This window comes from Rhipicephalus sanguineus, chromosome 4, assembly GCF_013339695.2.
Source record: "Rhipicephalus sanguineus isolate Rsan-2018 chromosome 4, BIME_Rsan_1.4, whole genome shotgun sequence".
NCBI classification, from domain to species: Eukaryota; Metazoa; Arthropoda; class Arachnida; order Ixodida; family Ixodidae; genus Rhipicephalus; species Rhipicephalus sanguineus.
This window is the reverse complement of record NC_051179.1, coordinates 136799862-136871950: the sequence shown is the minus strand read 5'-3', so window position 1 is coordinate 136871950 and position 72089 is coordinate 136799862. Positions and strand designations below refer to the sequence as shown.

The 72089-nt window shown below is 45.5% G+C and overlaps 2 protein-coding genes across 3 annotated transcripts in view; both read left to right on the top strand.

Moving 5' to 3' along the window:
* Nucleotides 1-26570, top strand: part of LOC119390731 (chymotrypsinogen A) — a 31987-nt gene extending 5417 nt beyond the window's left edge. Inside the window, exons 2-6 of one of the 2 annotated variants that reach the window (XM_037658420.2) lie at nucleotides 6747-6933; nucleotides 8328-8463; nucleotides 11573-11717; nucleotides 14760-14896; nucleotides 24987-26570. In XM_037658420.2, the coding sequence (XP_037514348.1) occupies nucleotides 6747-6933; nucleotides 8328-8463; nucleotides 11573-11717; nucleotides 14760-14896; nucleotides 24987-25193 (812 nt within the window). In that variant the 3' untranslated portion in view covers nucleotides 25194-26570. Of the gene's footprint in view, nucleotides 1-6746; nucleotides 6934-8327; nucleotides 8464-11572; nucleotides 11718-14756; nucleotides 14897-24986 lie in introns of both variants that reach the window. The other variant, XM_037658419.2, reaches the window with a different exon arrangement.
* A 12202-nt stretch (nucleotides 26571-38772) lies between these two features.
* Nucleotides 38773-68076, top strand: LOC119390732 (chymotrypsin-like elastase family member 2A). Its single transcript, XM_037658421.2, has 6 exons — nucleotides 38773-38920; nucleotides 48959-49157; nucleotides 56638-56767; nucleotides 60110-60248; nucleotides 61241-61380; nucleotides 67592-68076. Exons 1-6 carry the CDS (start codon nucleotides 38836-38838, stop codon nucleotides 67799-67801), a joined length of 903 nt encoding a protein of 300 aa, XP_037514349.1. The 5' UTR covers nucleotides 38773-38835; the 3' UTR covers nucleotides 67802-68076.
* Nucleotides 68077-72089: the final 4013 nt, after the last annotated feature.

Genomic DNA, 72089 nt, shown 5'->3' with positions numbered 1-72089 from the left:
AGGTGGGGCACGCCGCAGTACAGCGCTTCGGAAATCTCAACCGTCTGGTGTTCCTTCACGTGGCATCGCATAGTACACAGGCCTCTAGAACTTCACCTCCATCGAAGTGCAACCTCCGCCGCCGGGGGCTTCGAGTCAACAGTCGAGCAGCGTAACCACGTTACCACCCGGGCGGACAAAAATCATGACCTGAAATGAACAAAATTCGGGCGATTTTACGTGCCAAAAGAACGATATCATTGCAGCGCGCGTCGCAGCGGAACACTTCGCATTAATATTTACCTTCCAAGGTGCTTTAATATGCACATACATGCATGGATGCAGGTGTTCTTGCATTTCGCCTCAATTTAAATGCAACCGTTATAGCTGTGAAGCGAGCCCGCGTTCTCGTGCAGCGCACCTTATCCGTCAAGTTACCAAGGTGGCTACATGTAACGTGACACGATTTCGGCCACCTAGCACAAGCCCGAGTGGACCATTTTGTGCTAGCTACAGTTTGGCCTCGTAGACAATTTACATCAGTGTGTATTGTGGCATTTGGCATATACACACGCCCTACAAGACAAGTTCCCTGCGATTATATGCAACTATGTGAGCGCCTAGTCTTGGTTTATTCCCAGAATAAATATGCGCATTGGTCTCACTGACTAAGTCGATGGTTTTAGTAATAAGCATGGATTTTTTTTTGCTGCTCTAATCAAGACGAAATGTATAGTAGAAAATTAGTTAATCGGGAAATAAAAGCACATTACGCTTTGCTGAACCATACTTATTGCTAAGGTCTTGATCAACTTCGAGCTTGTGGCACGACATAATTGCTTTGTTTCAAACATCTTTGCGTCGGAAATTCAGAGCCGTAGATCGGAAATGACTGCTTTATATTGTTAACTTGGAACCATTGGCGTTCTTGCTCTCTTTTTTTTTTTTTCCTGCGGACGTCAAAGACTATGCCGTCGTTGGGCTTACGTGGCCAATTACATACATCCCGTCATAACATCCTTTGGCCAATGTCGTCTTGTGCATTTCCCGTCAAAGTGCAGACACGGTTGTTCATTATCACCTTCAGGCTTTAGCGACGGACCAGGCGAAGCAAGAACTGCCGTTGTCGAGCTGCTGGTATACTCGTGAAGCTATGGGATGGCGCATTGCTGCAGACCCTAAGTTTACGTTATAGGTACTGAAGCAAATCGCATTCGGTGTGTTTGCTTCCTTTATAAATATTTTTTTATTGTGTATCTCGAATTTCCTTCATGCGTAACGAAATGCCTGTGTACATACTTTTCGTTGAAGTGGAGAAGCACTGGAAGCGGTATTTATTATCCAGTTTGCCACAGAGGGCGTGTCGAACGAGTGCAGTTTTTTTTTTTAAATTTTATAACAGAAGAGAGTGCATCATTACTTATCGAAGCTGTCGGAGTCCACAAACCAAATAGAGTCAAATTTTTGCAACTCATGATGGAGAATTCCACTCGGCAGCAGCGCGCAGCTTTTCTTGCGACGCGATTATTTTTTTTTTAAGTCGGCGAAGCTATCGTTTGTGTGACACAGTCCGATATGGCTTTGATAGAGAAAATCATTGTCACGCGTATTTCCGCACCTTTCCGTGAGATACATTTGCTGCATGGGTGACCAGTGAGGACTTGTTCATGGATGGGAACGTTACTCCTACAAGTAAATAAATTACACAACAAATGAAAGGTAGTCTAAATTAATGACATTGCATTCCTATTACTTCGAAAGTAATAAAATTACTTTAAAATCTAACGAAACTATCATATTCTTATTGTATTGACAATTTAATGATCATATTTTCAAAAATGGCACATTGGTAAAACAGGACAGCCTTTTAATGTTAGATTAAACGGGCATTGCGCAGACACGGGGTATAAATTACCGAAGGCAGTGGCACAGCATTTTAATGTGGCAGGTCACGACTTGGACGGTCTCAAACTCTAAATACTTCATCCAAACTCCCGGTCTCCAAGAGGCCGAAAATATGCAAAATCACACCTTATTCACAAGTTTAATCCACTCCAGCGAATATGTATATACGTTTCAAAGGGGTCTGTTGAATCCATCCGACATGGTACATACACAGCGAAAACCAAGACGAGTTAAGGCCTTCTTCTAGGAATTTCTAACCTACCATTGTCAATTGGTGCTTCGTTCTAGCGACCATAATTCAGCGAAACGTCAATCCCTCCACACACCCCCCCCTCAATTTTTTTTTTCCTTTTTGTTCACCGAATACCTCTTTCCTTATGACTTACCCTATTCCTCACGGCGGCCTCTCGCCCACCCCCGCTTTCGCAATTGCTCTCTCCTTCTCATTTGTTTGGAATGGAGATGAGGGTACGAAGCAGCTACACACAAGCACCAAGGAAAGCAGTTGCAGCCTTGAAGAAGGCAAGTCTGCTTGTCGAAACGTCGGCTCCAGTACACACCCCCTGTTTACAAATTTTTCATCGCAAGATTTCATCTTCCTCTGATTCCTGCCTTTCTTTCTTTTGGATAACAAAAGTATATCGCTCATGCACTAAGTGATGCAGAGATTATTTAAAGCACATATATATTGGAAGCGCGGTGTCAAAGTCCCCATTTTGAGGTTTGACATTCAGACAAACCCGCCTTCGTAATTTTTCGCTCCTTGCATGGTCATTTCAGACGCCTTAAGGGATGCAGACATGATGTACTTGAGTTCGAAGCAATGAGTTTAAATATTCGCTTGAATTCATTTATTAACTTACTTAATTACCAACCCGCAGAATTAATACATTACATCATTTATTGGAGTAAAAAGTGTTTTAATTAGCGTAAATTTATTTTCCTTTTTTACTACTGTCATGTCTGCAATTGTTATCTAGAAGTACACGTTGCTGGGATAGTCGGTTCATGTCTAAGTACAAGTCACAAAGTATGGCTGTTTCTTGCGCGAGGAAATAACGAGGGAAGGGGTCCAGGGGTGTGCTCCCCTGGACCCTTTCCCTCGTTATTTCCTCGCGCAAGAAACAGCCATACTTTGAGGCTTGTACTTAGGCCTGCAATTGTTAGCCGTACTTTCACAACTTCCTCTGCTTTCCATAATTTTGTGGAGTTTGTATGCGGACAGGTCTGCTACATGTTACAACCCCAGTTTACTCGCCTGACTAAACAGTATGGCAACACTTGCAGTGTTTACTGGTATCTACGCCAGCTAAAGCTCTAAAGGGGCTTGCATTTTTCTTTGCGTAAATATAGCTGTTTTTATTTTGATACGAAGTTAAACTGCATGCTAATCCTTGCCGGAGAGCATATAAAAGTACGCTTCTAATTATTATCACTTGCTTTCTTTCTTAAGACCCTACAGTCCGCCTGGAGCTTGGCACGATAACTACGACATTGCGGCACAACCTCGTCAGTTTTGATATTTGGGGAATTTAGCCCCTCCCCCCCCCTCCCCCTACCCACAAACCCACATTGGTGAAGTAGTATACGAAAGGATATACGGTATAATAACAAATGACTGTGTGAATCGCGAACGTGTTCTTCAAAAGAAGACGGCAGCGTCAGCTGCGGGGTCTTCCATTTGCCGAAGTTAATTCTTCAAGAGCGACGAAATCGCTAGACTGGGCCAATTTCTTCCGTGTGTGTTAAAACGTAGCTTTCTAAACTTCTAACCATACAACAAGCGCAGACGACAAACCCATTACTGTAGGACGGAACACAGGTAGAAACATTCAGAGGAGCAGGAAACTCTACAGTGCACAACAAATAGTTTACGACGTTAAGCTGCACTGGATTGTGGACCTTAATGAGAGTCACTCGGAGTGGTCATATTGAGAAGTTAGGGGTATTTTGCTTAGCAACGTCACGGAAAGCCACGGCAACACGGAGCTAAATATTCCTTTGAACGTCAGGAGAGCAATGATTCTTGGAGGTCCCATTAAAAAGAAAAAAACAAAAATTGTTATTGGGTAGGCCTTTGCGCTTTACGCGGAAATAATTTTGTAAATGGTCGAGCTCTTGTCCCCTTTGCCTTCCTGCTCGTAGTATTTCGCCACGTTTTTGCTGTTATACTGTATTCAGAATATTTAGGGATAGCAATATTTTGCTGCCTTTGTCAAAGTGCGGGAACTTTTTCTGTTCGCAAAAAAACGTCACTGCTGTCCTGATGACGTAATTGCGTCAGATGTTATTCTCGCAATTTCGCATGTAAAGCCGCATGACTGTTGCGAAGATGTTCGCAGCAGTCACGTGATCATTGCGAAATGTTGGTTTCAAGGCACTATCTGTACGAAGCGGAAGGGTTCATTACAGCGACGTATCTCTCACGCTCATTTCATCAGCGTTTCAAGTATATGTGACCGTGATTAGAGCATATGACGAATTCGCATAATGATATCAAAGGGAAGTGAAAGTGTATGCGCGCTACTTTCTGGGGTATCTCAAAAAGAAATGCCTACGAAGTTAACCCGTAGGTTGATATACCACATTAGCACAGTGAATGGTCGCATTCCCTGAGCTTTTGTAGCGCAAATGCCTTATCTCAAGCGCAAGGACGGGTGACATACCAGGCCATATGATCTAGCGTTGCGAAGCCGTGTCGTTCGTGATGATGCTTAGTGGAGTGCACGAAGAAATACTCAAAGGAACAACAGGAGGATAATGGGTCGAAAAGTGTGTTTTTTTTATCAGACACGACCATACGAAGCCAACAAGTTATGAAGGCAAGCAAGACAGAGTGGGCGTCATTTCTAGCTTTTAATAAATCCTAATCCTAACCATTTTCTAGCTTATTTTATGTCCACTGCGAGACGAAGGCATCTCTTGTTGATTTCCAATTTACGGATCCCAATTCATGCGTTCATATTTCTTAATTTCGTCGCTCCATCTAGTCATCTACCGTCTTTGGTTGCGTTTCCCGTTTCTTGGTATCTCTACCGTCGTTATAAGTGACCATCGATTACCTGTGCCTCCCACTGCGTGCCCTGCCTCAATCAACCTTGTCTTATTGTCAGCTGGAATGTTGTCTATCTTTGTTGGTTCTTTAGTACACTTTGCTCTCTTCTTGCCTTATAATTTCAAGCGTATCGTTTTTACAGCCAAGCTGTATACGGCTAGGGTATGGCGGATCGCGTACGCGGACGAAGCGACACGTATATGGCGTCGACGGAAAAAAACTACGCGTAGAACAATTTTCGGCGCCCCTCGACACTAGTGATGCCCCCTTTCACAAGTGCGGCGATAATCCGTCGCGGCACTTCCCACCTGTCATTATGCCCCTTTGACTTGTGACGTAGCGATCGCGCTAGCGCAGTTATCAGAAGTTGCGCTTTGGATTCACTATGGAACTGACGAATATCATTCGATAGGAGGAAGAACAGCGAAATGAATGGAGCGTCAACGTGCACAAAAGCGCAAATGCCCTTACAAAAATGGATTTAGACAGTCTCTAGACAGTCTAAACCCATTTTTAGACAGTTTATAGACTTTCTAGATACATTTTTGTACGGGTGTGCTCGAAAACAACGCGCAGCAGAAGCCACTAGATTCTCTGACTTCCCACTCCACAGTAGTGGAAGGGCTCTGAGTGTTTTGATCCATCACATGTGGCCTCGTTCTTGACTACTGCGCGGGTTTCTTTTGTTATCCTCAAAGTTTCGAGCCCATACGTTAACACTAGCAGCATACAGAAGTTGTACATTTTCCACTTAAGAGTCTGCGGTAACTTACCTGTCATGATTTGGAATGCCTGCCGTAAATGCTCAAGCCCATCCTAATTTTTGGGTGAATTTTCCTTTTCGTAAGTAAGCTCACCTGTCAGTGTTTGGCCAAGGTAACCATATCCTTGTATGTACACTGGCTCAGTTGTTGTAGTGTGTGTGTACCTTTTGTTATGTAGTGTCTGTGCCTTTTGCTATGGGCGGCTGGTTTTAATGCACCAATTCGCTATCATATGAACATGATATGAAGGCCTATGGCAATGCACGCTTGCAGCACGCAGTATTACTGCGATATTACATCTCGCACCGTGACACCTGCATACAGAACGCGTATGTTAGTGAAGCATGAAAGTTACTTTCAGTGCAGTTCCAAGCAGAGGCGTGACTGTGTGGTAGAACACCTACTTGCCACGCAGACGGCGGGGGTTCGGTTCTCACTCGGACCCACCATTTTTATTATCTATTTTATTTGCAGCTTTCTTGATTTTTCGGTCACGAACAAGATGATGATTTTTTGCTCACAACCAACGACGCTGACATCGACGTGGACACCGGAATTTCTGTGAAACGAGCTCTTTAACGCCATCCCGTTGAAAGTAACAAACATGCTTGACGGTTTCTCTGAAAAATGAAAGACCCTACCTCTACGAATGACCTGTGTTCACCTGTACAAACGCTGTACCCATTCTTTACACTCCACCGTGGCCTTTAACATTCGTGTTTGATCTCGAGCTTTATTCACTCATAATCGTTATACTACCACCAGCCAAAAGCTTTCAGAAGTTTACAGCTTCACCCATGTATAGCTGAATGACAATTACTAAACAAAACGCACTTCAGTGCACAGTTATTCAATTAGTGAGTGCTCGTATGCACATTGCGCAATAATATTTTTCGATTGTGCAGTTCAGTCACATTTTAACGCGAGTCCACTGATCATTGCACCTCATTTTTTGTCGTGCAGGCAAGTCAACAATTCGGTGGCTCGCATATCGAAGGCTAATGAGCGCACGGAGAAAGTAATGATATGACTTATTGTCGCAGGTGAAGCTTGTGGTCAGCCCTTGGTCGAGCCGCAGCTGGAGCTTGAGGACCGTATTGTGGGTGGACAGCCGGCAGTGCCCGGTTCGTGGCCGTGGCACGCCGCACTTCACAAGCACGGGACGGGACATGCCTGCGGTGGGGCTCTCATAACTGACCGCCATATCATCACAGCGGCACACTGTGTCTGGTGAGAGCATGCCGAGCCTACCTAAATAATTTAATGATAACACAAGTAAAAAGGGTAGCACTTTACCATTAGATGCGAACTCGGGTTGCATTAGAGCGCGTAGAAATGAGTCTTAGTAAATAAGGGAAAAGACGCTCGTATTTGCTGTGCAAAAGCCAGAGAAACGACGGAGTGCGTTTTGATGGTAACGCTACGTTTGAAGGGGGGGGGGGGATAAAGATAAGGGACCTGAAGATACCCACCTGGGCGAATGCTTGGGCATTAGCCTGCCTGAAGTGCTGAATCTTGGAGGCATCTTAAGTACGCCGAAAATATCTGCGATAGAGGTCAGTAAAATGCCGTTGAAAGAGTGGTAGCGGGATAGTAGGAAGCGATCACAAAGCGAAACAGCATTAAAGCCAAGGTCATACTATATATATATATATATATATATATATATATATATATATATATATATATATATATATATATATATATATATATATATATATTGGCAACGCATTTTCCATAAAGAACAAGAGAGATCATTGTGAATGATACCTGCGTCAAATTGTATAAAAATTAAGGCAAGTATCTAGCATGTTCCTTGACAATGAACTTGGACACTTCAAGGTATACTTACACGCATCTTTTTGAATGAAGTTCTGTCGTGTGTCTGCACCCGTCCTTGTGCTCTTCTTATCGACGTTTGTATCGCGCATCACCTTGTTTATTGATGAATTAGTGAGAATATTTTTCCTAAAAAAACATTTGATTACGGTGGCCAAGTCCTTAGCCCGAATTAAAACTGAAGTTGGTGGCTCACAGTCCACGCCCCGTTATAACGGAAACGCCCACACCATCCGTCAATCCACCCATCCAGACAGTCTTTTAGGGAACGAAGACAGATTTTTGAAAATGATAGATACGTTAGGTGATAGCTACATGTATGTGCGAATGCATTTGCACAAGCAGGAAAAATTCGAGGGTAGCGCAGTACGCACTACGCACTACGCACTTGACTAGTCGAATTTGTCAGAATATTTAGACTAGACCCACAGCGATTTAACGAGTCATCGATAACTTGAATCAAAGCATTTGCTTGTTCGCGATCTAACGAACGGAACAAAATCGAAGCACAGCCAGAGGTTTAGTGCTACCTCTCTGAGTTCGTACGATCTTTGTAACCACTTTAACAAATTTACACCATGGCCGCTTCATCTCATCCTTTATATACCTACATATTGGCTGTGCATCGGTACATCACAAGTACGGGCAACCTGAGGCACTGGCGTACTCTAAACGTTAGTCGGGAAGTGTAACAAGCCCATGCGTATCAAACACAAGTAAGCTAGAACGCGGCTAGATTGTAGCCTACAAGCACATGTGGATTAAGTCATGTCATGCCCTCACAGGACTCACCAGCCGGGTCAGCAGTACATCAAGGTGCATCTTGGAGGCCATTATCGTGACGTCCGCCAGAACAATGAAATATGGGAGGAAGTAGAAGAGATATGCGCACACTCTAGCTTCAAGTATCACAGGAAATCAGTGAGTATATAGACAGTACAGGATGAATTACTGTGGTAGTCTCAACTCTGTTGCTATTAACTATCAGTGTATACAAATTGAAAGGCTACACAATGGTAGCGCCTGCTCGTGAAAAACAAGCGTCGCATATCTTCCTTTATCGTGGAATGTGCGCCCTCATTGCTCTTCAGGATGTAGGATGTAATTCTAGGATGTAATAATTAGCCACCAAATTCGTGCCATAAAAATTTCAAAACAAAAAACTCTATGTCATGCTCTGACGAGTTATACGAAAACACATTTCAATATTATTGAATGATGAAGCGTGCACAATAGTGTTGTTTCTTTCATGACTTCGCTATAGAGTTGATTAAAAAGAGGAGGACTTCAAAAAAGGGACAGATAACGAAGCCCTTGTTCTTCCCTTTTATAAGCCCTGTTGCTTTGCGCTCTTTCCACAGCAACCATCAACTATGCTGTGAAAGTACTTGATGGGTTGTTCATAACCGTATCAATTTGATCTAAAGTCGCAAACTGTTTGATTCGTACCTGATCACTTAGTATCACCATTTCTTACCAGACACCCGTTATATAAATTGACCAGTCAGAGATATTTGAGCCCGCACCACGGTGGTCTAGTGGTTATGGCACTCGACTGCTGACCCGAAGGTCGCGGGATCGAATCCCATCCCGGCCGCGGCGACTGCATTTTCGAAGGAGGCGAAAATGTTTGAGGCGCGTGTACTTAGATTTAGGTGCATGTTAAAGAACCCCAGGTGGTCGAAATTTCCGGACCCCTCCACTACGTCGTCTCTCATAATCAAATCGTGGTTTTGGGACGTTACACCCCAGATATTAATATTTGAGGTATCACTAGAAAATAAGCAAAAGAGTACATGAAATACAAGGGAATTCTATTTAAGAGAACTATGAAAATGATATTGAGGTGATGACGCCCGCCGGTACTTTTGGGTCCCCAATTAAAATATTATTATATTGTCATAGTTTTCAGTCATGCACAGGGCCTCCGCCGCTGTCTCACCCTTGACGCCTTTCTGAGGCATCAAGGGCAAGACTAAAATCAATTGTTTGGCATGAATTTCGTTTTCTAAATCAAAGTTTGTGTCTCAGTAGACGTACAGCGATTTAGCGAAGCCTAGACAATACATAGAAGGCTGTTATGGCTCACGGCTGTTCTTTTCCCTCCATTGCGTCTGTCCAGCTTATAAATTGTGCGACTTCATGAACTGTGCTTTCGTTATTACCTTAGTTTTCACTTTCTATCGCAAGTTCTCACTATTTCGTCTAATGTCAGTCTGAAAACATGTGAACTCAGACACTGATCTGGTCCAGACTTCCGCAATGACAACAACAAAAAAAGTATGAAGTAAAACGAACATTGTTTAATATATCTGACATAAAGTGTCATCTTTATGTTTCAAGCAACACGTCATAAAGATTCATTCCAGCATGTGTAAGTCAACTGGCACATCGTTTAGTATTAGGCACTTCGTTCCCGTTTGGTTGAAACGTCGCTTGTATCACGCATTAATTCAATCTCACCTTAGTTACTGCCTACTGATATGGGGAACCACATGCCAATCAAATCCGAATCGGCTTATAACTCTTCAGAAGCGAGCAGATCGCTCAATAGAAAACCTTGGATGCCGAGATCATACGGCAAATGTATAAGACATGGCCTTTTAAAAATAACTGCCTTATATAACCTTAGGCTCGCCATATATATACGCGGGGAATTCGAAAAAAAAATGCAACTGTTTTTCTTCAAAGGTACCTTTCAACTAACATCCAATACAATTTCAGGCATGATCAGTTTAGAGTTCCCTTTTGTAGGGCAGTATACGGTACAAAACAGCTTGCATACTTAATTCCATCCTTTATAAATGCACATCCTAGTGCTATGAGTACTGCGCAAAACTGCAAGTCTTTCAGTTGCTTTAAAAATGCCATGAAGATGCACTTGCTTTCTCTAATTGACTGAATTCATTGCTAGGTCTATTCTGTTAGACGTATCATTTTGGTTCAGTGCTGTATACATAATTATTTCTTGAATTTGTCACATTGTCAGTGCCACAGTGAGCTTGTAAACATTTCTTTTTGTTATTACACATTGTATTAGCGTATAGTATCGTTTTGGTTCAGCGCTGTATACATATTTTTTTTTTTAATTTGTCACACTGTCTGTGTCACATTGTGCTTGTAATCATTTTCATTATTACAAATTGTATTAGCGTATACTACTTCTTATTTCTTAGAAATTGCGTTATTTTTTTTTTCATTTACATGTAACAAATTTATTGTTGTTACTCTTTTGTAGAAATTTGTCTGCCCTTGTGTTCTATGCTGCCTCACTGTTGGAGCAATATATGGGTGACAAGGCCTCAGTCAGGTAGACAGTGTTCTGCCTTTAGCCTTGCCATCCAAGACTCATTCTGTGTCTGTCTGAAATAAATAATCAATCTAATTATGTAAATCGCATGATACGTGTGAGAACCACATTAAGTACTCTGAAGATGTGAAATGTGTGATTTGAGAAGGAGCGCTGCACTTCCACCCAAATTATTCCAGCTTAACAAATGTTACTGCCTGATCTACACTGTCATTGTGCTGCTCTCTATAGTAACGTAGACGCGTATTGAAGACTGGGGAGTTGGTATTGCAATGCGAACTTGTTACCTACGGCAGTACATTGGAACGTATGGCCAAACAGGCCAAACATTTTAGAAAAGTACGCTGTAGTGCATTATTTCCTACATAGCTGTATTGACTCTCTTTTGCATGGAGTGGTCTTGCAAAAAATAAAAAGCGTAGTATTTCGTAAAACGTCAGCGAATTCATTGCAACCAAGAAGCTAATTCCTTAATGCAGAACTCTACTTCATCTTGGCTGTACTCAGTAGTGCATGTCTTTTAATGTTAGTGCATTCATTCGTGATCCACGCCCCTGGAGAGTTTTTCGAGGGTGTTGTCTTCCAAAGCTTCCCTTACGGGAGAGTTGTAATCACTCTTATTACATTAAGAACACAGACAGGTTCTCTTTGGGACCTTTCTCTTCATTGTATTTAACCTGGCTGAGCTAGTTCTTCATGCACGCGTCCTGTTTGGTGCAGAGCTTGCGTGGTGACATCGCCATTCTCAAGCTGAAGAACAAGATCAACTTCACGAGTGTGGTGCACCCAGTGTGTCTTCCAGTGAGCTACGAAGAACTGGGTGATGGTTCGCACTTGTACGTCACTGGCTGGGGACACACCGGCCGTAAGTACGCAGCGGCATGTTAGAAGTAGTTTAATCCATTAGAGGACACTCAGTTTCAGCCGGTTTGAATTTGTTTTCATTGTCTTCGTTGTCTTCCCTATTATCCATGTCTGTTTCACGTGAGGTGGAGTTCTCACATTTCGTATCGGCTTTCGTATCTCAAAAAGCATCACGGGACGTCGCGGCCACGCGCGTGCTTCGAGAGAAAGGGTTCGTTCAGCCTTGATCTAGTGCCCCAGTAAAGGAATTAGGACAGGCACCACTGACCGTCGCCATGTGACGCTACCGTAAAAACCAGACGCGCACAAGGTCCTGGGAGAAGTCAACAACAATTTTTTTCTTGTTTACGTTGCCCCGATAGAAACGCCCCGACGTCTGTGGCAACTGGGTTGACACTATCGGGAACTGATTAAATGTATTGTGACCAGCCGGAGCAAGAACTCAGTCAACAGAAAAACACTCGTATGAATCCACCGCTACGCAATACTTAAGATGGCACTAAAGAGAAAAGCGATTTTTCTCGCATTTGCAAAATCCTCTTTCACGATACCAAAAAAACACGCTTGCTGCGAAATGATGCTTCGTAAGCGAGAAGCCTCACAAGCAGAAAAATGCGAGTGGCGACATCACCTTGAAGTTCCCGCGCCAGTCGCTGTGATGCCATAGACTCTGACGGTGTTTACCAAGACCTACGTAGTTCCTAATGAATAAAAATGAACTACATTATCCACTGAGCTAGCCAGGAGCTTTACATACGAATTTCTTGAAAATTTCGTTGAGCTGCAGCGGCCGGAGTACAAAAGCACACATTGAAATCCGTGAAGTTGCTATCGGAGATTTCGGCGGGAAATCTAAAACTTAAGCTTTTGACATTCATTTTCTCAACTACTTAAAACCTATGGTGGCAGAATTCACGACACTAGGGTTTTCAGAGTGCATTTTATCAGTTTATAATATTACACTTTTTCACTTTATTGTCTTTTTTAGTGTAATACTTACTTCTCTGCGATGAGGTAGCGTTACAAGGTAGTTTTGTTGTTTTGTTTCATTTTCGTTGTTTGTATGTTTGCGTATTTCTGCGATTTCTGTTTCTGTTTATACGATTTTCCCTTCATTTTAGTCACTACACTTTAATGACTGCGTCCCGAAATAGAAAGGAGCCTCACAATATATTTTTTCATCTTTGGTTCTGAACGTATTCATACAACACGAAGCATATCTATTGCACTATTCTTCAGCTGTGATAAACCGTGCAAACTGCGGATGCTAAGTTGGCACCAGCTATAGTTTTAATAGAGTTCCGTCATTAGAGAAGCCGTTCCATCCTTTCCTCAGTGGCTGACTGCGTCAATGAAGGAAATGGCATTGTTTAATCTGCAGCTGGTGCAACTTCAGCATCAATAGTGCACTAATAGTGCAGCCAGAAAGACGTCTGTGAAGATGTAAGCATTACGTAAATATGGCATAAATGCTATAAACACATTGGAGATAGTAGGCTTTTAAAACAACGTTTGTATGAACAAAATAAAAGAAATTTTTAAGGGCTTTGTTTTCTTTGTTAGACAGAACCTTAGTGACAACCAGTAGACAATAAAGCCAAGAAAGATATTGACACGTTACTTCAGAGCGCAGCTCTTAGGCGCCCGTTCCTGCGTTGAGCGGCGTCGCCTTTGCCGTCGCTGCCGGTGGCGTAAGCGATAGACATGAAAAAATAAAATGTGAAAGAAATACCCAGGATCGAATGAGATTCGAACCCGGGCCCTCTGCGGGGCAGTCGAGTATTCTATCTTTGAACTCCTTTGAAAAGGACCCTATGCAGGCGTCATGTCGGGCAAGGAATCACGTTAACCTATGTAATATAGCGTGGCAGATGAGTAAAATAACAACCAATCATCACAAAACCCTAATAGCGCAACGAGTGCGTGAGTGCGTGGTTTAGTGCTTCCAAACCACTGCAAAATGCTCAGCCATAATTATTCGTCTTCATCAGCCACATGCAGCATCAACAAAGTGCACATAATAACTTACAGATGTGTAGCGGGTACCTGGCTTATCCGCAGAAGGACGAGTCATGGCGTAGTGGGTGCGGTCCTACTTCACAAAAATTGTGATCTATGGCATAGTCGATGCCTTGCGGAAAGCCAAAACATCAAAAACAGTTTGCCTTGCCCCAACACGAAGCTGTCCTCAAAATTGACATTAGCCAGTATCATAGTCGTCGCTGATTTTTTTTTTTGTGTTCAAAACTGTAGGATAGTAATTATGACATAAATGTAAATAAAATAAAGTGGGCGAAAAGACAACTAGCGGCCAGAAGAGACCGTACCTAGAAGGTTCAGATAAGACGTCCGACGCTCTGCCAATCCGACGCGTTATCCAGACGTTCTAGGTTGGTACATACCTCTGGCAAGTTCGTAGTGTCGTGGCGGGTGCTTCCCAACTTCACAAATATTATGATTTGTCGCGTAGTGGGCACGTTGCTAGCGTACTTGTATTAGTAGCCACAAGACAGTTTATAACGGGCTCTAGAAATGCCGCTCTTCGAGCTTTTGCTGTGATTGTGCTGCGCTTTCCCCGCATGCCTGGCGTTTTTTATGATTTACTCAGCCACACGAAGGTCACTGAAGTTTCTGCCTTGACGTTTATGTGAAATATGTGCATTACACTATCTTTACAAGGTCACCAGATTATTGTACTTCTCTAGTTTAAAATATCTTATAGCAGTCATTGTGAAGGAAAAACAGCGCTAAAAATGGACGAGGACTAAGGAACAAAACACGACACATTGTTTTCTTCCTTAGTCCTCGTCCATTTTTAGCGCTCTTTTTCCTTCACAATGATTGAATCACCAACTAGCCCAAGTATCTCTTCTAGTGCAGTTTGTATCATATAGCAGGTATGCTTCGAAGTTCGGAAACCTTGTGAGAAATGAGCTAAAATAACGTAATCTGTGACGGCGATTTGCGTTCTTCTCAGAATTTATGTGACGATTGTGAACTCTGGCGTCAACGTGCATTTTCTTGCATTTTTTTTATCGAGGAGTCGGGAAAACTGAGGCTGCTGAATTGAAGCAGACGTTGACAAAGTCGATGAGCACAGAAGCTTGTCGGGACCACAGTGGTCGCAACGTTCCACCTACAATACTCTGCGGAGGTCACGACTACGGCTCCTCATGTGACGTAAGTACTAGTGCTGCAGATGGGTGTCTGGAATGGCTAGTAGGTACATGTTACTGCGTTGAAAATAGCGCGAAAACGGGACAAAGGCCCAGGAACAAACAACACAGGTGCTGCTTTTTTTACAGCGAAAGCTGTTATGAGATAATTTCAGCGCTGCCGCCGCCGGTGTCCGTAACCACTATCGCTCGCAATAAGAAAAAAAAAACGAAGTAGGAAAAAAATTCCAGGTTGGAACGAGGTTCCAACCTGGGCCCTCTGCGTGGGAGCCCAGTATTCAACCTCTGAGCCATGCCGGTGCTTGAAACTACTTTGTAAAAAGATCCTATACAGGCTTCATGTGGGGAAGGAACCACATTAAGATATGCAATATAGCGTAGTAGAAGAGTAAAACAAGCACCAAGCGTCTCACAACGCGAATTCTGTAACCAGGCATCATACAACGCGAATTGCGCAACGAGTAGGCTGTTGAATGCTTCCAACCCATTACAAAGGACTCCGCCATAATTCTTCATCGTCATCAGGCACAGCATCAACAAAGTGCGCATAATGCCTCACATGGGTTTAGCAGGTACCACGGCTCTCCGTAGAATGACGAAAATGGCATAGTGCCTGCTTCCCTACTTGTCAAAAATTACAATGATTTATAGCGTAGTGGGTTCCTCGCAAGTGCACTTGTATTGGTTGCCAAGGAAGCCCATAAGCGCATGATCCATTTTCTCGTGGTCTCTATAAAGTACTTCGCCCCCCCTCCCTCCCACGTAAAAGTATGTTATACAGCATGGCGGGAGAGGGAAATAGCGACCAGGCTATATAATGCAAATTATATAACTGGTGGGCCGTTTAAAGCTTCCAACCCATTACAAAGGGCTGAGCCATAATTTATCGTCATCAGTCGTCGCGTCAACAAAGTGCACATATTCCCTTACAGACGTGTAGCTGGTACCTCGCTTCTCCGCAGAATGACGAATAATGGCTTAGTGGGTGCTTCCCAACTTCACAAAAATTGTGATTTATGGCGTAGTAGGTACCTTGCTAGTGTACTTAGTAGCCCCAAGAGAGCTTACAACGGGATCTAGAAACGCCGCTCTTCCAGCTTTCGCTGACTGTGCTGCGTTTTCAGCGCAGGCCTGGCGGTTTTTCAGCGCTTGCGTGTCAGCGCTCATGTTCTTTGTTCCTAAGTCTTCTTCCCGTTTTCACGCTGCTTTCAACGCAGAACTAGTGCTGACACGTTTGTGCATTGCTCTTTTATCCAGCCCACAAGAAAAAAAAAATCCACGTTGGGTATCTGTTGCGATTTCTCTAAATGAACCGTAAGCGTAGAGTTTTAAAGTAGGAAAGCGCATGTTCGCGGCGTTCTTTGAAAGTTTGTTTTTAGGGGAATTGGCATGACATCTTTCATTTTCATTCTTGCTTTCGTCAGCCTCTCGAACGGGCTATCCCGCATTCATCGAAACGCATGTTTGACATCAATTATTCGCAAAGTCGGAAGTTTCGGATATGTGCAATGGTCAATGTCGACTTCACTTGTTGCCCAACAGAAGTATTTTATTCCACCATCACAAAATATTACAACAAAGCCTACACAGCAACTGTTCACCTTGCACTTTTTTTTTCTACGCCGGTAAAGCGAATTCGTATGGCTCATCTGTTCAGATGGATTCACGTTCTTCAAGCGTGGGTATTTAGCCCAGTAGTTAATACACAGGCTTTCGAAGCATGGGGGCCTGCGTTCAAACGCCAGAGCGGTGAGAATATTTAAGCGCGAAACATTTCCTATTGAACCACAGGTACTTTGGTTGTTCTTTATCTATCTATCTATCTATCTATCTATCTATCTATCTATCTATCTGTCTAATATTTATGTGTTTATGTGATCATTGTATACATCATAGTCATCTCCCGACACCTAGACCAGCACTTCAGGCGATAAACCAGGCAAACAGCTGTGGGAATTTCATTGTAGATTGTTATTTCTCTCTTTATCTAGCCACATACGTCTGGGAGTTCTCGTGGTCGTCTCCTTAACTTTGTATATACCAATATGGGGATACAGACACTACCCTACGAAGAAACCGATTAACAGGTCCTAACATCAATTACTTTACATGCCTGTCGCGTACGTCATGAAATCCTATTCCACAGTTACGTCGTAATCATGCCCGCGTGCCACGGCGCATGGTATGCGGATGTGCGCTACAGGCGATTGAGAGTTTTTGTGAACCTTGGAACGGCGAGAATAGGCGTTCGAAATATTAATGCGGGAGTCTTAAGATACCTGTGTCGAAAAATTCCAATAGATGGAAAGGTTAAAATGGGCGCAAAATTCCGGTGGACGGGAAGGTTAGAATTGGCGAAAAATACCGATGGATGCAAAGGTTAAAATCAGCGTTCCAGCCGGAATCGAACCCAGGCATTCTGAGTGGCAGACAAATATTCTACCACAGAGCTATGCTAGTGCCTGAAAGTACTTCGAAAAAAAAGGACCTTATGCAGGTGGCATGGAAGGGCAAAATCTTGTATGGTTGTAGTGTTGGGCATACCCTTTGATAAAAATATAATGAACATTACATATGCACTGCTATGGCTCAACAAGCGAATAAGAACGCGACAAGAAAGTGTTAAGCGCTTCCCGGCCCCTTAGGTATATGCCAACAAAGGCTGTTTAACACATGCACATCATCGCACCTATGTGTGCGCTTCGTTTCGATAACACTGACATCTTGGCTCAAACGTGATTGCCGCTGTTACGTCCGGCCATGAGCTACCCTTTAGACGTCAGCGTAGTTTACGTGCCCGGTAAACCCACAATATGGATATCACTGCTCAATTTGTACAAAAACGTCAATCCACACCGTAATGTTTGGCTCAAACATTACTTCGCATCAAACCGATTACCACAGTGCGTGGGACCTGCCAGAATTTTTTTATACATCTATTTCATTATAGGGGCGATTGTCTTACGTGATGGACAGAGATGAAGTTCTGCCCGTGATTCGGCATAGAAATGCTTAGGCATTTAAAAGACGTATGAGCAACAACCACGCTACACGGCTCCCTAAAAGTAACTCATTTAGCAAATAAGTTCTTGAGAATTCCCCAAGGTGGAGCAAGGATTGTCAAAGAAAGGTTGAGAGCCACCCTTTTGTAGCTAAAATCTGCAATAAAATCCACACGGATTTGTCAGAGAGGACCCGGGAACAGTGCCTTTTTGTGGCAGTCGTTCTGTCAAGTGAGCTAACCAGGAAGCTAGCAATTGGCGGCGGTAGGGCTAATTAATGAGTAATTTTTGCAAGGCAATTCGCAATCTACAATTCAAACATGGACCCTAAACATGGCAAACAAGTTCAGCTTAATGCCGCGGGGTGGAGTGAGTTGCTCTTTGGTAACCAGTGCTTCGTCTTTTGGGATTCCGTAAAAATGATGTCACAATAATTCGCAGTTAGTCTTATTTACTGTGGCGTAGGGTTGCCCTCTGCGATATAAAAAAAATAAAGGCACGAAAACCGTGCGAATATGTGCACAGCGGTAATGCTAACTCGTTTAGTGTGGCGTTGTGCTGCTGCTGAATGGCAGCTTTTGGATTACTTATTAAACATCACTTATTGGATAGGTCCACGGAACTAGCTCAAAGTGGATTTTCTTCACTATAATTTCAAATAAAATTAGTTCCGAGAATAAGATACCAATTTATCAATTTAAATAACAGTTGCTGCGATTCATCTACTGATTACTGTTGTAACAGTCCATTTTTTCGCACAATAAGCTGAAATTATCATCTTGGGCTGAAATTAGCCCTCAACTTTTCAAACCTCTGCGGTGCTTGTTGAGATATGCACCATCTTTGTAAACAAAAAAGTTCAAGAGAATACATAGAGGTCGTCTTAAACTGAACAATATGATCTGATCGACCTACACTATATGTACACTATCAGCAAAAGTTACAGAAACTCTAAGAATGTTGGTTTGTAGGACGGGATGATATAGGGAACCCAAGCTCGAGCTTGCGGTGCGACGACAGCGCCGCGCCAGCCGCGCTGCGGCTCTGTCGGAAAGCTCTGAACCTTATGCGCAGCCGACTCAGCCCCTTTCACGGTAGCGGTAGCGCACGTGCGCACGTGTTCTTCTGTCGGTGCGGGTAACTGGGAGCCGTCAGCTCGGCACGTTGAACCGAGAGGCTTGCTGTGCAAAGCTGCGCATTTCGGCGACGGCAGAAGCGACCCCACGGAAGTGGACGTGAGGTCGGAAGTATTCCTGTGTCGTGGGCTGCCACAACAGTGCAGACAACACCAAGGCACGCGATTTACGTGTGAAACTGTATTGTTTCCCGGTCGTGTCGCACAAGAAATAAAGGCGGCAAGCGTGGATAGCTGACAGCGCTGTCTCGCCTTCTATTTTGTTTGTCTGAGTTCATCGCTTTCGTTCGTTTCGACTACCTGAATCGGTAAGTAACGCGGCGCATGCACGCAGCGACTACAGTCATGATTACGCGCTGTCTTCTCGCATTGTGAAAGTCCAGTTACGGTTGTAGGTGAAACAACTTTGTGTTTTGATTCCCCGTGTTCGTGAGACCTACCCGTCGTTGTTGAACGTTCACACTCGCGCTATACCGTTAGCGTTGCGCGGTTGGTTGAATTCAACTGAACTCGGCACATTATCAGAAGTTCGGCGTCTGCAATTCACGCGTCGGGAAGGCTGCTTTATCACGCCGTAACGGACGTCCGCGCATTTTCAGCATGCTTTGACACCGTTCTGTTGGTTTGCTTTGTTTACGTCATTTTATTAGTGTGATATATATTTAAGCCGCTAAATACAACTGGCACTTAATACATGCTTTGCCATTGCAACCTTGAAGTAAACGTCTGTCACCTTCTGACTTCGTGCATTTTTGTAGCCGCGTTCGCGCAGCAGGATTTATACGCCTGTCAAGTCTATATAAAAAGAGACTGCAAGCATGACACGAGAGCCGAAAAAACGAGGCGAGCAGTTCATCTTGCTTCCCAGTGGTTAAAGCTCAGCTAGCTGCTTCGCATCTTAATCGGCGTTGTGATTCTCCAGCGCCGCGGAGGACTTGACTCTAACCTTCTCAGGAAATAGGGTCATGGCCGTGTAATTTCTTTTTTTTCGCACGCCGCAAACGTTTGTTCACGAAAGTACACGGCTGCTACTGTAAGCATGCCATATCAAAACAACAATCATATGATTCGTAGTCCACGCCGCAGAACATCCATACCGTGTACGGCTTCATTTCGGAGTGCATGTGGACCATTATCAATCAAATCAAATCAATCAAATCAAATTTTATTTTCGCTTCAGACAATACAGTGCATTGTCACTGCGAAAATAGGGAACCAGAGAAAAAAGCTGCGCTTGCGCAGCTTGACTAAGCTCTGGTCACCCGTACAGCAGCAGTGACAGGACGAAACATCTAAGCAAGTCTATGTAGCCGCAGTATATACAAATGCTACTACCAAAAGTAGTTACCTAATCTACGTTGTTGAAGTGAAATAAAAAACACCAATGTATGTTTTAATGTGCAATCACTTTAGTAAAACCGGCTGCTGTAAATATACGAACATGAGTAGTTCCAACACATTTATATAAACAGATCTAGTAAGGTTTTTTTTAGTACAGTTAAGAACATCAACATTTCTTTGTTCTAGTTCATTTAGTGTGGTTGCGAGTACGTAATCAAGTTTTTCTTTTCCATAATGGGTACGCGAGAAAGGAACGTGGTATGGTGGGTGATACCTGAAAGGATAGGAAATTGTATTTGCTCGGAGATTTGCTATTGCTTCGAATAGCTCTGTTCTTCCTAATGTGGCATTTTTGTATGTTCTCAGTAGTTTATGTTTGTATATGTTGTGAATCTTCATAATTTTATGTTTGTGGAATAGAGGTTCTGTGTGTTCTAGAAACGAGGCGTTTTCTATTGAACGAAGTGCTTTTTTCTGGGCCATGAATATTTTCTGTAAGTTTGATAATGTTGTGTTTCCCCATATTAGTGTGCAATAATATAAGTGAGAGTTGAAGAGCGCGAAATATAGCATTCTTTTAATGCTAACAGGAAAAGTGTGACGGTTCCGGCTTAATACACCGGCTACTCTGCTTAATTTTGGCAATAAGGTTTTGACATGTTCATTCCAGGACATATTTTCGGTAAAAATTACGCCGAGAATCTTAATGTTTCTCTACTTTGATTTGAAATGGCCCGAGAATTATATAATCGTCGATGTTTCTTAAAATTCCCGGGGCACGGAACAACACACATTTAGTTTTCGATTCGTTTAAAGTAAGCCTATTGAACTTGCACCAGGCCTGTAAGTTATGACAGAATGTGTCACCCTTTCGTTTTATGGTCTCCAAGTCTCTTCCTTCAAGAAGTACCGAGCAATCGTCGGCATATATAAAAATTAGGGGACGCTTAAGCTTCGCCTTTAAGAGTTGAACGCGATAGCAACATCCTGCCCCTAGTGCGCACTTCGAACACTACGAGTGTTTAACAGAATGCGCGCAATAAGGTGTGTGACTTATGTAATGGGTAGCATGCTTTAAACCAGGAGCAATTATGCGCGAGAACCTTTTTCGAAGCTGCGATGCACCCACTACGTGGTCTTAAGGGAATACGCGCAGTAATGTGTTTGCCTTTTGTAATGGGTGGCTGTCTTTAAACCACCAAGTCGTTATCATATTGACGTGGTGTGACGCCCGATGGCAATGTACGCTTGTACCACGCAATGTTACTGCGATATTACATCTCGTACTGCGACACCTGTATACAGGACGCGTATTTTTGGGAAGCATCAAAGTTACTTTCAGTGCAGCTCCAAGCAGAGGCGTGGCTGTTGCGCATGCCAAAGTTTTGATTGTAGTCAGCTCAGTGCTGACGGTTCATATTTTCACTTTGTAATTGTATAGCTCTACCCTTTTTTGTGAGTATGTATATAGTCTTGGTATGCAAGGCAATAAAGAAAAAAAAAGAGGCGTGGCTGTGTGGTAGAACACCTGCTTGCCACGCTGACGACCTGGGTTCGATTCTCACTCGGACCCAACATTTTTATTATTTATTTTATTTGCGGCTTTTTCGAGTTTTCGGTCACGGACAAGATGATGATTTTTCGCTCGCAACCAACGGTGCCGACGCCGACGGCGGCATTTCTGCGATACGAGCTCTTTAACGCTATCGCGTTAATATATTTACAATCCTCATAGATTCTCACAATATCATTAATATAGAAAAGGAAGAGAATCGGTCCTAGTATGCTACCCTGAGGAACCCCAAATTCAATAGGCCGAAGGTTTGATTTACATTTATTTAGTTCAACGTATTGGTAGCGTGTTTTCATCTTTAACATGACAGAATGAGACTTACCTCGAGGTATAAGTCCTACACGGTGTAATTGCGACTTGGGAAATGCATTTCGCTTTGAGTCGGGCGTCGTTGTCGTCGATCGTCTGCTCTTTACCGTTAACGTGATTGACGAGCCTTTCTCCTTTTATCAATTTCGCTTTTCGTAAGTGCCTATCCAGCTGTGAGATCTTTTTGAACCCGCACTCCAGGCGGTACATTTTGAGGCGCCGCGAGAGCTCTGCACGTGCACAGAAGCAAGCGGCAACGCGGTGGAAAGAAGGGAAAACGCTCGCTGCTTGCACCCCAGTTTCTCTTTTTCTGCCTGAGATGGCGCTGCCTGTCAAGAGCAGCAGCGCCGCTAAGCGTTGCTTGGGAAGCCTTTAGGGCATAATTGTAATTCTAAAGAACTGCAAGTTCAACGTGTGTGCCTAACATGTGTAATACGGTTGTTCAACTGAACGTCTGTCAGGCAATGCTTGCGTGTGCTTTTGTCAATTGTTGCAAATGGTTTTGGGTTGATATGCTCACCCTAGCTGTTGCAATGTACACTTAATGAGTAGGATTTATTACGTAGTGTATGTGTAGGCGAGTAGCTGTCGTTAATGCCCACGTGTTTCCTTTGATGAAAAACAGTAAAAAATAGCGACATATATTTCTTATGTCTCTTATTCACTTTGAAGGTACATGAGTTGAAAAAGCATGGCTGGTTCCTCTGTCATAAGAATCGGCACAACATGAAAGTAAAACTGTCTTCACAGACGTAGTTGTGCGCTTGTTGTGCATTCTTTCGCCCCGACGGCGAAGGAATGAATGCTATAGCAACAAGTTGTAATGTCACGCAAAGAACGGCAAGCAGCTCGAAATTTGCAACGCGATGCTCAAGCAGAAAGGACGCACGGAACGAACATACACAGGATGAGCGCAAACTTACTGTCACAGCTAGACAGTTACAAAGGAGGATACAAAGGAGGACAAATACAAAGGAGGACGTACGAAACTAACGCACAAGTATACACAGGATGAGCGCTAACTGTCACAGTTGTAACTTAATTGTTTGTGAGCAGCGCGCTCCTTTCGCAAAAGCGGCCGCTGGAGCGAGTGAAGTGATCTTCGTGCTCTCAGTAACTTCAACGCAAACTTGCGGTGAGAGCGCAAGACGTACAAGATAAGCGCGCGCGCACGCTCATCTCAACGCGTGGGGCGACAACCTTTAAAGCGCGCCTTTCGAGCCCTTCGCGCCATCTCGTTAATGATAACGAAAACACGCTGATGCACCACAGATCTCGGAGTACCGCCACCGGCAAATGCTGTATATAAATAGCACACCGTTAGTTTGACGAGGAACATGCCGCCTGTGGAGTCATTTCCGCTGTGCGCTGGGGATCGAGAGGTCGTAAGTTCGACTCCCGGGGACGGAACTTCTTCCTGTTTTTTCTTTGCCTTTTTTTAGCCTTTATATTTCCCAACGTTATATCCTTGACGAAAATGCGCCAGTAGAGTCATGCTGGACCCCGGCATAATACACTTTCGTGTTAAAAAAAAAAGAACTCCATTCAGTACTGTTATTCGATTGCAACGTATTTGCTGCTTTCTTGTGTATCTTAGAAACTGACATGACAAAGCACATGACAGGGTTTGGCCCGTGTACAGAACAAGTGGTTTATAACATATTTCACATATTTTCGATAAATATACCGGCAAAGGAGGGCGTGGATAAAGTGCAGTTGCCGCTAACATCACAATAAAACTAGTTATTTCCTCTTCTTGACTGCCTCACTGTGTACGATCATGCTAGTGAATAACCATAGTCCCACTGGCTCCTCACTCCAGAGAACTTCTAGCGCAATGAGATTTAAGATCATATATGTGTAAAGTGTAGCACCTTTTCAAGAACGTCAAAAACAAACCTTCTTGCTTGAACGTCGAAGATCTACTGTTGGTCGAAAAAACAGAAATACCAAAGGCATGGCCGACGTCCCACATCTTCTAAGTCACAAATAAATCACATAAATAATCAGCGCTAATGAGCGGCCTATGCTAATGCGTACGACGGAACATTTATGAATAATTAAAAAGTAATTTACAATTTTCATTAAGAAGTCCGCTACCTATACTAGTGTTAGAGCAAGAATGAAGTCTGTAATCTTAATTTAAATTTGAACGTTGTAGGTCATAATGTACAGAAGCAAGGTGTATGACCGGGCTAGTTGGTATTCCATAGTGACGTGAACAGCGCGTGTAACATACAAGGCCGAAGAACCGACGAGTTCTTCTGTTGGAATTCAGTTGAATTCAGTTGGAATTCAGTTGAAGTTTCAGTTGGAAGTCAGCGCTAGTCCTCGTCGGTTCTTCGTCCTTGTGTGTTACACGCGCTGTTCACGTCACTATCATAATGTACAATTTTCAAAAGTAGAAATTACTTGTTTTACCCTGCACGGGCATTGTTCATTTGTATAAAAGTATTTTTGTTGTAGGCGTTCTTGCAAATTATTACTCCATTTTCTAAAACAAGTTTCTCTCCTTGAGCTTCCCTGTGAAAAATATTTACCTCTAGTTTTTTCCTTGCCGCCAAATTACACTGGAACAATTTTGTTCATGAATCAGTTGATGTAGAAAGTGATGCCTAAGCGGTGTCGCGGCAATATTCACTGGCTTGTCCTATTGGCTGTGCAGTTGGTAATCCATGTAAACGGCACGTTGGTACATGCAGTGACATAAATGTAAATTGAATGCTAACTCCAGGGAGACAGTGGAGGCCCCGTAGTTCACCGAAGCAACGGAACTTGGAAACTCCACGGCATCGTCGTCGGTGGTCCCCAGGAGTGCGGTGAAGAGGACGAGCCACTTTACTTTGCCAAGGTGTCGCACTATGTTCGGAATTTCATCGACGTATACGTGGACACAAAGACTAGTCGAAAGACATTACGGAAAATATGTAACTTTCTATGATCTGGAAGAGTGTTTGCTCTAACATTTCAAATTTGCAGAGTTCCTTGCTTAGTAGCGCCTGACTGTGCTGTGCAGAATTTCTCTCATGGGACAGAATTGGCGTACTGTTGTTAGAGAGCGTGTAATGCAAATGCAAGTATCTCTTCATTTTAAGTACAAGTTGCGGCTGTGCGATTGCGGTTACAGCAATGAACACGAAAGTGTGAGACAGTAGACGACTGCCGCAAGACGGGGAATTTTCGATACATTCTGCTTTTTATGAACTGTGAAGTGATTATGTTCGGACACTTCCGCATAAGCAGGACACGCTACTTTAGTGTACAATTCCTTGAAAGTTGCGTGTTCCATTATTTTTCCACATTCTGTCAAATCATCATGCATTGCGGAAAGCAGTATATTTGAAATTGAAACATCTACAAACCACCTCAATAGAACACTTTTTTCGCTGAAGCCTGAAAACCCTTAGAAAACCTTTTCACTGGCCTAGCTGTTCTAAAAAAGTGCTAAACAATAATATTGCCCTGAGGTATCCTTCAGCTGCACGATATTCTCGCAAATCTAAGCGGACCTCTGTGTCAGAAAATTGAAATGAATAATCTTTTAACCTAGACTTTGATGGCTCGGCAGAAAAACATAGGAACTCCTGCGCTTTCCAGCAGAGCGCAAAGAAAGTTCCTTCATGAATGCTAGCCATTTGTATGGCAAAAATAGGGTCATTCTCGTTTGTAACACGCAGCGGCCATATTCCTGAGAAGCCCTCATGGTTCTGTCAAAGGCCCAGAATCAAGAGGAATAAAACAGTCGGGAAAATGTTCTGCGCATAGCTGCTGCGATACCAATAACAGCACAAGTGGCCTGCCATTCAGATTATGCGAAGATGGAAAGTAAATATAGAAAACATGGGCCGAATAAGCGATATATAATGTTCAAAAGAAGTGTTTTTTGTTGGTCAAGGTTGAGGGAACCTACCTTTTTCACAGTATAATTGGCAAGTTGGTGCCTCCTAAAGGAAGTCTGTCTTCTATTGGTGCGCATGTGTAAGCGCATACGGGTGAGACGCTTTTGTAGTTCTTTGGCCGAAAACCACCGTACTGGAGCGGCTTCGCTGAAAGCTGATAATGAAATTCTCCGCCGATCGTGTACAACTTCAATAAGAGAAAGAACCTGTGCTATTGCATGCACAGTTGCGTGGAAAACAACTCGCACCTCACATTACTCTCCACTGCAGTTATACCAATTTTAAATTAAATGCGCAAATCTCAGTCACAGGCAGCATCACTTATTTTGTCACCTGGTGTGAATACCTCGAAACTCACTGTATATACTTCATCAGACTTGTCACGTCTGCTCTATTCATTACAAATAAAGCTTCATGAAAAACCACTGTTTCCCACCTGTCCTTACTTTCTACAATACATTGACGTAATTAGAGCAGTGTGCTCCCTCCTATGTGTCTGGCGGACCTGTTTTAGTTGAAAATGGCTTGCCGCAGATCTCGTTCTCCATGAAAGCTGCCGGAATTTGTACGTGTATGCCCGCATACCACGGGCCGTAGTACGCGTGCATGCGCCACACGTGACGGGGCGGAAGGGCGTCATGACGTACGCGACAGGGACGTCGCGTTTTTCAGGAATTGTCCTTCCGATCATATGGTTCATTCGCTTATGTCTTCATATGCCAATTTATGGTATGTACCATATTATGGAGACAGAGACGAGAGCAGCCGGAGTCCTTGCAGTCCAAGCGGCGATCCAGGACCTGAAGCAGAGTCTCGTGCTTATATTCATGACCAGCATACTGAAAATCGTGTGAAATCGGCTCGCTCCCCTACCGGAGGCAAAAAACACTAACATTAAGACGCAGGAAGGACACCGACGCTACATAGTTGACCCAACCAGGCAAACTCTGGATAATCGGGTCTTAAGGAGCAACCCATTGCACATCAAATCGAGACTTCCATGCCTGCTCAGGTACTCACACAAACCTCAGTGGTGATGATGCCGTGGGCTTTACAATATTTTCATGATGGCAGGTTTATCGAAAGATAATCATAAAAGGCCCGAACAAGAGAAACTCAAGATTATCCAATTGAATTGCAGGGTTTTTAAAGATGACAAAAACCGGCCACTCCCAATCTCTTCCTAAAACCCATAAGATCAAGGCCGGTTCTCATAGCGTTACATGAAATGACACTGCAGGCGACACTGCCTGAGTACAATTCCTTTCAGGGGGTTGTGTCGACTAGTATTCTCGTACATAAGTGGTGTACCGCTCGTCAGATAGACTTGTTTTCTAGGCGAGACGTGAATACAACACGGTAAAGATCCTGCCTAATACAAGACGAGACACTGGATGAGGTATTCTTAGTGTTTATTTCCGTAACTCCAATCGAAGCGTTTTAACGAAATATTTTACAGAGCAACTATGGAAGCGGATAAGCATCCACTAGGGAATTTGGGTGACGTTACGCCTCTAGCTACCGCTGGGGCTGCGTCCGAAAAATTCCCAAAGGTCGCCATCTGGCAGAACTAGTCTTCGCTGTGGGTCTATAGCTCCTTACAGAAGCGATGCAACCCACTAGAGTTGGAAATTTAGTAAACCGGGATACGTAACTGGCTCAGACATTATTAGATGCGAAGTATCTTAAGGCCGAGCTCAAGCCGGTGGTGTGCGGCGTGACCACCCTTACTGCGCATGCGCATACCCTATCCACAGACCTCCTCTCCACTCACCCTCTCCACTTACCCTCTCCCATTCCTCTCTCCACTGTCCCTCTCCCCCTCCCATCTCCTTCCCCCTCTCCACTTTCCCTCTCCCCTCCCCCTTTCCACTCTTCCTCTGAAACGCGGGCTAGACATGCCGAAATTCTCTCCTGCGCAACGCCGCGATGAGCTCGAGCGCATGCGCGTCCCCTCCCCTTCTCTCTCCTCTCCTAGGCTGCCCCCATCTCGCCCACCTGTCGACCGCGTTCCCCGCTCGCCCTGTGAGAATTAACGGCCAGGCTAGATGGAAGATACGACGCGCGTAGCGTCCCTCTTCGCGTTCCACGACGCGAGGTCGGTAGCATGCCCAACGAACGCCAACGGAACGCAATCGTGCAAGTGCTCCGGCTTCGCATCGCCTCATGGTTCCCTTTAGCGGGAGATGGTGTAATTGTTTAAAAATCTCTCTCCTACAACATGGAAAAACTTCCATGACACGCTCGGTAGCGTTCACTGTCTCCTCGAAATTACTATTCGCTCTAATGTAGGCTGCAGAACGTACGGCCAATCCAATCTATCAAATTAGAGAACTTCTTTTTTTCTGTCAGGCAAGCTCCTCTGTTTTGGGAGCGGGATGATACATATAATGAGTGAAACAACACAAGGCAACACGGAAGCTCACGCCGAAGAGCGCAACACGCGCAACACGCTCTTCGGCGCAACACGCCGAAGAGCGTATTGCCATGTGTTGAGACCATGTGTTTCAGCCTTCACAGGCCGAAAGCTGCAGGCCATGGAATACGTTCCTACAGTAGACTACTGCTTCCTACACAATTGGGAAGCCCTCAAGAGTTTAATCAAAACGCTGTCGCAAAAACAGAACAAGAAGTTTGCAGTGGCTTAGCTCGGCTATTCCTGGATATACGTAGCGTTAGCCAAAGGTTCAGCTGATTATTCTTAGCTTTCCAGATTGTCTAGGATTATCAGCCTTCTTCTGTTCATTCTTCGTACGCTGAATCTCTAATTGCCAGGCAACTACTTCGGGATCCTATGAGATAAGCTTTTAGGCTCTTCTGCGCCGTTGAGAAGCATTTGCGCTCTCTTTCTCCATGGCACTACCCACCTACAAACGCCATTCAGAGGCGCTATCAAGCGGCTCCAGCACAGTGTCAGACGGCGACTGCACAACGAAGGCGAATAGCTGCACGCTCGCTGGCGCCAATACGTCTGCCAAGGCTACGACGTTTCTATGGAAAGCGTAGACCGGCGGCGGAGGAGTCTGCGCGCGCGTCGGCGTCAGCGGCGCCAGTTTGTCTGCCGTGGCTACGACGCCAGTCCTCCTGAACCCGCAGACAAGCAGCGGCGATCCGCGCGTGGCGGTGTCGGAGAGCGCGTGAGATGCCAGCTCCGATAACCCAGGTGTGTTACATCACTGATCCTCGCGCATGCGCAGCACGGCTCATGAGGATCCACGCGAAATCGGCTCCGGCTAGGCAAGTGTAGCTAGCGCTACAAAAAAAACAACAACAAGCAACTACAAACGGTACTACTTCCGGTAGCTGAGGCGAGCGCGCAAGCAGCAGGCACGCTCCCCAGCTGTACGATTAAAACTGTACAGAAAGATACAATGCGGCAACTGGGCAGGTGAACTCGTAGAGGGCATGGCACTCATTTCGTGCTCTCGTTTACACCACATAAACCAGATGCTTCGCCTCCTCTATTTTTCAGTGCCTGGGCGAACGCTCTCCTCGGGCCGTCGAGCGCGTGCTCCGCGTCCGCTCGCCGCTGCCGCGTGGTGGCGCTGTGCAAGTAGACTACGGGAAGCTGGCGCTGAACGGCCGCGCGTATCACGAAGCTCACAAATTCGTCTATGCATCCGAGTTTAATTACATTTGTGCTTCTTGCAGGCTTTCACAGGTACAGGGGGATGGAAAGAAACGCGAACATAGCGGCGCGCTGTTTTCCTCACGCTCTAACCGTGGTGGCAATAAAAAGATGCTAGATGGTCTTTTATTGTGTCATGGATGACGTCGTGTTCTCATCAATCATCGAGGCTGTAACCACTTGAAAATAGATGCGATACAGCAAAGAATGCAGATGCCGCATGTTCGTGTGTCTTTCTATCCCCGCTTCGTGTATTCCGCAGGCAGACTGTCAGGCCGTGCTGCCTGTTCGATACTTGCACTCGAGTTTGATAGTGTTCATGTTTTATTTTCTATTTCAGTCTATTGCAACCGCGCCAACGCCTTAGTATGTCATACTGCTGTGTTCCACGCTGCAAATGAAACTGAAAGAAATCACGATTGTCCTTTCTTTTTTTCCCTTTATTGATAAAGAAAAAAATCTCACAGGGTCCCTTATGCATTCACCTAAGACGACTGAAAGGCGAAAGCCATTTTCTTCTTTTTCTTGTAGTCAATGTATTGAACATTTCCTGCCTTCCTTCGAGATATTTCCGCGCCTAACGTGGTTTTCTTACAGCCTCAAATCGGAGGCAGTGCAAGCTTTTTGCACATCAGCGGAGGCATGCATTGCCTCCGTGATCGGCCCATTTTGACCAAGCGAAGATGTAATATGACGACGTCCCGTTATGTGACCTCACGAAGATGTCACAACATTTTATGACCTGTGACGTCATACGATGACGTCATCGCGTAATTATTTTTGCATCACTCGTGCTGACGCCGCCGACAGTCAATTTTCGCGTTTCATGAGGCATCTAAGGCTTTCGCCTTAATACACTGTTCGGCTGTCGTTCCATGAAGTTCCAGCTGCCGTTCGTTTTCGGTAGAGGTGGCTTGCAGTAATTAGGCAGGATAATTGGTCTTCTAATACATCTTCAAACTACGCTAGAATATGCAGCCGTCGTATACGACACGAAGATTTCATAGAATATAAGAAGCGGTGACTTATGAAGGATGCAGTAGCGTTACTCTTTGCAGATTCCCGTTTGCAGCCCAAGGTAGCAACTGAATCAAGCATGGCAAGTATCCCTAAACTTGACCGTGTTGCGTACGAACAATCAACGAATGCATGTAGTACCAGTAACAACGCTGCCTCGCGATCGCCGCCATGTGCATGCAGCGTTGACAATAGGTCCCAAAGCTGAAGAATCGGAGCCCATGGACACTACATTCGCTACCGGCGAAACAACAATCATTCTATACATTGTCACTGGAAGCAGCTTAGCGACATTTCATGCTATTTAGCGCATGAACTCATGGCTGGCGTATAGTGTGCTACACCAGTAGACGGTAGCAAGCATCGGGGAACTTTAAGCGCCCAAGCTTTCAGCATTAACTCTTGGCAAATGCTGCTTTCGAAAATCGACTTTCAGACAGTCAATAACCGACTCTCAGTCAAGCGAACGTAACGGTGACAAAACAATTTTCCGCGCATCACTGGCATGCGCTCTCTGGAATTGGGCTAGCAGACGACGCGCGAGCGTCTCGATCAAATAGCCGCGAAAGACGCATGCCTTCGAAATGGGCTGGTTGCCCAGAACGACAAGTGCTTTATGATTCCAGTTTACAAATTTTAATTATACTTTAAACAATGCGAATACAGCCGAAAACTGAACCATATAGCAGCTTCGGATGGAGCCACGGCATTCGTTTCCGCGAGCGACGACGCGACGGCTGGTCTACTACGGTGGCAGCGCCCGGCGGCTAAAAGCCGCAGACGGTCGGTTTCCATTGCGCTCCGCTCCTTCGCCCAGGCACAGAAAAATAGAGGAGGCGCTGCCAGAGGGTTTCAAGGCGCCGACGGCCAGCTAGTCGATGCGCTTTGCGATAAATACCTACGCCGCACGCGGGACCCGAGCAGCACTTCGTACGAATGGGCAGGGGAAACCAGCAACTCGATGCTTCTTTGCGTTGCATTATCTGTAAGCGGTGCCAGCGAAAATGCGTGGCGGCAGAGCCACGTGCCGGGATGATATCAAGGTAACACTTCTAAAAAATCTGACAGAAGATACCTATCGACATGTATCGGAATGCATCAACGCCCACGTCCAACATTTCCCAGTCGATTGGTAAAAAGCATTAGTTACATTCCTTCCCAAATTCGGCAAGCAATTTAGCACACGACCTCGGGTTCATATCACTAACTTCGTCAGCAATCAAACTTATGGAAATCATGGTGAGAGACAACCTATCTCCATACTTCGAAAGTAAGGTATACTTTGAGGATGCCACGTTTTCTTTGAGGCGGTATATGCCTGCCCAATATATCTTCTTTTAAGAGAATCAAAATATCATCCAGCTGAAGGCTTCGACGCACAATGACAGGGCAAATCTAGCTCTCAACCTTAGAGGTGCATTCAGTAATGTTTCATATGAGAGAGAGAGAGAGAGAGATAGTTATAGAGTGAAAGCCCATTATTTAACAGCAGAATGCTTTGCCAGCGTGTGTTCGCTTACCTGCTATTTTGTAGAAAAGTGGATGGGGTGCAGTAGGCCTTAGCAAAACGTGGGGGGAATATATGCAAAAAAATAAGAATGAAGTGTAGGTTTTGTCATAGCTGCACAAGTCAATGAATGTACAAAGTCTGGAGAGTAAATCTAAAATTTGAAAAAAGAAACAGTTCCTTCATTGAAGGACAAGTGCGGGGGCAGTGGCCTTGCCAAGCTGCCATGATGGTAGCTTTATCTGGAAGGCTCAATCGTCATTGATGTGCGTGATAGAAATAAATTATTATTATTATTATTATTATTATTATTATTATTATTATTATTATTATTATTATTATTATTATTATTATTATTATTATTATTATTATTATTATTATTGCTATATGCCTGTTGAAATAGCATAGCTGACATCTGATGGCACCGCTTCGAACTTTACAACGGCTCAGTGTCTCGGTGCTGACCTGAAGTATACATCACCTATGATTAGCACTAGCTTGAACTTCTAAACTGACCAAACGGAATGTTCTAACAAGGTGAGCAAAGTGACGTATTGGGCTTCGCATTTCGCAGTAACTGTAGCGCTGTTTTTATAATCATCAAACAAGGTATCCGTCATCCTTGATGCACGTCATATGATAAAGCTTATCCAGAACTTGCCCTCGGGAACAGGCTTACAAGGGTTCATATTCAGTGAACGAAGCAAAAGATGAAAGTTCGTTTTGCTCTTCAGACACTCAGCTCGTCTGTGGCAGACCCACTCGACTTGTGCCAACTCACGTTAAAACTTCCGCAATTTAAATAATAATAATATCTGGGGTTTAACGTCCCAAAACCACGATATGATTATGAGAGACGCCGTAGTGGAGGGCTCCGGAAATTTCGACCACCTGGGGTTCTTTAACGTGCACCTTCCGCAATTTAAAGGTGCACATACTACAGCTGAATTCATTAAGGCTTTTTGACCGTCTTTTTGATGTCTTGAATTCAAGTAAGGCGCCTATCCCAAACGCCTCAATAAGGCGCCTATCTCAAAAGCCTCGATGAGGACTATTTTTGAAAAGGTTGAATCGTATGTAAACGGGCTGAAGCATGCGAATGGAAAATCGCTAATTGAGGGCCTCAAAAAAACCAGCTTTGTGGGGCTCCTTATCTGCATCCACAGTGTCACAGCACTTTTGGCAACAAGAAAGATGTAGCACTTGCTCGCCCACACAATGTATCAAAACCAACTGGAAACATTTCTTGATCCCGTAAGAGGCAAAGGGGGTATAACAACTGCCATAATGCATGCCAATTAGGGCAGAAGTAGCATCAGTGCAGAAGTAGCATCTTCAGGGGCTGCAAACTGCTCTCGCGATATTGTGACCGTTCTCGGCCCCTCAAGTGATGGAAGCCTAGTTGAGTTGCCAACACCTTGTTCTTCGTTAAGAAGGTCGTCTTTCCTGCAGTCACTGAACGACGATACCGATCACGTTCATCGGATGGATTGCCCGAAAAGCCTTTCGTCTGTTGTCGGCGCAGTAGTGCCATACGTAGCATGTTGTGGCACGAAGAGTGCATGAAAGCGAATTCTACGTGTTATCAGGCACGCTTCAGGCCACGTATTATGGCGTAAGAAACAGCCTTCAAGAACCTTGCAGGACAAAAAAAAAGAAGGCTGGGCTAAGTAAGTTGCACTAGCCGTCCCATTCCCATGCTGGAATGAGACGCGGAAGCTCGCAATTATGCAGCCCGCGCTGAAGCTGCGCTGTTTCATGCCTGGAGCAAGATGGCCGCCAGCCGGTTTCTCAAGCTTCACCCACGCCTATAGGGGACCTCCACTACAGAAATTTTACAGTGAAAGCTGTTATCAGGTCACAACGACAGTGGGATACTCTTCCGCCGCCGCCGCCGCTGGTTTCCGTAACAACTATCGCGCGAAATAGGAAATAATAAAACGAGAAAAAATTTCCAGGAACGTCGGCCACTACTGACTATCATCATCACCCAAGCATGATCACCTCTAATAGCGGGTAAGGTTCCATGCCCTTGACTTGACTTTTCGAGATCAAGCGATGGCGTCAACCTGGGCGAAGATACCACCGGTGGCGCATGTTGTTCTTTGCTTCCACCCCCTACGCCATTTGGCGTAGTGGGTACCTTGCGTGTGTATATGTATTGGTTGCTCCAGGAGAGTCGACAACGGGCTCTAGAAAGGCCGCTATTCCAGCTTTCGCTGTGACTGTGCTGTGTGTTCAGCGCTGGCCTGGCGATATTATGTTTACATCCTTGGGTGTAGCACGGTTGCCCCTAGCATCCCGGGACTGCGCAAAGCTGTTTCACGGGTTTTTCGGTGAGCCGCCCGGATAACTATAAGGGCGCAGCGACATCGATTCAACAAAGGGGATTGCTTGCATCGCTTCAACAACAATCAAGAGCGTCCCGCATGTGCACAACGAGGCTGCTCGCAAACGTACAGAAGTGACAGAGCGAAAGAGAGAGAAGCGTTTCGTATGAACGCCCGACCAGCGCAAGCGAAGACGCCAACGGCAAAATTGAAGCCAGCGCCTCTGTCGTGCTTCGTAGTCGTAGTGATCTCTTTTGTTGCGGCGTCGTCTATTTGGGGTTCAGCGAAAAAGCACAGGCAGGGAAAACGAAACCCATGCCAAATTACAGCCAGCTATAAATTCCTCAAATCACAAATAAAAAGTATCTGCTTCAAAATTGTTGGAGGACCCCCTAAAAGGCATCATGAACCACCCCTTGGGCACTGTGAAAAAACATATCCCGCGGAACGCGGGCGCTGTTTTGAGCAAGTGGAGCGAAATCTTGCAGTCACGTGCGGCGAGGAGAGTTTAGAAGCGGAGCGCGAAGTTCCCATTTTCTCAGGCGCGCTCTTTTCATATAGATGCATGTGGTCACCCTCTTCGGCACGAAGCAGATAGCATGCTATTGGCCATTAGCTGGCATAATAATCAAGGGCGCCGTTTGGATCAGACGTGCTTCTTTGCACGCGTTGCCGCCACGTGCCGGCGCCGCGCTCCAGTCTGCTAACGTTGCACAGTGGCCACACTAGTGCGCATGGTAATCCGAACGAAAAGAGAGATCGTTTTCAGCACGCGCGCTCAAGGTGATGACGTGCCTTTACCTAACTTCTGTCCCCCGTGCCATTCTTCCCTGTGTTGCTTCCAGCGCGATCGTCGTGGCGAGAAATGATAGAAAGCGCTTAAAACGTGCCACAAATTCCAGTAACTCTGCTGGTTCTCGACGGACTCGAGAAATTTTTGCTGCAGTCGATTCGTGAGGCAATCAACGCCGATACTGAGGTCATTCGATGATTACTTGCAGAAGTTGTTCAGGTCCCTACTAAACCTAACGTTGGCCCCTTTCGATTGCAAGGCTTCTTGTGTTGGAAGTACGTTGCCATATAAACAGCATTGCCTATGAATGAAAGAGTGCGCCTAAATAGAGCCACTGTGTGTGGGTCCACATCGTGCTGCTCCATATTGCGTTTTATGCATACCTTGCAACGCTGAGGGAGGGGCTCAACTACTGTGCTGGACAAGATGTATAACACTGTGCGTTTAGTTGCCAGCTTTCATAGTTGTAAAGTCTGTATATGCTGAGCGCGGTCTACGCGAGAGCCGCTGCGACAATCTCCAAGTCATAGTCCTCACAAACAAAACAACAAAATGCAGTATGTTCAGAAGCAATGTACTTCTACGTATAACATACCAATGTTCCTTTCTTATCATGCTTGCAAACTGTCTTCACTTAATACTCGGCAAAAAGAAAGAAAGCGCATTTGCTGGAAATTACACGGGACAGTCGCTTATTGCAATCGCAACCACCACAAGAACCCTTACTCCCTGTCGCCCACAGCCTTTAGTGCTATGTAGTAAACGTTGGGTATATGGCTCCAGCGGAATTAAGTTCGAATAACTGACTGAACGCCGGAGTAGTCATGTCTCGAATAGCATTCTAAATACTGGCTTAAGAATGGGCCGTCTTCTAAGGCCGCACCCGAATTATAAAATTGATCATGCCTGCGAGGTACTCAATAGTGTTATGCTGCAATACAAGAGTGCCTCTTGCCACTATTTAGCCACTGCACTCAATGGTCGCTGTGCTAATCTCAGTCTGCTTGATCGCACCATTCTACATGCGTTACGAGAATTTAAGAGAGTTGACTGTTGGGCTAGTTGGTGTTCAGACATGGGAACCATCGTTAAAGGCGCAACACCACACAACACAAGAGAAGACCAGACGAGCACAGGCGCAAACTAACAACTGATTTATTGAAGGCAGATCTCCAGGCATATATACCAACAGGCTGCGCAGGCGCAACGTCACAACAATCCTCGGAAAACATCAAAAATATCGCGAAAGAAAATCAATTTCAGCTTTGTAAAGCGCAATGGAAGTGTCGCTGACACACGCCTCACCTGCTTTCCTGATTAGAAACGCTTCTAACGTTTCACGAGCCGTTTTTTGTCTGCTTCTACCTACAATTTTTGCGCATCGGAAACGTGGTTCACAATTCGGGCATGTCATGCAATGGTCGACAAGATGGCTTCGCTCTTTGTTAATTAGATTTCTTGTGTGTTCCCTGAGCCGGTCATTGCCTGTGCCTGTGCTCGTCTGGTCTTCTCTTGTGTTGTGTGGTGTTGCGCCTTTAACGATGGTTCCCATGTTACGAGAATTATTTCCACAATTTTTCGACCCGACTAGCAATCGAGAGCGGAGACTATGAGCCTGTGAGGCAATGTTCAATGGCAACTACCCAGCTTGAAAAACTAGTATCCTGTTCTCTGACTTTCATTCCTAAGAAACCGTACTAGTTTGCCAGCAGCCGTGGTCCAGGAGCAAGAACTTCTCCTGTTCTTGTTCGGCGAGGTTTCAGAACCACGGTAACTAACGCTGTCTGAACCTGGCGCTGAGGAACTCGTGCACGAAAGCAGCGCCGCTTCTAGTTCGCCCATAGAAGCGGATGCTCCATGAGGGAACGATGTACGAACAGTGGCCCGTCTACTTCACCATTTCTGTAGCATTTGCCTCGACGGCAATGATTCCAAGGAAGTGTTCTGCGACGTGAATGTGTCTGCGCTGCAGATACAGTGCTGCGGGATTTCATATACGAATGATTGTCCGAAGGCGATGCGAGGACCCCGAACAAGCCTCCGTATTATCTGGATAAGCTTTCTGAGACGCAGGAACATGCAGAAAGTTACGCGCCGTCATGACGCCAACTATTTTGGAGTACTTTGTTTACTTTGGCGTTCGTCTAACCGATCTCAAGTCATAAGTGGACATTCTGTATCTATATAACTGCACTCCGCGCGATGGCTAATCAGATGAAGTTTCTTTCTATCGACGCCAATGTTGGTTCGTGTTTAGATCTTCCGCAGCGAATTCGTAGGTGCCTGTTGAGTACTATCAGCGTCAAATGAAACGCGAACAGGGGCAAGCGCTAACAAAGGCATAGTGCGTGCCATGCAGTCATCACCACAGAATGGCGCGAGCATACGGCTTCGCAGCACTGCACCATCCCACCACAGGAATATAGTGCGACATTTTAGCTTCTGCTCTTGTTCTGATATGTCAAAGGAAAAAAAATAAAAGAAAATAAAACTGAATCGACCAAAAGCCCTCTGCACGCCCAAGCTGGCCACCACCACCACCATATCGGAACTACAACAGAAGCGACACTAACGCTTGCTGCTATTCGCGTTTCATTTGACGTCGATAATGCCTGTTAGGCGCTGTGTTTTCACATTGCAGGGTGCAGCGCCCTTCAAGTACATCACGCAGCGACAAATAACTACTTCGCATTTACGCACCATCAGAATTACATAGGCGTCCTCAAAGTCGCCTTATGATAATTTTTCTTTCGGCCGACATGTGTGTTGAATGCTTCTGAATATTGACGGAAATAAGAATGTGCTCACGGCAATGAGCTTGCCAATGTAAGAACGACCACACATCTCTGGCAAAGACTTAATTACTTCGCTCATGACTTTTTTTTTCGCAACCTTGTCACTGGAATGATGTGCCGATGCAATTACACTGCAGCGAGATTGATTGTTTTCGCTGCAACACGTTTGTAACATACACTGTCATGGACCTGAGTCATTCCATGGGGAGCGAAGAAATCTCCGTTTCGAGTCTCTGCACTTTCGCACGCACTTTCTCACAGCCACGAAGCCGAATGTCAAGCTTGCTTTGGCGGGGCTCCACCGCATGTGCCGACAGACGCAGAAGGGCCGCATCACTGATTGCTGCCGCTATCTTTTCACGCCCAGCAACTTACGGTGTCCGCTTTCAGCGCACTTTCGTCAGAGTCTTAACGCTGGATTGAGTTTTCTTCCAGGAACGCGATTATTCAGCAACAGATACGGGAGTAATAAGGCACCGCACCGGAAGAAGAGCGCCTCCCACCGTGAACGGCGGGAAGCCCAGAAACTTTCTTAGTTTTTGGCGAGCTCTCATTATAGCTCGCCGCCTAGTTGCTTGTTGACGACCGTCGCTGTTGTCTTGAGTGGCAACACTATGCATCCAAACTCTATACTCTCAAAGATAACGCTGCTTCTGATAACCTTCGTCGACGGCGGTGGTGTACACTGTCAAAGAACGGGTAAGCTATATTGTTGTTGTTGTTTTTTTTTTACCTGCCACACGAGAGGTGCATGATCACACGAGAGGTTACTGACTCATTGTGCAGGCAGGTTGAACAATTTTGGGACCACTATTTTGCTTAGTCAGTACTGCGTAAATGCCACTATTCAATCTGTCCAGCCGTGCGTTGTAATGGTGGCAATGACCGGCAGTATTTTATAACACCGCCTAGAACGCATTCATTGGATAATCAATATAATATGAGGAGTGTTAGTATACCTGTTTGCTGGCTTCCGTAGCACTTGCGCCTGTGCCTGAGTCTGTAGTGTTTCTAATGCGCCAATGAAGGGAGAGTACATTTGTCACTTGTCGGACATTTATAATGCCCCAAAATTGATATTTCATTAACATTTGCGCTTTCGTGCGTGGTCATGTTTGTAACTGTGCCAGCAAAGTTGTGTAGCGGCTGCGCTTGGTGTCGTATTGACAACTGTTGTTTGCAATTTGTATCTCACTTTATTTCGGCGACAAACCCCAACGCCTCCGTAAATGTAGCGCATAAAAAAATAAATACATATCAAGGCACCGTGCAAGATAGTGCTCATTAGCGCACGAAGAACAGCAGCGCGCGTGTTGCATTGTTACAGCGACCGCAACCGATTATTGAAGGCGTCCAAGTATTCCAGAAATCAGTTCGGAATAATTAAAACAATATGCCTCACACCAACGTTAATCTAAAGCCTAAAAAGAAATTAGCAACCCGTCTATCTGCTGTCACCATAGCAATGAGGCAGAATCATTTTTAACTTAAGGTTTTTCGATGATTGCAGTTGACCACCCGCCGGTCGTCAGCTGGATTTTTATTTTAACGCGCTCTACGACACAATAGGCCGCGCCACGGTACGGTGGTTAAGTGGTTATGGCACTCTACTGCTGACCTGAAGGTCGCGGGGTCGAATCCCGGCAGAGAAGGCTGCGTTTGCGATGGAGGCGAGAATGTTGTATGCCCGTGTACTTGGATTTAGGTGCAGGTTAAAGAACACCAAGTGGTCGAAGTTTCCGGGGCCCTCCATCACGGCGTCCCTCAAAAATACATCGTGTGGTTGGGACGTCAAACCCCAGATAGGACACAATAGATCAGGGGTCTCCAACACGCGACCCGCGATTTCACGAGGAACTAGATGTTTGCGATATTGCCAAGTGGTACTCGTAATGTTTACTCGCCATTGCGATTACTAACGATTTGTTCGGGTAATACAGAGGGGGGACTGGTCTCAAGGACTCTTTTTTTCGTGCAGCACCCAATGCGGTCACCACGTGTTTAAACGGAATCGCGGAATAAAATATATATATCTTACAATCGGCGTCCAGAATTCAACCATTCTTTAGGTCAGAATCATTATGTTTCTCGAATCCTGACACCAAATCCTCTTGAGAAACGATCCATGTGTGATATGTGGGAAATGCGTTCTTTCAAATGGCAGCGTTAGGTGACATTTTCCTACCCCCTCCCCCCTTGCCCGCTTTACCCTCGCGCATTTTCTGGTCCATGCAGGAACAAGTTTAATAACGGCGGCCTGCTATGTGATGTCTGTTTGAGGCCCCTACAATAGATGAGCCCTGTCCAACCGAAAGTTCAAACAAGAAAAAAAATTAGTACGGCTTGGCTGCAAAAGTAACCAGTGCTTCCTGTTGCACAGTTTACAAATTTTAGACCTCCGCTCGCATGATGTAAACTTGACTGAATCATGTTAGCTAGTACACTCACGTAAATGTGCTCTGTTAGAGGCTAAAAAAAAAGAGGTTTCAGTACCTGTAACACGGCTGAGGATTACATAGACACCTAACTACAGCTAGGGCTAAACTCGTGAAACAATAGAAGTGACGAAAGCAGCGCGTCAGCAGTTTTCCGAAACATTTATTTACAATATTCTTCACCTCATTCATTGTTGTCTGCTGCGTTATCAGTAGAAAGCCCCTTGTCGAAGATGTCCTCCCACAAGCAGTCTCCTGCGTACCGTCATCGTTATAACGTAATCTTGGTGGCATGATTATTTTCAAGTGGCCCGACAGCACGGCAGCAGCGATAATGCGTAGACAAACGTAGAGCTAGTAATACGTGGAGCAAATTCTCGGATGCTAAAATCTGCTTTTACTGTCCAGGCTTAATTTATGCCACGGCACTAGAATTTCTAGAAGCGGTGGCCTTCACTGTCTTTGAATCAGGGCAATAACGCGAGCAGGACATTAGCCCAGGCAGCACGCCGCCATTGGACCGATCTTGGCCCAACGGCGGCAAAAGGCGGCAGCAATATTGGCCCCACGTCGGCAAATCACGCTCGCGCTACTTTCACCCGCATCGGCCCGACGTCGGCTAGCCGCCGTTGGGCCGAGGCGGGCTTGCCGGCTTCGGGCCGACGTGGGCTAGCCAGCGTCGGTCCGAGACGGGCCTGCCGTTATTCAGCCGATGATGGCAAGCCGTCATTGGGCCTATGTATGCTAGCCGATGCTGGCGTGGTGTCGGCCCCGCCGACGTCGGGTAGCCGCCGGCGTGACCGTTTACACCCGTTATTATGTTTTAGCAGTGGTGGCTTACCGTGCGTTAAGTACGGTAGTACTGTACCGTCGTGGTCTGCACGTGGCTAGTTTATATGGAGACACCAGCGGTAGTTGCTCGATGCGTAAATTAACTTGATCAGGCAGGCTGATACACGTCTTAAAGAAAAATGGCTGCGTGTCGACCACGGCAGTTCGGTATTACTGTGGTTACTTTACTGTAAGCCAGCAGCGCTAAAATAGACTATTCGCGGCCCAACGGCATTCATCGACGGCCATTGGTGCCATATTCGAAAAATGCTTCCTAATTAGAACGACTGCTCCACTGATGTCTTAGTGTGGGATTAAGACCCACAATTCTGTCGAACCGTGCAAGCCCGAGAACGAAAGTCAATATTGTCTCTAAGACAACTAAATTAATGAAAGGCCTGCTGCACCAACTATGCATGCGTCTGAGAAATTAAGGAGCAACACGTTTGCAAGGTGATAAACACAAATTTATTCACAGATATGAACACACGCCAGCAGTTCCGGAATAATTATGCCATAATGGAATATCTAAACATTTATAGATACCGCAGCCAACATCTAAAACAAACCCACAGCCACCGTATTCCTCAAAAAAAGCAGGACAATCCTAATCGAGAATGGGGTCAGGCGCAAAATCATAGGCGTAAGCAGGATTCCCCTTCAGATGGGAGGCGGGGGGCTAAGGTTCATCGCGGCGCCCCCCGCTCCCTATTAAGTCAACGTGTTTGGAAAACCTTGCGCCCACCTCTTCTTAGGTGACTACGGGGGCCGGCCGCCCCCCTGCCCCACTGTGCACACACCTATGGGAAGTGTTACAATCTCTTCAAGGTTATGCGCGGCACATTCACTATAAATATTGGAAGAACTAGAACGGGCAAAAATAAGAATAAGGATTAACGAAGAATATCTTAGCTGCTTGCGTTTTGCGGACGATATCGCGCTTTTCAGTAACGACGGTGCCGAATCACGAAAAAAATTCTGGAGATGTAAACGATAATATAATAATAATAATAATATCTGGGGTTTAACGTCCCAAAACCAGGCTATGATTATGAGAGACGCCGTAGTGGAGGGCTCCGGAAATTTTGACCACCTGGGGTTCTTTAACGTGCACCTAAATCTAAGTACACGGGCCTCAAACATTTTCGCCTCCATCGAAAATGCAGCCGCCGCGGCCGGGATTCGATCCCGCGACCTTCGGGTGAGCAGTCGAGCGCCATAACAACTAGACCACCGTGGCGGGGCAAGATGTAAACGAAGGCAGCATTACAGTAGGATTAAAGACGGACCCGAAGAAAAGAAAGATAATGTTAGGCAGCTTTCAGAAAAAGCGAGATTAAGAGTGGCAACTACACTAGAAGATTGTGTATATGCGTGAGCTAATTACGAGCAGAGGAGCACCCCCCCCCCCCCCACGTTCATTAAGTTCACCAAGCAACGGTAGGCATTCGCGACACATGACTGGCAATTAAACTAGCGTTATCCTTTAAGCGGAAATTGCAATTTTTTCAGTGATAATTTAAGGGCCAAAAAGTTGGATAAACTGCTGCACGCGACGCGAAAAACATTGCGAGCGGTACCACAAAATCCCATGAACTCTATATCTAAACAAGGTAGACACGCGCGCATTCCTAATCTAAAGGTAGGATTGTAACAGAAAGGAATTGTGCATAAAAACCACTCACGTGTGCCCGTTGGATCGCTAAAAACACGAGCGAATCAAAAATGCAAGCGCACCATATCAGAATACACAAAACACGATGATCAATGGAAAATACGCGATAAGAAGAGAACAAAAATCTGATGACACGTAACAGTAGTGAACACGTGGCCTTATATGAGGTGAGCGAGTTCAATATGGAAGCAGGGGGCCACTGGTTTCTCGCTGCGGTGATCTCTGCCGAAAACAGTGCCGGAATCCTGCCGCGTATCCGTCTCGTGCACGACTTTGACTTTCCACCAGACATGTCCGCACACCGCACTTCTTGAAGAATTCTGCTGGTCGGAGTGAAAAAAACCTGCTCTCGCAGCTACGATTGCCCCTCCGTCGGGACGGCCACCCTACCCTGCCTGGTCAAGCGAGTTTCGCGACAATGACGCTGAACGAGGGGAAGGCAGGGAGGGGGGGGGTAGAGGTTGAAGAAGAAAAAAAATACGAATTCTCCCTTCTTGAAAGCAAGGCTCAGCCTACCACAATGGTGTGCGTTCCCCCCAGCATTTCTATGGGCATGCCGTTTGAGAAAGGCGTTCGTGGAATTTTCAATGCATCGCTTGTTGCCACATGTCGCTACATGAAAACTTTGCGTACGCCACGTTGGAGCCCCATTTTTCATCGTATTTCGCGTGCCATAATAATAATTTTATGCGACTATTTCTGAAAGCACGTGGGAAGCAATCGTTGAGCGAGATTTTTACTTGAAAAAGATATGTATGTCACAAAATGGACGGCAACGAAGCGCAAATGCGAACTAAAAAACACGTGGCAAACACGTGTTTGTCAGTTCGTTAAAGATGGTCAGCGGGCTAGTTGATTTGTAAACATTCAAACTACAAAACGTGTCTTCACTTCGCCCGGTCTTTTTTGCACCATACCTACTTTTCTCAAGTAATGAACCAACTAGCTCAGCAACACGCCTTGCTGAGCTTTTTACTATTTTCATAAAGTAAAATTATGTGACATCACTGAAGCAAATGCGCTTGTTACGCTTCACCCAAACACGCGCGTGAGTAAATATGTGTAAACACAGAGATCGGAAACTGTCCGTGTAGTATATGAGCGCCAGCGCCACACATTGAGCGGCTGAAAGGATATAGCGCTATAAATATGATGACAGGCTCGATTTATGCACAGAATGAGTATTCACATAAAACTTCTTCCGCTAAAAGCATTCGTGCGGGAATGTTTGGGTGAATTTTGATGCTGGATACATTAGGGAAGTCGGCCGACCAGTGGCAAAAACATTTACAAAACAGAAGTACTTCGAATTTGGCCCATGAAGTTAATGGTATGTGTTATAACGTTTCAACATTTTTGATAGCGTTGAACAACTGGTCAACCAAGTGGCCATCTAATTTGAGTCAGTTATTCTTCTAAAGACCACCTTTTTTTTGGTTGAAAAGTGACTGTGCTAGTGGTAGTTGTTAGTCATTGTCATAGCAGAAACTAATAAGAGAATGCAAGCTATTCAGTCGGCGATACTTCGCGCTCCGAGTCGTACGTGCGGCATTAGCACGGTACAATATTTGAACTTTGTTATTTGTGCTAGTACAGCAATCCATGTAGCGGTATTCTGCAGCTTAAGCTACAAATATTCAAGCGCCTAATGCTCTATTGCATTACGATTATATCCTAGGCGGGCGAGCTGCCGGGCGCTTCTTCGGCGGGCTAAAGGTAGAGCGCAACGTCGAGGTTATTCTCGTCACTGACGGCCGGCAACACGGCGTGCAGCGTCGTTGAGGGGCTTCCGTGAACTAGTTTGAACGGAGTCATATGTGCGCCGTTTCTTACACTGCCGTGTTAACTTCAGGTTATGTGCTGAAGATATTATGGCGTCCCATGTCATGTGTTCGACGTACAGTACATTGCCAGCATGTCGGCGAGGGTTTCATTTAGCCGCTCGGTGAGGCCATTCGCCTGCGGGTGATGTCCGTCGGTGACTTGTGTGGCTCTATTTCAAGATGGATTGCGTTAGCTCTGCCGTAAAAGCTGCACCTCTGTCGGTGACGAGGACTTTTGGAGCGCCGCGACGCAGGAGGACGTTCTCAACAGGGCATGTATAACTGCCTGAAGGGAGACAAGTTCCAACATCGTCGATAAGCCATCGGCGCCGCCTATGTCAGCTGAAGCACGGCAGAATGACGGCATGCTCGGCCCAATGTTGCCGGTGAAAACCATCGGCTCGGCCGATGTCGGCGGAAGTATGGCGAAACGGCGGCTAACTCGGTCCAATGTCGCCGGTGAAAGCCATCGGCTGAGCCGATATCGGCGGAAGAACAGCAAACCGCCGGAAACTCGGCCCATTGTTGCCGGTAAAAGAAATCGGCTAAGCCGATATCGGCGGAAAGACGGCGGAACGCCGGAAATCTCGGCCCAATGTTGCCGGTGAAAGCCCAACACCGGATGGAAGGCGGCAAAATCGGCCCAATTTTGCCGGCGAAAGACAACGGCTCCGCCGATATCGGCGCCAGGCTGGCAATGCTGGCCCGAGGTGGGGCCGCGCACAGCCGCCGTAAAACCAATATCGGCCCGACGTTGTGTGCTGCCTGGGAGAAAAGCGACTTGATGTATACAAGGGGTGCTCAAGTGGAAAGGTACGAAACCTCGTAACAACCTGACCCTTAAGATGGATGCCTATGCCGCTATGGGAGAACGTAGCGAGACATCTAGGGAGTCGATTGGAGTATCCGCAGTGCATTGGAGCATGCGGGGACGTCTGCATGCGCAGGAAAGGGTAGAGGCTCTTATAAAGAGCGCCGTTCAATTGACGCGGCAGTGCGTGTGAGGACATGCTGGCGTTCACGTTGCAAAATTTGATGATTGAGCAGTAGCGGGGCCTTACCCGATTTCCGACAGCGCAATTTGTTAAACGGGACACCAATCATTGTCTGCAATTTCCATGCGTCTGATCACCTGAAAGAACGCCTGAAAGAGAAGCGCTTCAACTAGGGCTGCGAACTCAAAGACGCTGTGAAGGGCTGGGTCTCGTCACGGCCACAGGAATACTGGGAGCAAGGAATACTTCAGCTCGTTCATCAATGGGATCGTTGTTATCAGGAACATGATGTACACTGTTAATAAAGTAATCATTTATACCCACATGTTGTTTCGTACCTCTTCATTTGAACATCCCTCGCAGAAGCGATGTTATCTCGCGAATTGATGAAAAAATTGTTCGCGCTGGCTTTGGGCAAAATCATTTATCGCGTCTTGCAGCATCTTCATGAGCCTATAGCAATATTTAAGATTATATAAACGGTTGAATATATAAACAAACGGATGAATATATAAACAAACATTCTGTGAAACTGGCAAGGCATATAGCTGGTTTATAACTCTATCTCTGTGGCTAAAACTGCGCGACAATAGAGGAGCCGTTATTTTTCGAGGATGCGGCAATCTTGCTCAAAAATAGGAACACCGTAGTTATTATTTATCGTCAAAATATTCCTATGAAAAGACAAGAAGTATGCGCATGCTAAAGTACCCGGAATGGTAACTAACAATTTTTTGTAGTCATTCCTTAAACATCTCGAATCCCCAACCTAGTTATAGTGGCGCTTTCACTCACCTGGCGAGATATCGCCTCTGCATAGCGTAGCGCTCGCCTTGAAAACTCACCGAGCCGCTAGTAACTGTCCTCCAATGTCATCCCGAAAGTCATCGAGAATTAAAGCAACCCAGTCATTGGTAAAAGTTACAAGGACAACAGACTTGCACGAGTGGCTGTAGACTCATAATGATGCCATATGCAGCACAAAACTGCCGCTCTGTTCTGTGACGTTGTGTGTGTGTGTGTGTGTGTGTGTGCGCCCCTCTCTATCTCTCATTCTCCGCATGCCTTTCCGCTCTGCATGGTAGGATACCGCTTATGTCAAACTGGTTAACATTCCCGCCTTTCCTCTCTCTCCTGTTTGCCTCCTTTTTTTCAGTAAGCTGGCGTAGTATATCAGAGCAGCGATTGCACTTCCAATTACCATAGAGGCTTAACCTGTATGTTAAAATCCATGAGAATCCGCATCCTGAATGCTTGGTATTACAACCACAACCACAATATGTATGAAAACATGTCCAAGACTATTAGATTACACTACATGCCAGATATCAAGTGGCTGTTTTGTAACTCCATCAAACTCAGAAAATGGCAACCTCGTGAAAAAGATTTTTAAACAGCAGTTTCCCGAGTTATATCATTCTTCGATTGCAAAGTGGTACAAGAGGTACCTCATAAATAGAAGTTCACTTTGAAAGGCTAATCAAACAAAAGGCTCCGGGAAAGGCTCCAGGGCCGCACTAAAAAGAGAGCTTTCGCTACTTAACCAACGTAGGAAGCTTATACGTACTCCTCCGGCAACGTAAGGCCTGCTTTTGTTAGTAAAATAGTCTCGTTGAACGAATATGAGTGATAACAGGCCCGTAGACAGAGGGGAAGGTTTAGACTTCCAACACCCCGGAAATTGTGATGGAGGGGAGTGTTTTACCGAAAATAAGTAATTAAAATATGTGTTTTTCAAAGCATTCAGCAAGTGCCTAACCCCCGAAAAAGATTCCTGGCTACGGGCCTGGGTGATAAATGTGAAATTGAGTCACATTGACTCTATGCAAATGTTCGTCCGTCTGCTGTTTTGTCCACAGTGGTAGTTATTCCCAAGATTACAGAGAGAAATATGTCGTAAGGAAATAAGTGCTACTGATAGGCACCAACCTATTCTACGTAAATCTACTATGAAAATTTGGTAAAGAAAGCTTCTCGTTGGGCAAGTTGGTGCCTGTTCATGGTACAACTAAGTTGAATTAAAAAAGCGCTGGTATAAGCTTGTACTTACAAGTACTCTAAGCAAATGCAAGAAGTAGTCATTCAGTGCAAGTAAATAATTCAGCATGTTGTGAGAAACAGTAGAGGCCTCATCACAGGAAAGGACACCAAAGCTCGTCATAAATATACAAGAGCGCGGAGAAGTCTCCAAAGTGACTACGATGTCTATTGATCAGCTTGAGTTCACGTGATGCTTTTCGATCAATGGTGGCCAAAGTAATAGTGAGATAGAAACTAGAAGCGTGTATTTAACGTAAAGAATGTGTGAAAGTTGAAAACCACCATATGTCCCAAAAAACACGACATTTTGCCACCTGAGAATGTTGAAAAGTACAACATATCAAACTTGTATTAGGCCGGTTTCAAAATAAGGTGTCCGCTATGAGATGTGCAAAAAAAACTCTCTTGTTATCAAATTAGGGGATGCACTAGAAACAAAGCGGTCACGTTCGTCGTGGATAGTTATGACCGACGCAACATGCAACGCAGTTAAATACGAAATATATTCGGAAATTTTGTCATCCCGTAGGACAAAATTAGGGCTCAATCTTTTCTACCGTACATATAGTGATGACGCTGGAATAACAGTCATACATTTTTGAGGGGCCGAATGATATTTCTCATCAAGCTGAACATGTGCTTAAAATTTGAGAAAAAGCAACTTGAACGAGCCCGTTCACCCATTCCCATTTTTTTATGGTAATAAGTATCTTTTGTGAAATGCGCATATGTCAGTGGGCGAATCAGAATGTGTTTACTGTAAATTGGTAACATCTCCAGGTTGCAGCAACACCCTCAAACAATGCGGGAACTTGCTCTAAATAAATGCGTAAACAACTCTCCGCACCTGACATAAGCTACAGGTGGAATGAAACGATCCTCCATCAATAGAAGGCGCGCCTTTGACAAAAATCTCCACTTTTGGCACTCTGTTTCAGCTAGCGAGTGCGGCAAGTCCGTCGCCGTCTCTGAGCCCCCAAGAGTCACAATAAATGCTGTTCCCGAAGATGCGGACCACGGCGCCTGGCCCTGGATGGCAGCACTGCACTTGAATGCACCGTCGCCCACGCAAAGCCACTTCTGTGACGGCGTCCTTATTGGGAAAAGTCACGTCCTGACAGCCGCGCACTGCATTGAGTAAGAGGGTCCATGAATGAGCATTCTTTGAGCGAAAGGTTTTGTTTTCATTGTCGTGGTATATAATCAGAACCGTTGAAACTTCTAACGGTCAAAGAAGGTCAAAGAAGGCCCTTGGTCAAAGAAGGTTCGGGAATGAGCATTCTTAGAGTCATAGGTATCCTTATCATTATCATGATCAGGTACAGTAACAGCTCGTTAATCAGACTTCCGTTAATTCGGAAAATCAGATAATTCGGACGTGTTGTGGGGTCCCGGCCAGCATATATATTGTTTAACCCTTTATGGAACATTATGCTATGAACTAGACACGCCACCTATTGAGGCTGGCATTGTCGTTTCTATGAGCTTCTTATCGTATGTACGAAACTTCAGCTCTCTATTGTTAATGGTTTTCGAGAAAAAAATACGACATATATGTCCCACTGACCACTGATAGACAGTCGTTTCAGAAAAAAGGAAGCACTTTTATTTTTTTTATGCGAACTTGCTGCTACCTTACAAACCACAAAGTACAGAGCCTACAAACACCTACTCTCTACCACAAAAAAATTGGTTGATCCCTCCGTCACAGGAAACGGTATAACACGAAAGTAAAACATGTCTTTACAGAAGTAGTTGAATGTTTACGATACAATAATATAGGAGAGCTTGCACAATGTCTATTAACGCTTCGCAGCTCTAGCACCGTTTAACAGGAATGCACCCACGTCGACGCCTCGTGGCACGTCTGCATCCCAACGACTAACGCACTTCTGCTATTGGAAACTCGCCGAATGTCTCGATGATGTACAAGAACTTTTACATAAACACTCACCAAAAGTGCTGTGTGTACAAGAAACACACCTAAAATCAAAACACCAACTTTCTACGCAGTTACATTATCTTCCGAAAGGACCGGGAGGATGCCATGGCCTCGTCCATTGGTGGTGTAGCCGTTGTAGTTATACAAGGAATAGCATGCAGACACTTACCGCTGCAAACGTCCCTTGAGGCAGTGGCTGTTCGAGCGGTTCTTTTGAACAAACTCGTCACCATTTGCTATCTTCATATACCTCCGCATTACCAACTGAATAAACACGAATTCCAGTTCTTAATAGATCAACTACCAGAACCTGATCTGTTACTTGGGGACTTAAATGCACATAGCAGTCTTTGGGGCGATTCTCGGTGCGATGTGCGAGGTCGTCTAATTGAACAATTCCTTTTCACTTCCAGCGCGTCCCTCTTGAATTAGAAAGACTCAACATATTACAGCCTCGCTAACAATAGCTACTCGTCCATAGATTTCAGCATTAGATCCCCATCGCTTCTTACCTTATTCAATAGGAAAGCCATTATTAATCCTTGCGGAAGTGACCACTTTCAAATAGTTCTGAGTGCAGCAATAACTAATGAATGTCCTCCACAGCTTCCCAAATGAAACATTGACAAAGCCGATTGGGAAGAGTTTCGTAAAGTGCACTCGCTTAAGTTGGACTGATATGTGTGGTTTAAGCATATATGCAGCCGTAGAGCACTTCGCAGCATTTCTCACGGATGCTGCAACTAAGTGCATCCCACAAACAACTGGACTGCCCGGCAAATCACGTGTCCCGTGGTGGAACACTGAATGTCGAAATGGATGCAAAAAACAAAGCAAAGCGTGGACGTTGCTTAGGGACTCTTCGATAGCCGAGAACCTTGACAGTTTTAAGAACGTAGTCTCAAGGCAGCAGAACGCGCCGATAGGCAAGAAGGGAAAGTTGGCAGAAGTTTTTATCGGGTATTAATTCATGTACACAGGATGCCAAAGCCTGGAACATGGTTAGCAGGGCAGCAGGCCGACAAACACATTCGCTTCATCTAGTAAACACACAAGGCGACAGCTTGGAAGACCAAGCGAAATTCCTAGGCGCACACTTCGAGCAGGTGTCGAGCTCGTTGCACTATAGTGAAGCGTTCCAACGATTACAAGAATCGAAAAACAAACTAGAGCGCAAGTCCACAAAATACGAGGAAGCATACAATGGACTTTTCCGCTTAGCTGAGCTACAGGCAACGCTGAATTGCTGCAATAAATCCGTCCGAGGTTTCCACCGTGTTGTACATGAAATGTTGAAACACCTGCCATCTGAAAACCAAGAAACCCTCCTTTCCTTGCACAATGCGGTTTGGTTTTCTGGCCTGGAAGAAAGCCATTATTATTCCGATTCTAAAACAGGGCAAGGACCCATCCTCCGTTGCGAGCTACAGGCCCATTGCACTAACAAGCTGCCTTTGTAAACTTTTTGAAAAGATGATAAATCGCCGACTTATAGATTTCCTCCAAGCGAACAAATCACTTGACCCATGCCAGTGTGGTGTTCGAGAGGGTAGATCTACATCTAACCACCTTATCCGTATTGAGGCACAATTTCGCGATGCTTTTGTCCACAAGCAATTCTTTCTTTCGGTGTTCTTCGATACGTAAAAGGCCTACGACACCACATGGCGCTTTGGAATATTAAGAGACCTGTCCCACTTAGGTGCACGCGGGGGCATGCTAAATATGACAGAGAGTTGCTAGTCCAATATAACATTCCGTGTTCTTTGCTATCTGATCGTGTGCATTTTTGACGTCATTTTTGACAGTTGATACGTAACCGAAGTTTGGTGAACCCCGGCATGAAACGCTTTCGTGTTAAAAACTCAACTAAATATCAATTGCAGGTCCCCTTGCTAACGACACTCGGGGAGCAGATGCGGGTACTGGGCATGCCTGCAACAGTCTAATTTTTGTGCATAGAGGAAACTCAACTGCTTCCTCCACGGGAAGAGACTTCCCTGCGTTAAGCAGAATGAAAACTGAATATTGTAGTCAGCTGCACACATTGTTAGACTGGCTACGATTTCGAAAATATATCACTAAAACGCTGTCAACTTTGCATTGCACAAATTTTTGCGGAGACTGTATGGGTAGGAACGAATAAAACCTCTATAATAGCACATTTAGGAAATCGTGAATACGAAATAAACTTTTCAAGCACATCGCTCATGCTTATTCGGGTGGATACGGCACGTGCACAGTGCAAAAAAGGATAGGGCACGTGCACAGTGCAAGAAATACTTTAGGGAAACGAACGCCAGGAAATCCCCCTGCTCGACTAGGTTCTGCTTCGCCCGAGAGATGGCGCTACCAACTCGACCCGGTTAGAGTCACTGTATATGCTACCTTTAGGTAGCAGAGTTGCGCATAGGTCCGGCTAGCAACCACAGCTATACGGTGAAGTAGCACTCCATTTCTGCAGGCGACATGCCTACCATGACGCCGATTAACCTGTCTGGCGTGTCGAAGACCGGCGATAAACATTGGCTGTCGATGGTTAGTGTTAATTCAGTTCGCTGCAGCGGCGGCGTCGAGAAATAAAAAAATTGGCCCAAGCGGCAACTTCTCCGCAATGCATGGTTGCTAGCGGCGTTGGAAGGCAGATGCGTAACTCTGCTACCTAAAGGTAGCATATACAGTAACTCTAGACCCGGTAGGCTGCCTTGTCGACAGCAAGATGGAGAGGAGGTGTGTCCAGAGGAGGTGTGTGGAGATGGTTTGCGCATGCGCAGTAAGGGTGGTCACGCCTCACACGACCACCGCCACCACCACCGGTTTGAACTCCGTCATAAAATGCTTCGCATCTAAAAGTTCGTGCACTGCACGACTAACGTGGACTGTGAAGGCTACATCGTGATGAACTGCTCCATCGTGACGACCAAGCTGCTGGCCGTTTCACCTGCGAAAGAACTATCGTCACGTGCGCGTGCTGGTGGTGGCGGTACGTAATAAGGGAGGGGTGCAGAGCACGTGTCGGGCTAATTAACCGCGGGAGTGTGGCGCCGTGCTCGCATAGAAAACGAAGTCGCAGGATGACAAAAATTGCGGCTTTTGCACTGTTCTTTTGCAAAATAAGTACATCGTATACGTGCTCATCAATAAAATTAAAGCGTATTGATGTCACAGACACTCGTTTATTGTTTCTTAAAATGACAGGGAGCTGAGCTAACTGGTACGCATTCACGCTAAAAGGCTGGGCGCGCAAACAGGGACACAAGATAGAAGTTGGCATTTGATGAGTCTCAATTTCTCTCTATGTCTCTTGTGACCGTGTTTGCACGCCCAGTCGTTTAGCATTCCTTTCTTGATACTTTTGATAATTCGGAATTCGGTTAATTCAGTCATTTTTCCCGGTTCCCAGAAATCCCAATTAACGACCTTTTACTCTAATAACAGGTATTGAAAATGCTGTCAATGTATTTCCCTCGTCAATATCTTTGTCCTTCATAAAAGAAGGTTCATGACTGAACATTATTTGATCCATAGCTTTTGCTATCATTATCATGATTATATGGTCGCAAGCACCGAAACTGGTATCAATATCTTTGCCTTCATCGCATTTCAGCCACCGGCGTCGACAGCGCATATACAATGGTAACGTTTAATGGCAGTGCAAATAAATAAAAAAAAGCAAGTTCAATGCCAGAATCAGTACTTTCTACGCACAGAAATTACTACACCAGGGAATCTAAAATATCAGTTTGTTTACTGAAAAGGATCGTTCGCCAGCCGATTAATCGGGAACTATAGCCTGTTCACGCAGGTGACATGTTCGAACTTCGTTGTATACGCCAACGCACTGAACTAAAACAATGGCCTTCGGAAGCTGAATGCACTTTCCTGAATAAACTGCGCTAAGCTCCAACTAATGTTAGAAAAATCGCTTGTTGGCACCATTTGTACGTACGTACGTACAGGGATAGTCAAAAGTTCTCAGGCCACGCTGCCATAGAATTACATGGGATAGCGGCCTGCGAACTTTTGAGCACCCCTGTATATCTCGGGCATGTAATGCTCTCCTTTGCGCTTGTCTTGCACATAGTGTGGCAACGAAGAATCTAGGCGTTGATAAAAAACGTCCTATCTACTTGTCTTCTATTACACGTCGCACTACTGTTCCCGTCAATGCTGAGAACACATTTTTTTTGCGGTCTTCCAGTCCTAAGCGGTGGACGATAAGATCATATCAAAAAAAAGACTGAATCGGCACATTATGCCGGTGATAGGCAATTACGTAAGCAGCTGTCTATATTAAAGATTATGCGCACACAATCACAGATTACTGACTTGACAATGACGCATTTCCAAATGTGTTTAGGCACTTGTACCTCCCAGAAAGTTTGAATCTAAGGTGCGAATCACGCGTTGATGGGAAGAACGTAGTGAACATTTTCGCTGGCGTAATATAAAAAAAATTACACCACTTCTCACTGAAGGGAACCATGAGGGGATGCGAAGGAGCATTGGGGGCGCACACCAAGTTTCCGTTACGTTCACTCCGCGTTTCCGTTAGTGTGTGAGGTTTCTATTTAGTGTTTGTGTTGTCATTACGTTGTGTTTGTGCGTTGCTCTCTGTTAGCGCCGAGTGGACGAGTGGCGCCGACGTTAACGTTACAACTCATCTGAACGGGAGCGAAGCGAGAATGACGGAAACCGACCGAGCGCACGCGTTTACATACACCTGAAATGGGGGAGGAAGAGAGAGTAGGTTACAGGCTGTATTTGGCTGCGGCGTGGCTGCATCACGTGGAAGGAGAGGTTGCGCCGCGGCTGCAGCGCCGGGGAGGAGAGGAGAGAAGGCGACCGAACACCTGCGTAAAGGGGGAGAGTGGGAGAGAAAGTAGGCGCATGCGCAGTGGAGCGCGGACGCCACCAACGACGACGATCACAGCCCCGAGCAAAAGCTGATTCGCATCTAAATATTATGCAGTAGCACTTAACGCGAAAGCGGTAGGAAGCGCGGAACAGTGATTCGCCTGTCCTTCAGCGACAAACTCAACGAGCGCGTGTTGAGGGGCTAGTTGGGAAGACATTTTTAGGCGAACTTGAACTGCGCTTGGGACGAGACACCAGAGTAGAAGTAGCAGGACGAACGGAGCTTCTGAGCTTCGCTGAAGCATCAGCGTTCCTTCAGCGACGCTCGCGCCCACGGGCAAGCACGCCCTGCCGTTCCAACTGCGCAGCCTGCTAGGCCTCCATGGCGGCAAAGAAAACGTTCATTTGTGTTTCAGTGGTGCCCTCTGCCCACCTCATTTTCCTCCTCCTCTCTCTCACATCACTCCTCCTCACCCCCGTTTCACTTTTCCGTGTTATTCCTATTCTATACTATACCATCATTAAACGCAGTGCAAAAAACACGGACACAGAAAAGGAGCAAACTACACAGCGCTAAGTATCAACTCAGATTTATTGAAAAACAGGCACGTGATCCGAAAACATGTTTCTTGCGCTGCGCCTAATGATGTTATCGTACCAACTCCCCTAGCAGGACATCCATCTGAAGTATATTGTCACGTGCTATAAAACGGTCCTCCTCTAGAAAATACCGCACAGGCGGCGAGACGCACACAAAACTGGCAAGATTCATGTGAAGCTGAGTAGGAGGGAAAGGAGGAAGGGAGAGGGCACCACGGCATCACAAATGAAGGTTTCATTTTCTGCCATGGGTGCCGAAAAGGCTGCACCTTTGGAACGCCAGCGCTTGCTTCTCCTTGAAGGCCAGCGTCACCGAAGGGCAGACGAATCACTGATCAGCACTTCCTGCAGCTATTGCATTGAGTGCAACTGCATAAATATTTGCTTTGTTCCTTCATTGCTATGGCTGTCAGTCCTTTTGGTTAAACCTGGTCCTTGCTTGGTGAGGAACTTTTAGCAGACGTTAAAACGGCACCGCTCTAGGCATTTTCAGTATCCTGCAGTCGTTTGGTTTTAATTACTAAATGAAAATTAACTTATTTATGTCGTTTGGACTGTTACAATGAGGGAGCATATGGCAGAATGTTGTTGTACGGAGAGTTCACTCGCGAAGGCTGACTGTGCGAGGTACAGCATGCGCAGTGTGGTAGGAGAGAGGGAAAGCACTTGACTTCTACATCTGCCTCACCGCTTGGGATTTGAGAAACAGTTGACACGTGACTGTCGCTCTCACTCGTCTACAATACACTCGCCGCCGCATCACAATCGTGGCTCTTCCTGAGCATTCTAGTACGATTTCAGAATTCACATGACTCTCCTGTGAACACGTGAAAACAATCAAAAAGTATTAATCAATGAAATCAATTAAACGAAAAGCCGGCATTTGTGACTATTATTCGTTTCGCGGGACACTTTTCATCGATTAGTCAATAAGCGATATTACTATGCCTGCAAGAAAAGCTCTTCACTATTACTTACAATGCACTCAAATCTGCAAAAGAACAGGTACCTGCGCGAGCTGGTGAGATGATGCAGTGAAAGAGTGCCAAAGAGGTGTTCGTTTTTGGGTACGCCTTTCGACGATATGTTAACATTATTGTAACTAAGTTAAACTGTTAAACTGCTCGTCACTAGAAGAGCTATTTCTAAGTCTTAAGAACCCAAATGAACCGAAGTATTCATGCCGTGTTAAGACGTGTTTGGCAACCTTTTTTGCAGTGCCAAGCTTTCCAGCGAAGTTCGAGTACATCTCGGTTCCCTTTTCACCAACTTGAGGCTGCCAGGAGAGCAAGTCATCGAGGCAGAGGAGATATGCGTCCACAAGCGGTTCCGCAGTGGACAGGAAATGGTGCTCGCTGAAAGAGTTTCTGTGACACTATCAGATAAGTGTGCATGAACGAGAAGCCTCTGTTCAGACACGATATGATTACGTGACGCCGTAGTGGAGGGATCCGGAAATTTCGACCACCTGGGGTTCTTTAACCTGCACCTAAACCTGAGTACACAAGCCTCAAACATTTCCGCCTCCATCGAAAATGCAGCCGCCGTGGCCGGGACTTGATCCCGCGACCTTCGGGTCAGCAGTCGAGTGCCATAACCACTAGACCACCGTGGCGGGGCGCAAGAACGAAGAGACATAACAGGCACGCAGCGATTTATTGTCTAATTTTATGCTCACAACAAAATAAATTTTTTACGTGGGAGTTATTTCCTCTGCGAAAAAAGTACAGAAACGATAAAGACGCAAGCTTTATTTGGATAAGAGCGACAAAAATAACTGCAGGAAGGCAAAGGAGGTGTTCGCGTATTAATGTGGGAGGTTGGCATATAGTTGCCAATTAAATCTAACTGGAACATTAAATGTTGTGCAATATGTTTACATAAATAAGCGCGGTTCAGTCAATGGCTAAATGATTCCTTTAGGACAATCACAGTTCAGAGAAACGACATAATCTCTGTTTCATTTATTTTATTTCTTTTGGAGGGGGGGGGGGGGCTTGATACAATGAGGGATCTAGCAAAAAAAAAAAAAGAAGCAAGTGATTCACATGCTAGATATGCAAAGCACATTGACATGAAGTCCATCCGCATAAGGCACAAGCAGGCGGTGAAGGCATATATTGGTCCTTTCGCAGGTGACCTTCTAAATCAATGATTTCAAACTCACATCAGCTAGCGGGCCGCAGTCACGACGTTTATTCCCACAAGGGCCGGGACAGTGAATACAGTGGGAGCGGGAACGGGGGGAGAGAGAGAAAGAGAGCGAGTGTGAACAATCTGTCACCTAACGTTGCTATGTGAAAGAACGCTTTTCCCATATCTCATATACTGGTCAATACAGAAGGGGATTGGACGTCTGGTTTCGAAAAACATCGATACTGATTTTCATAATGACAAAAATCTGGACACCGATTCTGAAATATAGTTTTAGTTCCACGGTGGTGCTGCAACTCATAGTGACTGCATGGGGTACCTCAGAAAAAAAAACAAATCCTTGAGACCAGTCCCTTCTCTATTGCTTGCCCGAACACATCACTATTCATTGCAACAGGTGAGCAAAAAATAATGAGGGTACTATTTAGCAAAGTAACAAAACTTTATCCCGTGTGAAGCTGCGGGCCGCTAGCGAATGGTCCGCGGGCCGCGTATTTGTTACCCCTGTTCAAAATATTACGCATGTCGCAAATTGGAAACATATTTAGCCTGAAATGACACTTCCGTTACGATCAGTTACACTTAGAAAGGCCACTATTTCTATTGAAAAGCTACTTAACATTTATACTTAAAAATGCTACTATATAGTTCACTATAACAGATATTTCGCTATATCAGTGTTCGTTATAATGAGGTTGACTGTAATATACATAACAAATATTATGCCTGTAGGGCAAGTCTATGTCGCAAAAAAAAGACTGTATAGTAACTGGAAAGATTGTTTTGTCCCAAGCCATCCGAGAGAAGCTTTATGTATTCAGGTCACGCTAATATATTTTGTTCAATTTGTGCTCCCGGTTGAAACCAGCAGTTTCTTCTAAAACTGGCTCCCCCTTGTGAGTACCGTGATCAGTATTCTGTCAATAATTTCGTTATTTTTTTCAAATATTTAAAAAGCTCTGCTAAATATGAAAATAATTACATCGCGGAGCTCTCGCGCCTTGTGTTGCAGAGCTCTCAGTGATACTTGACAAGAATGAAAGCATCTGTTCCCTAATGTTTCTACGAATATTTTAAGTAATATTTGTTTAAAAAGAGGTACTTTGACATCAAAATAGCGTTTCTTTCGTATACATACATGCCATCAGCTATGAAGGCGACAGAATAACGAATGTTTATGAGGTCACAACTCACTCTTCTTAACTCCTAATGCCTGCCTATTTATCTTTACTGGAACAGTCAAGCGAATTCTCCAATAGTTGATAATAGCTCCTCGATAACGAAAATGCGAGTGCTCGGGGATCTATGATGCGGCGAATTCCCGCTGTCATTACGCACGAAACCCAATCCTGCGAAAAGAAGTGTACCCGTGGCAGGTACCCCTCGTGGTGACGTTGCTGCTTGCGTCACAACGCTATGCTGATCCCTCCTGTCGCTGATTGAGCGACGTGACGCTGACGGAGCGACGTGACGCTGGGCACTGATTGCCCGTCGTTCGGTGACGTAAGAAGCAACTTCACCATGAGTGATGAGACTGCGCTCGTCCCCCATGATTCGGTTTTGCGCTACGGATAACCGAACACTTTTGAGATCCAAAAGCTCGTAAGGCTTTTGCAAGAAACTTGTTTTAATTTGCCTGTAAGAATGAGCGCCTATACGTAGTAGCTTATCCTTTAAATCACTGATTTAGATTAATAGCGTCTAATTACCTCATAACAGCATCATCATATGGCTGCTACCACTGGCGGCCTATCTCTAAAGGAAGCAGCCGTTTAATTGTAAATTACTTTCAATATTTCTAAACATACCCCGAATGACGCAAAAAGATACCATAGGCACCTACATTCATGCAGACGCTTGCGTTCATGATCCGGATAGGTCCGAACTGAAAGCTGATTGAAGCACGCTAATGTAAATGCTTAGTTCGCGACGATCTTTTGTTTATACAAACAATGCTGATAGCTCTGCATACGATGCAGATGTGTCTGAAGCGACATATGTGTCTGCACTTTGGTTCGTAAGCTTCTTCCAGTCGAAAAAATCACGTTACTGCAGTAGAAACAAGTTTATTAGCTCTTGTGGAGCGCACATGGCAACTTTGTTAAACAAACTCATGTTGGCTTACTGACACCTAAATAAGTGAGTAGCTAAACTTAGCTAATGAGCTAACCATTCAGACTTCAAAGTATACCACCAGTTTCTACAGCTGACTGAGATCAATAAGATGGTAGTCACAATAGCCTAAGATGCACGAAATTTGGAACGCTTAGGTCTGCTTTCCTATAACACCATGTATAAAGAAACGCATACTTCATACCATAGTTTTTGGAAGTAGTAAAACAAAATCACGAGAGATGATACCTCTCCTAATTGTACTTTCTCTGGGAACGTGTGTACCTATTCGCAATATCTTATCAGAAAAGATGTCCAGCACCCAAGGCCTTCAAATAATTCCAGTTTGAAAAAAAAATATATATCTGTGACATTCTGGGTTACTTACACACGACACAATTTTCTGTCTCACTGATCGTTGCAGTATGACATTGCTGTGATCAAGCTAAAAGAACCTGCTATCTTGAGTCGCACAGTCCAGACCATATGCTTGCCTGAAACATTCGCGGAGTTGCCAGACAACACGCATCTGTATGCGGCCGGATGGGGAAGCGGCAAGGAATGTGAGTTTTATATAAATTTCCTAATGTTTCAAGAACTGTGACACATCCTTGCATACTAGTATAGTGCCTATGATACATAATGGCATATTAGCAAAACAACTGCGTTTCATGTGTGACTGCATTTTTTTTCACTTGGAGTTTCTTGTGCAAGACTTTAGAGCCGAAATTGTACCTGATGTCGAAATTGTACCCTATGTTATCGATTTTAGACATGTAGCCCGCTTTATACGTGGGCTGAGTCCCTGTTATTGAGGGCATTACCTTGATGCATTCTAATATTTAATTAATTAGGTGCGCGTAACGTTTCTCATATTGCTAAGCATTATTTATGCCTGCAATGGACGACGGTGTAACGGTCCGAAAATGACCTAAGAAAAATGATGGAATAAGTGAAAAAAAAATCATAGTACAACTTGGTGTATTTCAATTATATTCATTTGCGCCGCTTTCGTGTAATTTGCTTCGATTGACTATTGCTGCATTCGTTATCCAGAGATACGCATCACACGGGCACCGCAGGAATGTTTTAACATGCCCTGGAAACAATGGTTCAGGTCTGAAACAATCCACTTCCTTAGTTAATGTCCACCATCTCACATACATATAAAAATTTTCATGACAACACAGGGTGCCATGACAACACAGGGTAGTGCCAGCACAGATCCGTTAAGCAATAGTGCAATTATATTCCATGTAGCACTGCCTACGAATGGTCATGTTCATAATCATATATTGTGGTTTTCGCACGTTAAGCGCCAACAATTAATTAAGTTTTCAAGAGTCGTGTTGGTGGTTTGCATCTGGCTGTTTGGCTCGCATGAATTTTTAATGTACCATGGGAACACCTAGAGCTCTCTACGTGCAATGAAATTTTCTGCGTAATGCAAGCTTTGTGTACATCACTCCGCTTATTTCTACTATTAAGGATGGAAGTGAAATTGTTATGCCCAGCAACCAAGAACAGCAAAATCTTACTGCAAGCATCAATGCAGGCGAAAACTGTTCCCTGGCGAAAACGCTACAGCAGATGACCACAACTTCAATTGAAAACAGCCGCTGCTTGGATTACTTCAACAAGACGGCAGACCCGTCCATATTGTGCGCCCACGTGAAGGAGGTCCCGTCTATTTTCGTAAGTCCTCTCCCTATTCATATTATCAGCGGAGATTTTATGCGTTTCGTTACGCGGTTACGCGTTCGTATAAACTATCGTCATCACGAATGGTCTTTATACCTTTCTAGCTCGTGCAACGCAATAACTCGGCGAGCGCGCGTTTTCGTCGCCCTCTTCTGCATCTTCCACTTCGCTCCCCGAACACATGCGTCCGGCACGCGCTATCCCGCTGCGCCTATTTGTCCGGCGTGGGATGCAATAACTCGGATGGGCGAGAGAACGCGCACCGAGAGAAAGACAGAGACAAAGATAGAGAGAAAGAGATAGATTGAAAGAGAATGCGAAAGGTTTTTGGCGAAAAAAAAAAGACGGTTGTTTCATCCGTCATAGGACCCGGAAATGATGATGATGATGAAATAAACATTTTATTTGCCAAAACAGTGTCCCCGAGCTCGTAAGCTTGGGGTCACCCTAGTTGGGAGGGTCCCTTAGTCCAGGAATCCTCTGGCCGCGATCGCCTCCCGGGCCCTGTCGACGAGTCCTCGTTGGTCGTGTAGGTCCCGTGCGGAGATCTTGGCCTCCCACATCTCGGCAAGGAGGTTGTTGCGTGCGGTCGTTGCGAGCTTCCTATCGGCATCTTGGTGGCGCCACGGGCACTCGAGTATGAGGTGTGCCAGTGTGTCGCGAACGTCGCATATCGGGCAGTGGTATGCATGAAGCGGCGGGTAGATAACACGAAAGTAAAGCGTGCCCTTAGAAGTAACTGAATGTTTACTGTATATTGATATAAGAGAGTTTGCACAATGTATATTGATATCCGGCAGCTATAGCACTGTTTAACGTGGATGCACCCACTATATGATTGGTCGTGCTTCTCCATCCCGACGACTAACGTCCGCGTTAAATTATTAAACAAACCCTTGTTGTAGCTGTAGTAGTTAATGGTGAAAGCGTAATCAGAGAACGAAGTGTGATAGAGAGAAGAGCGTCGCATATTGGACGCAGAACTTGGTCGCCATCCCGCGACATGTTAAAATGTGATTGAACACCACGTCCAGACTAGAGGGAAACACACAGCGCGTCGTGACGCCCTGGTTGCCCGGCCGCGATTTTTCACGGGGCGAGCGCATGGGCGGGGAACGCGGTGTTACAGCCAGGTGAGGCAGGCGCGCATCGCAGAGCTATTTTTAGGGGCGAAGCTCCTTTGGATGTGGGTCTGACCTTCCTTTGTAGTGTGTAGTAGCAGGTAGCCACCTCTAGTTCTTGGAGTGTTCACTAGATGGCGCTGTCGTAGCCACCTCTAGTTCTCAGAAAGATCCCTAGATGGCGCGGAGGCGCTCGCTGAGTTGGCCGAGTTGGCAGCTGGTGGATATATGCGGAAGGGAAGGGGAAGCTCTTGGACTAGGATTTAGTGTAACAAAATGTGGATTGATGGTATTCAATGATCCTTGTGATCAGGTGGTGTCAATACAGGGCCTCGGAGTATGGATAAATGTACCTCGGAGTATGGATAAATGAGGGTGACAGGTACATGGAGGTACAGGAAAAAGCCTCGGCAGCAAAAGGAAAGAGGAATGCTGCAATAATGTAGCACAGAGCGTTGTGGGGATAGAATAGGTAAGAGTTGCTTCGAGGTCTGTGGAAAGGTGTAATGGTTCCGGGGCTTACTTTTGGGAACTCAGTGGTCTGCGTGAGGGCAGAGGTGCAATCGGGAATGGATATAAATCAAAGGACTGTGGGACGCCTCGCGTTGGGAGTTCACGGGAAGACGACAAATGAGGCTGTAAAGGGCGATATGGGATGGGCAGGTTTTGAGGCGAGGGATGCTCAGAGCAAAATAAGGTTCGAAGAAAGGCTAACGGCCTAGATATAGTCCAGCGCGCTCAGCGCACAACGTCGCGCGGGACGAGGTCAGCTACGCGACGCCGGCTACGCCAGCCAGCTCCGTGATTTTGCACTCTACAGTCGCGCGCGCGTGCCGCTGGAAGCCAGCGCCATCTGCTTAAAAATTCGCTCACTTTGACAGCTTCGGCAATCAGCTGATTCAGTGGCGCATGCGCAGTTTCCACTTGACTCCGCGGCCCTGCCGGCCCGCTGTTTTTGGTTTTTGCGCGCGCTTTTTGGTTGACACACGTCGTGTTTTTTCTCGCTATGTGCACTGTTTGACTTTGCATCGGAAACGACTTTCCTCACATGCATTGCATTCAACGCTCTGGGAGGCTGAAAATAGCTACATTGGTTGCATCAGAAACGGAAGCGGATCACGTATGTACGTACATACGAGAGCGAATTCTGCAGGCTTCCAAGGCGTTCGTTTTCCCCTCCGTGTCGCAGCAGTCCATGCTGTTGCTGGTCTACGCACACATGTGATTTATAATCCCTTCGAGTAGGCGCGCAATCGTGTCATCGTCGATCAATGTGGAGTAAAACTCGGCCGCACTTTCCGAACGCGGGCCACACGCCGCCATTTTGCCGACCATCGCTGCCGCGCGCAGTGCATTGTGGTCTAACGCCAGCCGCGTGGAGCGTGTGAAATAAGAACAGCTCTATTTCCGCGCTGGCCACGAAAAGCGCGCCGAATGTCGCCGGGCGCGCCAGCTACGCCGTAACGCCAGACTATAAGTTCTCCGGTTTTGGCCGGCGTAGCTTAACCGCGTCGCGCGTGGTCGCGCGTGCACGCTACGCTGGACTATATCTAGGCCTTAAGGAATATGAAGGAGAGTAGATGGGCAGAGAAGATGTTCCGTTATTTGTATAGGAAGAGCGTGGACACTCAGTTGAGAAAAAGAACTAGGAGGCTCACTAGTAAATATACGGGTGGTAGTGTAAGCAATATGTCAACAAAGAGCGTTAAGCGAAAAGTCAGAGAGGCAGAGAGGATATACTGGACGGCAGCTATGGAAAAAAACCGGTTTGACTAACTACCCAAAGGGCAAAAATGAAATAAGGAGGGAGGAATTTTACGATAATTCAAGGGGAAGCGCTTTACTGTTTGAAGCGAGATCGGATCACTTTAGAACGGCTAGTTATAAAGCGAGATTCAGTAAAGAAGAAGAACAATGCACGTGCTGCGGGGAAGATAAGCAAACGGCGGAGCATGTTCTGCTTGAATGTGGAGATATCCACCCAGGTTTACGTTTGGGCACGAGCCTACATGACGCCTTGGGTTTTAGAGACAATGGAAAGCTGAACACACCCGCGATTGAAATAAGTAAGAGACGGTTAGAGTATTGGTGGCCGAAAATTAGAGAGAAAAGACAAAAATAGATATTTAAAAAAAATAAGGACATTCTGCCGTCAAAGGCAGAGAACGAAGCTGAAAACTTAAGTTTTTTTTTCTGGAGTTAGATAGTTTTACTGAAGTAAAGACACTAGGCCAACACTAAGAAAAAGCAGAGTAAAGGGTTTCTATTTTGTCGAGCCTGCTCGCGCTGCACCGACCGCTCGCGCTGTACAGCCGTGCACTGCCACCTCGTATATATAGGCACTGGATTTGGACCTCCAAGGTAGCGCCTGTGTGAGATTTCTCCTGTGCGTGATTAAACAATAAAAATTCACCGCGTGCATGTAAAGTTAAAGTGAGCTGCAAGTCGCCATGCCTCTCATCGACCCTTTAGTATAAACGCGCCCGATCTCACGTCGTTGATGATGTACTGGTCAGAATTCAGGGTAGATTCACATATGGTGCGTGTCATTGGTGGAAGGCAATCGTTCAGTTTAGTGCGGCGACGTACGTAGGGGAGACCATTGTAATGAAGGGACCACGTAAACCAACAGTACAATAAAAGTTTGATGTTTATTGTATGCACGGTGTTTTTCACCTGTTTACTTGATCATATACTGGGCGAATTACTCGGAGTATTCACGGTTTACCGATAATTTCCTCCGGAGCATCGCCCCACTCATCATCATACACCCCGTGGATATGCTGTGGATCTTTTTTTTGGTTTCGATTAGCGTGATGCTATGAGCGAGGCCGACGCTCTTTACCACGCTTGGGCTAAGATCGCCACCTCGCGGTGTGTTAAGGCATCAATGAAATTGAACTTCTATTGAAAACGCACCGAATGGGGTGGACGTGTAACGCGATGCAGGTGCTAATCGCGGAGGCAACAGTAATGACGAATTACTTTGCTTTACCGCGCCCAGAGGGCAACACCACCCCGCCGACCGGGAGAGTGGTAGATATAAAAGGCGCGTTTGTAAAGCCTGTAGAGTTTGTGACCGTGGCGCAGTGGATAGCGTGCCCGGCAAATGTTGTTGCGGACCGAGCGGTCGTGTGTTCGATGCCCGTTGACGGAACATAATTTTCTTTGCGATCTGATCGTGTAAATTTTTTCGACACCATTTCCGTGACGGAAATACGTCACTGAAGTCTTGGTGGACCCCGGCATAAAACACTTTCGTGTTAAAAAATTCCTGATGAAACGGGATTCGACACCGCGGACCCACGATCCGAAGGCGAGTATCGCAAGCACTCGGCTATCCAGGCACGCTAGCCGAGCAAAATATAGCCTTGTTTACTATAGTACCGCAAGGGGGTGGGAAAGGGAAGTGTGGTGAGGAGGAGGAGAGATGTGACGATGAGAATGAAAGAAAGGAGGATAGGAGACAGTAAAGCATAGCATACAAAGAGCGAAGTATGGAGAAATAAAGGAAAAAAGAGAAACAGAAAAAAAGACCGGAAGGGAGAGAATGAAAGGAAGAGATAGAAAGACACAAACAGGAAGAGAAAGAAATAGACAGAAAGAGGAAGCAGAAATGGAGAGAGAGAGAGAGACAAAGCAAGATAGAAAGAGTGAGAAAGAGAAAGATATATAGCGAGAGAGAAAGAAAGAAAGAACAAGGAAGGCTACCCAGTTTCGCACTTCCTTCAGGCGTGGAACCGCTAGGGCGCAGTTGCCTTAAGTTTTTACAGCGAAAGCTGTTATGAGATCATTTCACCGGCCGTTTTTGGCGCCGTAGTTGTCCGCCGCCGCCGCCGCCGGTGTCCGTAATCAGTATCGCTCGAAATAAGAAAAAAAAACTAAATAAGAAAAAAATTCCAGGATGGAACGACGTTCGAACCTGGGCCCTCTGCGTGGGAGCCCAGTATTCAACCTCTGAGCCATGCCGGTGCTTGAAACTGCTTTGCTAAAAGGTCCTATACAGGCTTCATGTCGGGAAGGAACCACATTAGCATATGCAATATAGCGTGGTAGAAGAGTAAAATAAGCACCAAGCGTCGCACAACGCGAATTCTGTAACCAGGCGTCACACAATGCGAATAGCGCAACGAGTAGGTTGTTGAATGCTTCCAACCCATTACAAAGGACCCTGCCATAATTCTTCATCGTCATCAGGCACAGCATCAACAAAGTGCGCATAATGCCTTACCTGGGTTTAGCAGGTACCAACGCTCTCCGTAGAATGACGAAAAATGGCAGAGTGCCTGCTGCCCTACTTCTCAAAAATTACAATTGTTTATAATGTAGTGGGTTCCTCGCAAGTGCACTTGGATTGGTTGCCAAGGAAGCCCATAAGCGCATGATCCACTTCCTCTGGGTCTCAGTGAAATTACAATGATTTATAGCGTAGTGGGTTCCTCGCAAGGGCACTTGTATTGGTTGCCAAGGAAGGCCATAAGCGCATGATCCATTTCCTCGGGGTCTCAGTAAAGTTCTTCGCTCCCCCCCCCCCCGTCTCTTTCCCACGACAACGTATGTTATACAGCATGACGGGAGAGGGAAATAGCGACCGGGCGTCACCCAATGCAAATTACATAACTGGTGGGCCGTTTAAAGCTTCCAACCCATTACAAAGGGTTGAGCCATAATTCTTCATGGTCATCAGTCATCGCTTCAACAAAGTGCACATAATGCCTTACAGACGTGTAGCTGGTGCCTCGCTTCCCCGCAGAATGAAGAATAATGGCTTAGTAGGTGCTTCCCAACTTCACAAAAATTGTGATTTACGGCGTAGTCGGTACCTTGCTAGTGTACTTGTATTAGTAGCCCCAAGAGAGCTTACAACGGGCTCTAGAAACGCCGTTCATCCAGCTTTCGCTGTGACTGTGCTGCGGTTTCAGCGCAGGCCTGGCGTTTTTTCCTGTTTACTTCATCTGTCAAATTAACTACCAGCTTGCTGGAGAACCTTCGTTCCGGTCCTCACGTAGCGAGGGCCAGAAGACAAAACATGCGGTGCTTGCGTTGTTTGAATGCTGGTATTGTGTTCATTTTCACGTATGCAGGGCGACACGGGTAGCCCAATTTTGGGCTTCTGCGCACCGACTCACTGGGTTGTGTACGGCGTCGTCTCCGACGGACCACGACGGAACGGTTTCGAGCATTTGCCGCTCATAGGCACCAAGGTCTCGCACTACACTCAGACCTTCATTTACCCTTATATGGACGCCGTCACCACCTCACAGGTCCAAAGGATATGCGCCTCCCGACGATGAAGAGCGCGCCCACTTGCCTAAGCGAAGTACCCAATACCACTATCCCTCGGTAACAGTGTAAGAAGCGAACTGTATGTGTCTGCTAACGCATCAGTGTGGCCATACAGTGGTTGAAGCAATTATTTCAATAAAACACGCACATGACGTAGATGAAAGCTTCAAAATGCTGTAATCATATCTACCCTGTTTCTGATATTATGCCCCTGGAATGTTCACTCAACTAGCAGATGGCTTGTGTATAAGTCGAATGTACTGCACTCTCTGTAATAAAAATATCATCATCACAAACTTTCCTCCACTGATTACTAGGAAATTTTTGTACTTGTCAGAAACTTTCAATGACTGCCACCTTCAACCTCCGCGAATTCAGACAAAGTTCATGCTGCCTAACATGTATAGTTCCACAGGTCATCGGTGTACGCGCAGACATTGATTGACTACTTCATCATTAATGGTAGGCGAGTAACGTTGCTTCAGTATATGCGTGTGCTGTCGGCCGCAAAAGTTTGCGGGATGTGCAGTGCGTGGCGGAGCGAAGGAAAACTGCATTGCTGCGTCACCTACCGTGATGGGGCGGGTGTTGAGGCTATCGGCCGCAGCCTCTGCGATTAGATCCGGCAACGGCACGTTGTCTAAACGCGCCGTCGCTAATCGCCGAGGCCGATAGCCTCAACACCCGCCGCATCACGGTAGGTGACGCAGCAATGCAGTTTACCGTCGCTCCGCCACGCGCTGCAGATCCCGCAAACTTTTGCGGCCGACAGTACATCTTTTGAGGTTAAATTTAGAAAATACCGCTTTTTAGCTTATGAGAAATGTGGCAGCAGCACGAAAAAATGTTGGGTGGTGTTATTCCATCTGTGGCAGAAGAAATTTTTTAAATTACGAATATCTCATTATTATTGATAACCTATCGAGTGCGCGCACAATGTTTAGAAATTAGGTGCCCATTTACGTCATAAAAAATTCGCAGCAACTCAGTTAGTTAGATAGTGTCCGTAACTAGAACACTGCAAGCTAGTATATTTTGCCTTACGGGGGCTTGGTGCACCGTTCGCAATGGCTGGGAATATTGGCAGCTACAATGTTGACGTAGTACTCATCTGTAGAAGAAGGCAAATCTGTCCTGCACCTATTGACAACCGGGCGCACTCGCAAAAACCTCACTGATTACTGTTTGTATGAATTGATATGTTCCGGAGCAATAACACAACCGTTACTTGTAAATGATTACCAATGCCATCATGGTTTCCCATATGTCAATAGACTTCGCAAATAAGTGCTACTTTCGGCGATGATGTCGCTTTGCGGGAGGCGGAATAGAGCATGTCCTATGGCCGAGGCGAATGCTTGCACACCTTTCCTCAACCAGCCAATCACCGCGCACCCAAAGCGACATGGTGGTGACATCACCTAGCATATTCCCAGAACATGTCGTGATATTCCAAGAACAGTGATATTCCCTGAACATGTCGCTAGTTGTGTGTACAGGGGGGATGCAAAGAAACGCGAACAGCGTGGCGCTCTATTTTCATCGCGCTCTGACCTTGGTGGCAATAAAACCATGCTATAATGATTCTTGATGATATCATGGATGCCTTTAATGGCTTTTTATTACCATTCAGGCTACAACCGATTGAAGAGAAAAGCGAAACAGCAGAGAATGTAGGTACCGCACTGTTCGCGTTTCTTACCATCTCCACTGTACACGCATCATCGATTTTGCGAAGCCATAGCAAGTGAGCAAGCGTTGCTTCCGATACGGTGGCGCAACATCAATGATGAGCAGTTGGAGACCGCGCTGCTCAGCGCAGATTCAGAGAAACAGCGCTGGATAATTTACGGGCTGAAGACGCTGCCAGGGCTCAACGATTCAGTAAGTTGTAACAGCTGCGCTAACGTTTTTTCTTGTCATAAAATGCTTTTATTGCGATAGCAATTATCTGGACACTCTCGGCTGGTTGTTGCCGTCGGCGTCGCCGTCGTGTCCCGTATATATATATATATATATATATATACATATATATATATATATATATATATATATATATATATATATATATATATATATATATATATATATATATATATATATATATATATGTTAATGAGAACTAACAGACAATAATGCCAAGGAAAGTATAGGGGATGTTTTTAGTAATAAATGTAAGGTAATTGTGAAGAAAGAAAAGTGGACGAAAAGGTAGCTTGCCGCGGGCAGGGACCGAACCTGCGACCTTCGAATAATGCTTATTCAAAGGTCGCAGGTTCGGTCCCTGCCCGCGGCAAGCTATCTTTTCGTCCACTTTTCTTTCTTCACAATTACCTTACATTCATTACTAAAAACATCCCCTATACATTCCTTGGCATTATTGCCTGTTATTTCTCATTAATATTGTGTATAACAAAGAAAACGAGCCCTTGAAATTAACACTTCTTTCCTTCACATATATATATGTATATATATAATCCACAAAGAAAGATAATTCAGAAATACTTCCCGACGCGCGCAATCGAAAGGGCGACCACTCGCTTCGCAGCGCGCCGCGTTAGACAATAGGCCACGAAGAGTACCGTCTTCCAGCATGCTAACGGCGAGCTATTTATATAGACCATTTACTTCAGCGTGCTTTCTGGCTCACCAGGGAGATGGCACGAAGTGCACGAGGGGGCGCGCGTTGAAGGTCATCGCCTCGCTCATAGAGTTGCGCGCGCACCTCTGTTCACTTCGCCCTACAGGGCGTGCTCGCTGCGTGCGCGCTTACCTCGTGGTGGGAAGAGGGAGGGGTTGTATGCCTTGTGCTTTCAGCGCGATGTCCGCGCTGAAGTAACAGAGCGCACGAAGGTCACTTCGCTCTCTGCAGTGGCCGCGTTTGCGAAACGAGCACGCTCTTAAAACAGAAATAAGTAACAACTGTGACACTTGATAGTTCGCGCTCGTCATGTGTGTGTTCTTTCGCTGGAAGTTTCGAGCTGCTTTCCGTTCTTCGCGTTACATTCCAATTTGTTGCTATCGGATTTATTGCTTCGCCGTTGCGGCGAAACTGTGAATTTGTTCAGTGATTTACTTTTTTATGTTTTTAACATTAAGCCGATGAGAAGAAACCTCTTCGAGTAAAAAGTAGTAGATCCTGCAACCACACAAGTAACTTCGGTGTGGCAAGGGCCGTGAAGGGTATATGTGCAAGAAAAAGCCCAAAGGTCCGCATGTATGGTGCATGCGGTCGCCTCGCTTAAACATGAGGCTCAGTGAAAATATCAGGCCTGAGAAAGCAGTTTTGACTTTTCCAAGTCTGCATAGCAGCAAGGTTTCCGCCCGAGACAATGTGAAGCGCTAGGCATTCGACATGCTATTAGTACGCATGCAATCAATGGTGCTTGCCGTACACTCTTAACCCTTTCAGTCCTGATTTTTTTTTTTCCATGTAAGCAACTGGTTTTTACAATTTGAGATGCGCATGATCATGCTAGTTGAAAAATATGAAAAAAAACTGTGGTCGCACTTTTTAATCAACAGTAATAAGCGACCGAATTAATTTGTGAATTAATTATTATTTCATAATATGTCGATCATTTGTTTCTTAATTTCTTACTAAAAATTATTTCTATGGGACAGCAAAATACCCGACGGCAAAAATTCGATTTTTTGACACAGAACTCAGATAAATGCCCTACTTCTGCACGGTGAAAGAAGAGGCTGCCACAGCGAAATGCGCGAGCAGCGCGACCACTTCTGTAATTTCTTCGTTCACACGTGACCTCGCTTTGTTGAGTGTACCAGGTTGGAACCATATGTAGAGCAAATGCTAAATATGAACGCTTGAAGAAGAACAGTGCTTTATCTTTACCAGGTGCTTGCTGACTGACTTACAAAATTTATGATTTTAATTGGAATCACTGGGCCTGAAAGGGTTAACCATGTGGCGTTGTAGTGGGTGCACAAGACACTGAGCCCAATTCCCCAGGCGGACCGACTGACCAGGGGTGCTATGCAGGATGGCCCGAGTTTGGCGAAACTCGCAATCTTTCCGCGCTCTGGCGACACACCCTTTTGAACGAGCTTACAATACAAGAAGATGAAATCCATCCGTCAGCGTACGCTCCGTTCTATTGGTTACGATGGAACGCTGTGTCACGTCAAGGGCGGTCGAGAAGGTTGGGTGGTGGTTTCCAACTAGAGGCACCTCCTTTCATTTGTTTTGTCATTCCACTGAGTGCAGAAGTGCGCCCAGCAAAGTCGCGTGCCCGTGAAGCTCTGGCCATTCTGCATAGCACCCCAGCTTGTGCT

Bases quoted from the DNA above. Each gene is read 5' to 3' on its own strand.
- LOC119390732 (XM_037658421.2), top strand. From the start codon at position 38,836: ATGCATCCAAACTCTATACTCTCAAAGATAACGCTGCTTCTGATAACC. The intron at 38,921-48,958 runs GTAAGCTATATT...ACTCTGTTTCAG, and splicing joins TGTACACTGTCAAAGAACGG to CTAGCGAGTGCGGCAAGTCC. The intron at 56,768-60,109 runs GTGCTCGCTGAA...TGATCGTTGCAG, and splicing joins TCCGCAGTGGACAGGAAATG to TATGACATTGCTGTGATCAA.